Source organism: Micromesistius poutassou (genome assembly GCF_964030765.1).
Source record: "Micromesistius poutassou genome assembly, chromosome: 2".
In the NCBI taxonomy this organism is placed as follows: domain Eukaryota; kingdom Metazoa; phylum Chordata; class Actinopteri; order Gadiformes; family Gadidae; genus Micromesistius; species Micromesistius poutassou.
In genome coordinates this window covers 7,640,944-7,712,242 of record NC_140272.1, presented here as the reverse complement: position 1 = coordinate 7,712,242, position 71,299 = coordinate 7,640,944, and the positions used below count along the sequence as shown (strand labels likewise).

The 71,299-nt window shown below is 47.0% G+C and overlaps 4 protein-coding genes across 5 annotated transcripts; 2 read left to right on the top strand and 2 right to left on the bottom strand.

Moving 5' to 3' along the window:
* The first annotated feature begins 13,706 nt into the window (after positions 1-13,706).
* Positions 13,707-22,645, top strand: LOC311339269 (diphosphoinositol polyphosphate phosphohydrolase 1-like). 2 transcript variants are annotated; one of them, XM_084464649.1, is made up of 5 exons: positions 13,707-13,965; positions 14,986-15,096; positions 17,772-17,816; positions 17,918-18,002; positions 18,862-22,645. In XM_084464649.1, exons 1-5 carry the CDS (start codon positions 13,867-13,869, stop codon positions 19,059-19,061), a joined length of 540 nt encoding a protein of 179 aa, XP_084320775.1. In that variant the 5' UTR covers positions 13,707-13,866; the 3' UTR covers positions 19,062-22,645. The 2 variants fall into 2 exon arrangements, with proteins under 2 accessions (XP_084320775.1, XP_084320774.1); XM_084464648.1 differs by having other exon boundaries at positions 18,838-22,645.
* Positions 22,646-24,077: 1,432 nt separating this feature from the next.
* Positions 24,078-27,372, bottom strand: LOC311339478 (small ribosomal subunit protein eS10-like). The gene is made up of 6 exons (XM_084464877.1): positions 27,308-27,372; positions 26,709-26,858; positions 25,924-26,098; positions 25,013-25,090; positions 24,261-24,316; positions 24,078-24,166 (listed from the first exon to the last, which is right to left on the bottom strand). Exons 2-6 carry the CDS (start codon positions 26,856-26,858, stop codon positions 24,119-24,121), a joined length of 507 nt encoding a protein of 168 aa, XP_084321003.1. The 5' UTR covers positions 27,308-27,372; the 3' UTR covers positions 24,078-24,118.
* Positions 27,373-43,573: 16,201 nt separating this feature from the next.
* On the top strand, positions 43,574-54,016 carry LOC311338407 (protein kinase C and casein kinase substrate in neurons protein 1-like; the record flags this gene model as incomplete). Its single annotated transcript, XM_084463680.1, has 9 exons — positions 43,574-43,636; positions 45,202-45,358; positions 45,971-46,206; positions 46,727-46,882; positions 47,705-47,880; positions 48,587-48,707; positions 49,236-49,363; positions 49,798-49,994; positions 53,890-54,016. 9 exons carry the CDS (start codon positions 43,574-43,576, stop codon positions 53,997-53,999), a joined length of 1,344 nt encoding a protein of 447 aa, XP_084319806.1. The 3' UTR covers positions 54,000-54,016.
* A 10,262-nt stretch (positions 54,017-64,278) lies between these two features.
* LOC311338930 (SAM pointed domain-containing Ets transcription factor-like) lies at positions 64,279-70,036 on the bottom strand (the record flags this gene model as incomplete). Its single annotated transcript, XM_084464277.1, has 5 exons — positions 64,279-66,093; positions 66,566-66,700; positions 66,988-67,035; positions 67,593-67,790; positions 69,538-70,036. 5 exons carry the CDS (start codon positions 70,034-70,036, stop codon positions 65,915-65,917), a joined length of 1,059 nt encoding a protein of 352 aa, XP_084320403.1. The 3' UTR covers positions 64,279-65,914.
* Positions 70,037-71,299: the final 1,263 nt, after the last annotated feature.

Genomic DNA, 71,299 nt, shown 5'->3' with positions numbered 1-71,299 from the left:
AGATTGGAACTAAATTATTGATGCCAATTATTATTCTGAGTGAAAGACGTTGAATGGTCGAGGTTGGGCCAAGGCCGTTTGTTATACTGTATGTATTAGCTGTATAGGATTGCCTCGCTGTATTCGTCTCGCTGGTTAAGACATTAAAGCATCGCGGGGCTCGATATATAAACAGAGGAACGTTACCGTGGAGATAAATACAACCTATCCCCTCCGCATAAAGACCCAAGGTCTTCTCACAAAACAGAAAAACAGCAACGATTGTTTATGAAGAGAAAGAACATTATTTTCTCAAAGCCCTTATTGTGAGGATTTCCACAAAGTGGTTGACATTATTGTAACTGCCGTTCAGCAATTTCCACATACGATAAAACAAATAACTCGCAAGGATACGTGGAATGCAACGGCATGTCTGAATACCAGTTCATCCAGGTGTTGTCATCTAGGTATTGTTCAGTATCGATTACCGGAGATGAGCCCAACTGGTGGTGAGGTCAGGAGACAGGAGAGTGATAGCTGGGTGGTTTAACAGCTGCGATCGCTATAATGTGTTACTCAAAACACAATTCCTTAGTAGCTGTCCAAGCTTTTTTGATTTATTGATTGCTGTCAGGATGTTAAGAGAATTTAAAAAAAGATGACAAAAAATGCTTCTTAAACAAATTGCCTACCCTAGCATTGACTAAACTCACTAAACTCAGGTCAACTAAGCTGGTATGCACTACTGACTCCTAGCTTTGACTAAACTCACTATCTCAGGTCATCTAAGCTGGCATGCACTACTGACTCCTAGCATTGACTGAACTCACTAAACTCAGGTCATCTAAGCTGGTATGCACTACTGACCCCTAGTAGCAGGACGGTTGACCAGCTACGGTCGCTATAATGTAATAAAGTTACATGTAACACCATTCCTTACCAGCTGTCCACCAGCCTCCTCCACCCCCCTAACGGTGACCGTGGGTGTAGTTCCTCTTTCTATAATTGATGTCGGCCATGATTGCCAACAACGGCAGCTGTCCTGTATTATGGTCTGTTACACACAGTAGCTCTGGGAAAACGTATCGATAAGTTCACTACACTACATCCAAATGAAAGGGTTTTATTGGTGATCTATTTGATCACGTTCATACAAGTGTGTGTCAATTGTAAGCATGGCACATGATATGTCCTGTATTTATGAATCTCAGAGAGAGAGGGAGGTGAGAGGGTGAGGAGTCGACTCTACTGGCTCTGAATCTCAGAAAGAGAGAGGTGAGAGGGTGAGGGTGAGGACTCTACTTGCTCTGAATCTCAGAGAGAGAGAGAGAGAGAGAGAGAGAGAGAGAGAGAGAGAGAGAGAGAGAGAGAGAGAGAGAGAGAGAGAGAGAGAGAGAGAGGGAAGTGGGAGGGTGAGGACTCTGCTCTCCAACGGTCATCATCCCGGCCAGCGGACGGAGAGCAGGAAGCTGGACGAGGGATGGACGGCGCTGAGGTAAATGGAGCCGGAGGGAAAGGTGGATGTAATGTGAGGACCTAAGAGAGGCCTCTAAGATGGGAGGCCGGACGTGCATGTATATCCCTGTGTGAGGTAATGTGCAGAAATCCACTCCCCCTGCTTAAGTGCACTCCTTTTACACTCCATTTCACACCAGGCAGCCCGAGGAGCAATATCTCAGTGTGTGTGTGTGTGTGTGTGTGTGTGTGTGTCTGTGTGTGTCTGTGTGTGTCAGTGTGTAGGTGTGTGTGAGTGTAATAAGCGCCATTGAATGGCGCCACCTTTGAATGCTATTCTTGTTAATACATTCAAAGCTCCAGGGAACATATGACCACTTCTGACCTATTATGCAAATGATTCAGTACGTTTACATGCACAGCTTAATCCTATTAAAGCCATAGTTTGACTATGCTCCGCAATTGGACAACAGCAATTGTCCGAGTATACATGGCAGTGAGTAAATCGATTCATTGGCCGAAGCATGTCATACCCCGGTACGATAGGTGGCACTGTACCCATTTCAACTAGTGGTAATAGAGCCACCGGTTGGCCTCTTTACGTCACCAGCAACAACAAACTCAGGCGCCTGCATTCGAGAAAGATATTTTCAGTAGACAGCTGTCAGTTCACTTCGGGTCCATATCATTTCTCCGACGCTCCATTGTTCCGACCTCTCGGTCGTATGCCGATTCCAGCCGGAGGAGCTGGCTCTGCAGGCAGAGGAGTCTGCATACGAGGTCGGAACAATGGAGCATCTGAGAAATTATATGGTCCTGAAGTGAACTGACAGCTGTCTATTGAAAACATTGTTTTCTCCTCCATGTTGCGTTTCAATCTGGACTTCAGAGAGTCAAAGCCAAAGTTCCTTTCCCCTAATTCCTTCTCACCATCGGTGAGATAAACCCCACTACGAGTCTTTACTTGTTGTGGAAGTACCAGAGAGTCTGAGAACCCGACGCAGTCGGTAAGATTCATAATATCAGAGAATACCCCCGTCAGTTCGGCCGCGGCGCAATGAATGAATAAAGAACGTAGTTACTACTTTACAACCTTGTTGATGAGCAACATTTAGAAAAACATGTACTTTTAATTCAGCCTTAGGTGAAATCGAAGCGTAGTGTGTAGTGAATGCATGTTGATGATGATACACTCCTTATAGGGGGTAACTACATTGGCATGACACCGGCTTCCTCCATCTTCTGCGCCAGCTTTTTAAATAAATCGCCTATCCAAAGTGAGTTGACAGCTGTCTACTGAAAACATCTTTCTCCCACCGGAGCAGTCCCTCCACCGCCCGTCTGTATATGGCATTCCCCGCCGCATCGCAAGGAATGAATAAAGATCGTAAACACGTCGGGAGAAAAAAACATTTATTTTGACAGATGTGCCCGAAGTTACTACTTTACAACCTCGTTGATGACCCAGATTTAGAAAAACGTGTACTTTTAATTCAGGCTTGGGTGAAATCGAAGCATAGTGTCTGTGTGCTTCCACCTTCAAAGAATGCATGCCATGCATGCTCCCGTGGCCGGGACAATTCTTATAGGGGTAACTACATTCACCGGCTTCCTCCATCTTCTGCGCCACCTTTTAAAATAAATCGCCGTTTCTTGTTTTCCGACAGCGACAACAACAACACGACTATCGTCTCCTTCTACTTCCGGCTCATGGCCCCAAAGATCAAAGATCTCGAGCATGCACAGAACGCAATTCAATGCATAATCCAATTCGACTCTGTACATGCACGCTGAACTCGACTATGAATCGCATTATCTAGGGGTCTTAATTCGACTATGAGAAACCCAATTTGATTCGATTTTAGCTCAACTAAGGTGTATACATGCATCTTAGTAATCCAATCATAGTTGGACTAACCCAATAATTCGACTTTCTTGTGTGTGTCATGTAAACGCACTGACTGATATGATGTGTGTACAGCCGTGCACACATGTGACAGTACAGACACACAAGCACACACGGCCCACATTCTCGCTGCCCGTGTGGACGTAAGCTCCTTCAAGTCAGGATTTGGCAGCAAAGAATCTCCTGTTTTTTGTTTGGGGCAATCGTGTTTGCTGCGCAGTTTCAGAGTAAACACAGTGTGTGTGTCTGTGTGTGCATTTGTGTGCGTTTGTGTGCGTGTTCCTGTGCGTATGTGCGTGCCCATGCATGTGTGCGCGTGCGCGTGTGCTAGTGTGTGTGTATCAGCAATTCATTCCTCTCCCCCCTCTGTTTATTCATCTCCTCTGCTGGATGGAGCTGTGTGGACGTCCGGAGAGCAGATGGCGTCTGCTGAGAAGCGAGCAGAAAGCGAGCCTAGCGTCTATAAACGGCGGGTCTTTCCTCAGCAGAGGGGACAACAACAGCAGCGCCGTCCGCTGGGGATTCAGCCACGGGTCTGTTGTCTCAAATAAACATATTTTGTTCATCGCTGCATGCCGTTGTTTCCTCTTTTCTTGGAACCAGATTGCTGGTTCCAAGAAAAGACACACACACACACACACACATCTTTCACCATCATCCTGATCACACTGGGATCTCCATACCGGTTGACGTGGCGGTGGTGATGGAGGCGGTGGAGGAGGTTGTGGTGTTGGAGGTGTTGGTTGAGGAGGTGGTTGGGGTGGTGGAGGTGTTTGATGGGTTGGAGGTAGTAGTGGTGGTGGTGGAGGAGGAGGTGGTGGTGGTGGTGGTGTTGGAGGTGAAGGCGGTGATGGTGGAGGTGGAGGAGATGGTGGAGGTGGTGGAGGGGGTGGAGGTGGTGGAGGGGGTGGAGGAAGTTGAGGTGGAGGGGGAGGTGAAGGTGGTGGAGGTGGTGGAGGGGGTGGAGGTAGAGGTGGTGGTGGAGGAGGAGGAGGAGGAAGTTGAGGTGGAGGTGGCAGTGGAGGTGATGTTGGAGGTGGAGGTGATGTTGGAGGTGAAGGTAGTGGTGTTGGTAGTGAAGGTTGCGTGGCCTCTCATCACTGTGAAATCGCAAGCTAATCAAATCCGCTCCATCTTTCATGTTTTATTAAGGATCAAAGCACCAGCCCCCCAGCCCAGCCCCACCCAACACATTAAATGGAAGTTGGGAGGAGGTGAGGCGGAGGCCTTCCGCTGACTCTGCAAGTCCTGCCCGGCCACCACCACGGGACCAGATAAGCCCAGAGATGAGGCCGCGGAGGAACTCTCCAGCTGTTCTCAAAGAGTCCTCCCTCTCCTCGCGGCCCTCTCCTCAATCTCCTCCTCCCTCTCTCTCCCTCTCCCTCTCTCTCCTCCCTCTCCTCTCACCTCCTCTCCTTCTGCCTGTCCTCTCTCCTCCCTTTACTCCCTCTCCTCCTCCATCCCTCTCCTCTTCTCTCCTCCACTTCTCTCCTCCGTCTCCTCCCTCCCTCTCTTCTTGTCCCTCTCATCTCCCTCCCTCTCCTCCCTCCCTCTCTTCTCCTCCTTCTCCTCCCCTCTCCTCCCTCTCCTCCCTCTCTCTCCTCTCCTCCCCCCTCTCATCTCTCTCCTCCATCCCTCTCCTCTCCTCCTCCCTCTCCTCTCCTCTCCTCCCTCCCTCCCTCTCCTCTCCTCCTCCCTCTCCTCCCTCTCCCCCCTCTCCTCCCTCCCTCTCCTCTCCTCCACTCCTCTCCTCTCCTCTCCTCCCTCCCTCCCTCCCTCCCTCCCTCCCTCCTCCCTCTCCTCCCTCTCCCCCCTCTCCTCTCCTCCCTCCCTCCCTCCCTCCCTCCTCCCTCTCCTCCCTCTCCCCCCTCTCCTCCCTCCCTCTCCTCTCCTCCACTCCTCTCCTCCATTGTGCTCCACTGTCGGTGCTTCACACAACCTGTCTCTGGGCAAGATTCCCGATAAGCTCCTGCGTTGCCGCTACATGAAGGTGAGCTGTCCGTCACTGCGGCCGTCAGGAGGAGGAAAACCAGGAGAGATCTCATCCCACACCAGCAGCCAGGAGGGGCTGGTGGGGGGGGGGGGGGCAGGGGGGAAGGCTGGCAGGGGGGCGGGACTGAATTAAAATCGCTGTTGTGCTGTGTCAGTCTCTTCTGATAATGAAGCCGGCGATACAAGGAGGGCTCCGTCCATTAGGCGGGGAGCTGAGAGGAGTGCAGACACGGGCATATGTGACCGCAGCAGTGAAGGGGGGGGTGAGATGGAGGCAGGAGGTGCCGACAGAGCAGATATGTGTCCGGTGGGACCCCCCCCATTCACCCATTCATCCATTCACCCCACACTGACATCACACAGTGAGGAACCAGGCGGGAGATCAGAGGAACATGGCGACGGAGCCACTCCTGGTAACGCAGTTTCGTTCCAAGAGTTCTACATTTAACTTGAGGGCATTTAGCAGATGCTTTTATCCAGAGCGACTTAGAATTACATTTGTCAGAAGAACAGAAACAACAATATAGCGCTGTCAGTACAGTAAGGATGTTTATGGAACCAAGTGCCAAACACTAACAATCACTAGGTTAACCCATTCCCTGTATGCGATAGGATAAGAAGCCACACAATGCTAAGTCCTATTTTTAAGTGCCAGGACGTACAACATACAGTAAGTGTGTAAGAGGGGGGTGTGGGGGGTAAAGGGGGAGGCTATGCAGAGTCTAGGGGTGAACTCTTTCACGAGTTCAGATGGATTCGCGAAGACTTTCACGTTTTACAGAACCAATGAGCTCTGAGCGTTCCCCGCCTCGCAGAGCGGCGCACTGATACCCCTCACTGAGCGAGGAGCTCGCTGCTCAGTCCTTCGCACGCCCTAAGGCTGGAGCCTCCGTCACCGGCTCCTACATCTCCTACGCTCACACCATCACCCAAAAACCAGGCGACCCCACAGAGCCACCCCGGGGAGAGGGAACTTACTCCAGAGAGAAAGAGAGAGAGAGAGAGAGAGGGCAAGAGAGAGAGAGGGAGAGAAAGAGAGAGAGGGGGAGTGTGAGAGAGAGAGAGAGAGAGAGAGAGAGAGAGAGAGAGAGAGAGAGAGAGAGAGAGAGAGAGAGAGAGAGAGGGGGGGGGAAAGGAAGAGGGTGAAAGAGAGAGAAGGATGGCAAGAGAGAGGGTGAGAGAGATAAAGAAAAAGAGGGAGGAGAGATGATGAGAGAGGGCGAGAGCAATAGAGTTAGGGATAAATAAAGATGAGAGAGATGGAGAGAGAGTAAAGAGAGGAAGAGAGAGACAGAGGGAGATGACGAAAGATGGAGAGAAAGGGGATGAGGATGTGCTGAAGGTATAGCAGCCTGCTCTCTTTGAAAAACGAGCGCAGAGGCTTCTGAGTCATTAAATCCATTATAACAACGACACTTTATTTGATTTTAAAAAGGTAGTATATACGATGTCAGTGGCCAGAAAAGACTCGTCGTGCAGTTTCTACACCCTACACACCCCTAAAGGAGTCTGTTACTCATTCGGTAGATCTGAAAGACTTCGGGCGGTTCTGCAACGCCTCAACTGTTCGTTCACGGATCAACACAAACACAACCCAACATGATGCGCCTTTACGCAGAAACCATCCGTGCACCTGAATACACCTGGGTGTCGTAACGCTCGGGGAGAAGCACACATATGGAAAGGGTTTTGATGCCAAATGAATCGCAATTCATTGAAGTGGATTTCGGCAATTCCACGGAGCAATACAACCTACAACTTGATAAGACACCCATGTGTGTTTGTAACATCTGTAACCATCAAATCTGTAACGGCAGCGTCCACGGATCCTCCTCTAAACACCATGCATGTACCCTTGTAGAAAGACCTAGTGTGCAGTGTGTATCAGCGTGATGCTGACCCATTTCACGGCTCGCTTTGGTTACTCACCACTTTATGTTCTCCCGGGGAGGAGATCCATCATCTCACTGAAGCAACTGATATCCAAAAGGCAGGTCGTGTTAAATCAAACCTCGTGTCCCGGCCGGTGGTTCACATCTTTCCAAACATCCAAGAGAAACCCAAGAAGGCGGAGATCGATCGCTGAACCAGCTTGTAGCGTCCGTGGAAAAGTGAGGCTGGAAGTCTGCACGCACAACTTTCACCGATCCGAGACAATAAAACCAAAAAGGAACGGAGCCACTAATCTATCTGAATATCCAGAAGGTACCGCGCCTACATGTTGTGGGTTTTATTTTATCCAGGAGATGAGGAGGAGAAGCCGAGGCTGGAGAGAGCAGATTCCCCTGCAGCCCGCAGCAGATGCGCGGTGGGACTGAGAGACGGAGAGACGGAGAGGCGCTCACACACACACACACACACACACACACACACACACACACACACACACACACACACACACACACACACACACAGGCGAGGAGAGGAGAGTCGGCCACTGAGACGACAAGGTGTGTGAGTATGAGACGGACCAGCAGCAGAACCAGAAGCAGACCCAGCGCAGCATACACACTGAGACGGAATGGTGTGTGTGAGTATGAAACCGACCCAGCGCTGCACACTGAAGCACAGTCTACACATCGGGTCGACCTATGTGCGTGCGTGTGCGTGTGCGTGTCACGTTACGCTGACTTTCATTCAGGTCCACGTCGACCACCTGCTGTCGCTGAGTGTTCCCCTGGTCTCCCCAAGAGACACGGGTCTCCTCCGAACGTCTTCCGGTGCCAAAACCTTCCACTGAAGTGATCTGGGATTCGAACCCTTGATCTGTTGATCTCAGAGGAGAGGCTGTTGGTCCCCTGTCTTACATGGAAGTGGGGGGTACTTAAAGGCGGGAAAATTAAGACCGGGTGATTGACACTGAATAATCTAGAACAGATCTTCTTTTCCATGATGAGAAAATAAAAATGTGTTTCATTATTCATTATTTCTTGACATGCGCGTTTCCTGCGTAGCCCATGCAGTGGGTTCCGCTGTGCGCACGGGCCGACGTGATTGGATGGGTGTGTGTGCGTTCAGGCACGCACACGCACACAAACACACACGCACGCGCACACACACACGCACGCTCGTTATTCAACGTAAAATAAAACACCTTCCCCCTCGAGCCCTCACCTTGAAACCTGATTCATTCATGTCCTACTTTCTACTCAACAAGCCTCTCAAATAGACATTCCCCACCCCGGCGTCTTCAACGTCGGTTGCGTTTGTTTTGCGCATCTGGTCGCAGGTCCCAACACACCGCAAAGAAAGTACGCTGGAACGCGCCCGGCCATTCGAGAGAGCTTCCGGCTTCCGCAGATGTGAGGGTCACACCTGTGGAGCCTGCACGTCACGCTCGAGCTCAGACGGGGCGGAGGAGATGAAAGAAGTGTGACTGTGTGCGTGTGTGTGGGTCTGTGTCCGTGTGTGTGTGTGTGTGTGTGTGTGTGTGTGTGTGTGTGTGTGTGTGTGTGTGTGTGTGTGTGTGTGTGTGTGTGTGTGTGTGTGTGTGTGTGTGTGTGTGCGCGCACACACACGTGGCGGGAGATGAAGCGTCCGTGGGACATGTCTGGCGAGCCGGAAGGCATCTGTTTCTTTGAATATTCATGTTCTCTTCTGCTTCACTAACACCTTCTACCCACACACACCACAAACACACACACACACACACACACACACACACACACACACATACACACAAAAAAATCACTCTACACAATCATACACACACGCACACACACACACACCAAACACTCACGCTACACTACACGTACACAACAAACACTCACAACACACACACACACACACACATACATACACACACTACACTACACGTACACAACAAACAATCACAACACACACACACACACTACACACACATACACATACAAACACACACACACACACACACTACACTACAAAAACACAACAAACACTCAAACTAAGTAAGGAAATTACCTCGGAGCGACCGAGAGACACTGTAGGCAAACTGAAAGTGACAGCACACATTGTCCCTGTTATTACGCTTTTTAAGTTGTCCTCCTTCAAATTAACACTTCATATTTAGTCTCTTCTGCAACACATCCAGTCACACTCAGCAGACACCTTCATCCAAAGGATAAAGGGCGACTATGGGTAGGCTGAGGACCCCAGGACCACCTTACCCCTACATGGAATGCATAATTATAGAGATTTTCTAACCAGTGGTCAGACAATATTGCCTAACATTCACCCATTCATGCACACATTCACACACAGATGGCGGTGTCAACCATGCATGGCGACAGCCAGCTTGTTGGGAGCAGTTAGGGTGAGGTGTCTCTTTCAGGGACACCTCCACACTCAGCTAGGAGGAGCCGGGGATCGAACTAGCAACCTTCCGGTTACCAGCCAACCCTCTCTACCTCCTGAGCCACATGCTGTCCTTCACCACTACAGGGCCCAGTCTGACTGATGCTCCCCCTAGAGATGAACTCCTGTGTCACAGGCATACGCATACAGGAAGGGACTAGTGCAACAGAACGGTCTGGAAGGGGAACACAGGCGTTGCTGGGGCCATAAGAAGCTGGGAGTCTGGCAGCAGCAATGTGGTTTAAGCTAGGAGCCAGAGCAGCAACATGCTTTAAGCTAGGAGTCAGAGTAGAAATGTGCTTTAAGCTAGGCGTGTAGCAGCAACAATGTGCATTCACCTGGGAGTCAGAGCAGCAATGTGCTTAAGGCTTGGCGTGTAGCAGCAACAATGTGCATTCATCTAGGAGTCAGAGCAGCAATGTGCTTTAAGCTAGGCGTGTAGCAGCAGCGATGTGCATTCAGCTGGGAGTCTAGAAGCAGCAATGTGCTCTAAACCGGGAGTGTAGCAGCAGCCATGGGCCTTCCGTTGGGAGAATGGCGATGACGTTGGAGTGTCTGCACAGAGGATATCATGTTGAGTCCTCTTAGTCCCTCTGTGCCATCCAAACCCAGGAGATTACTGGTTTCAATTAGCCATGCGCCGGACGCCGCCTAAGCCATGCTAATACCCGTCTCCAGCTCACATCAGAGCAGAATTGGCCTAAGAGCTGAGACATAATCACCAGACCCAGATGCCTTCAATTTCATGCACGCATTACAGGGGGAGACTTCCACTTGTTTCTCCAGCAGGCTAATGTCTGGATGTGGGTCAGGGGGGCGGGTGACGAGGGCCGGAAGGTACAGGGTTTGAGCCCTGAAGTCTGCTGCCCAATCACAGGCGTTGGTTGAGCAAGAGGCCTGATCCTTAATTACCTGATTCACTGCTAAATTAATAAATTGTTCTATTGGTATAAATTAGTGTGTGCTACTGAAAGCATACACACACACACACACACACACACACAAACACACACACATATGCAATTACAGACACACACATACATACACACACGCATACACAAACACACACACACACAGCGTGATTGGACTTTGTGATTGGACGTCACCCGAGGTAACTTTACTAAAAGGAAAAAGAGGTGTTTTGCAAAGAAAGAACATATAATCATGATTATAAAAACAACTATAATCATCTCTTTGTCGGGTTGCCAAATGTCTCCAGTCTTCACCGATCACAGATCTCTGCTTTTGACGAGCACCACAGTTGATTATCTGCCTCTTTGAGGCCCAACACCCAGGAGACTCACGGTTCAGCCTTGGTTCACAGAGCTTATATAGGAGGCCGCTATGTGGAGCATAGCAGATTTGGGATGAGGCCTCGGGTGGGGCTGGCGATGCATGGTCGGGTGGAGACGACACGCAGGTGGAGGAGGACACGTGTGACCCTTTAAAGGTCTATAAATATATGTACATACATTTGTATGATGAAAGTACGAATTTGAAAAGTCAGTTAGGAAACTATGAAAGTCAGTTTAATAAATGTGGCCATGGTACACGTGTTGAAATTAGTTTAAATTAGGTTTCTAATTAGAACTGAAGTAGAGGTTGAACAACAAACACAGCCAATGGTGCCAGAATCAAGAGTATCTCACATTGATGACAAAAACCTCTGCCGGTTCGGACGTTGTTATGAGAACAAATCTGTTCCCAATCACTCTTAGCCCGGAATGACTGATGATTTCAGAATTCATTTCCACATAAACAATGGATAAAACACACCCGCTAAATGCAAATTGAAGCTACTAAGAGGTTTCCTAATAACACAGTGATCACACAACCCTGAAGGGATATTGAAGGGTAGCAGTGGGCTAATTTAATTTGGCACCTTTCATAATCAAGTTGCCGTCATGAGTCAAGCGTTCATAAGCCCCGCCAAAAAAAAAGTGAAACAAAGGAAGAAACAAGGATGCTAATTACTAATTCAGAGAAGACTAATTTCTCCCTTCCATCGTGACTGTGTAAATTCCCACCGTTTATTCGTAAACATTCCCAAGCTGGGAAGTTCCGATCCATTGTAATTCCGAGGCCTGCCTTTGATTGGCGTGTAACTTCTCTTTGAAGCAAGGCCTGAGATAAAAGCGCCGAGACTCAATCAAAGGAAAAGGCTGTGAGCTGTGTTGCTATTTGTCCAACATCATGCTCTTCACAAGCACTTGCATGTGTTAATGTAGAAAAATTAAGCTTCGCTCCTCCATTAAATATTTACCCTACAGTGGCAGAGGTGAAGGGGCTCAGGAGTTTGATCAATGCCCGGGTCTTATTTATCCATCTGGTTGCGGAACAGTAATGTGGAATCAGGTTTTTTAGAGCCGTTTTCATAGCTGCTGTGGGAAATAAATAACTACATAAATAAAGGAATAACGGCACCTTTCCTATAAGTCCCGTTCTGGGAACAGCAGCAGGAGATAGGATCTGTACTCAAACGGATATAAACCAGAGGGATGACAGCATCTGGGAGCTGGAGTTGGCCTCTCTCGCACCAACGTGGTGTTTTTGTGTATTAGAAAGATACACATTGCGACAGCATTACACGGAGAGAAATAAAGATAAAGACATATTGTAATATTTGTGGAGTAGTCTAAAAAGAAATTCTGCTGAATTCTGCTCCTCTGTGTATGTACATAGATATCATATTATATTATTAGGATCGTATCATTTTTTGTCAGTTTGTTTCATCTGTTTTTTAAATGTATTTGCTGTGATTTAAATTATCAGTGATCCTAATCATCCATAAAAGGCTTCTCCAAAAGCCGTACACATCATGACCACAGATGTACTCTTTTTTTTAGTTGTTACTAAGACACCTGTCAATCATTCCCTTTCTATAACACGTGGGTTTACGTGTGTTGGTTAAATACTGAACGGTGATACCGTTCTCACGTTCAGGGCCCAGAGCTCAGATACCCCCTGCTGTTCCTGCTACCCAGGTTGTTCTGAAAGGGTTGAGCGCCCTCTGGCGACCTGAACCCTGCATAGCAGCTGCGTGAATAGTTGGCCAGATGATGGGTTGCCTTAGCGACTGTCTGGACATACCTCAAGCCCCTTAAGAGTGACCCCGGTGAAGATGGGTTTAGCCCCTAGGTTGCTAGGGGGAAGGAGATTACAAAAGGTGTGCAATCAACAAAGTTTGTTCAACAAAAAACAAGTACGATATAATGTTACAGGTGGTGTTGACTGAATTCACTACCAAGACAATCACATTCAAGTTTTAAACTTATTTAGAAAAAGCGCTAAATCAAACAAGTAAAATCATTGCATCATTGATAATTGTCATTGTAAAGAGTATTTTATATACAATGTTGGAATATAAGCTTAATTTCAATATACCCAATCACCTATAAACTAAAAATATGGGGGAAAATATAAATATTTCTATCCATGAAGAACTCGATAACAAACAATTTACGAGATTATTACATTATACAACCATTTTATTGATTACTCAATATAATTGTTTTTCTGGGGGGCGGGACGGGGGGGTAGGGGACGAGACGGGACGGGACGGGACGGGACGGGGGGACGGGGGGGGGGGGGGGGGGGCGGGGGGACATGTACCTTTTTCTGAGTGAAACTTTGAATATTTAAACCAAATGTGATGTTAATCCAGATCTTAATTTCCCCCCCTTTGTACCATCTATAGATGTGGGCGCTGTCCATTACCTGAGGTGCTGAATCTGTGCTCAAACCAATTAAACTTTCTAAACCATCAAATAATACTATCCTATCAACCCATATCAATCCAACTTCCCTTTCCTACATGTCTTTCAATACAAATCATAACAATAACCCATCTTGGAATTATATAGACACAAGTAATATGTAAGTTAATACCAACTGGAGCATGTCTGTATGTAAGTATGGCATTGCGTTGTTTGACCAGGCGATGGCTCAATTCTTCAAATCCGACTGCGCAACTTCCTTACGCTGCCTTTGCCATTAAAGGCTCCGCTACGCAGCGATCGTAGCGGCTCCTCGTAATGGCGACCGTGCCGTAGACGCGCCGAGGTTTGTGAAAATGAAGCGAAGGAGAAGTTATTTCTTTTAAGGAAAAACGCCGAGGTTCCCCAGCGGAGGACTTTGCGTCTCACATCCACAGCTTTCTAACCGGGTTCAACTCGCGACTCTTTCTAACTTCTACCCCTGAAATGATGAAGGTAAAGTCAAACCAAACCCGGACGTACGACGGCGACGGTTACAAGAAGCGGGCCGCCTGCCTGTGCTTCAGGAGCGGCTCCGAAGAGGAGGTGAGTCCGTGGATGCTACATGATGAGCTAGCAGGCCCGACTAGCCGACCTTAGCTTCCTCCCACAGAAAAATCTAAATTCCCCCCACATTTTGTGCTTTGTGACTCGCTGACCAGGGCGGCTGTGACGCTGTGTGTTTGACAATGTAGGTTTCGTAAGAGTATGTTTCAGTTTATCCCCCAGTGAGCCATGGGTTATGTAAGCTACTGTAGCCCAGCCCAATGCTAACCGACTAATTGGACACACTCATTGAGTCAGACTGTCAACCAGAGGCTACATGCTAACGCTAGATAGGCTACATGCTAACGCTAGCTAGCCTTCCCAGTCATCACAGTGCTGCTGCTGGCAGGGTTTCCTTATAACAGACCACCGTCTCTACGTACCGTTATTTGTAATCTTAATGTCTTTATTAAACGTTAAGCGTGTATGTCTATGTGTGTGTATACATATACAGGACGAATATGTGTGTGTATCTTTATGATATTATATACATCTATAGATGGATATAGACAACGTCAGGGCTAATATTGGCCTGTGAGCTATTTGGCATTAGCAATCTGGCTCCAGTAGTAGCTGGAGGTGGACTGTGTGTTGAATCACATGTTTCTGGTTGATTTAACCTCAAACATGCGGTCTCTTGGCTAGGGTCCAGATTAAATGACGTTAGAGACACAATAGCTACCCATTTACCTACACCTTCCAGCTGTCAAATAAAAACACATCTGAGTGATCAGTGGATTGTGACTCGCCACAAGCCTCAAAGGATTGCTAAACAGCCTAGTTATTCAATCAGTGGTCTCTGCCTCTTTTGGCTGAATTCTAGGTGTGTGTGTGTGTGTGTGTGTGTGTGTGTGTGTGTGTGTGTGTGTGTGTGTGTGTGTGTGTGTGTGTGTGTGTGTGTGTGTGTGTGTGTGTGTGTGTGTGTGTGTGTGTGTGTGTGTGTGTGTGTTGGATGCACAGCGAGGGGGGCTGGGAGAGGCTCTGTCAGTGTCTGAGCGGTGCTGTTTGTTATGCTCCAAGGTGCTGCTGGTGAGTAGCAGTCGGCACCCCGATAAGTGGATAGTCCCCGGAGGGGGGATGGAGCCGGAGGAGGAGCCCAGCGTTGCTGCCGCCAGAGAAGTGTGTGAAGAGGTCGGTTCCTTTTATTAATCTTTAATACTCAACTAAGACACCTTTTCGATTGGTTGATAGGTGACAGGTCTACACTCATGACATGTGTGAAATACTCAGATTCATTGCACTGGATGAATATTTCTTTGTCACAAATGTCAAACTGGTTATTTATTTCTGTTTTTAAAGTGGTCTTGGTTTTCATCAGTTTGACTCCATTGTCAAAGCAGTCGGCCTCATTAGCCTAATGTTGTTGTCAAAACTAGATCTGTGTTTAACACATGATGAGCCCCCCCCCCCCCCCTCAGTGAGAACCTGTTCTGTCACTGCAGTCATCGTGTTTGCATGGAAGGAGAGCCTAGCAACATCTAAGCTGCATGGCCGCATCGTGTTACAAAGTGCTGTGGATGTTGTCTGTGGAGGTCAGGCTGAGATTGAACGCCGGCTAGCCGTAGCACCCCTTCTAAGCCTCATAACACTGGTCCAGGCATCAGGGAATAGTTATGTTGTATGTGATTAATTATGATTATTTATCGTTGGATTGATTGCTCCTCCTTGTGTTTGTAATTGTGTATTAGTGTAAAAGCACTGGTATTAGAGCTGTGATAGATGTTTATATATGCAGTGTTTGGAGAGTTGACCCATCCCTTGTTCCCCCACCGGCAGTTTGTGTCAGATTAGGAGCATTTCGTGCTAATAGGCCTAATCATAGTAATAACATGTGGTGATATCTGGGCCTACCAGTTAACTGACAGGAAAGGGATCAGACAAAAGAGTCAGTTCTTCTACCTATGCTTTGAGCTTGTCCCCTACTCAGAATTCATCCATTAATACCTTATTAGAGTTCCTTGCAGGTCTCTCCATTGTAAATCGCTTCTTCATTTCATCATCAATTTCATCTTCAATTTTTCAGTATCTGGCATTGTCCCAGTAAGTTGATATTTTGTAATTTAGTGTTGTGCCAGGTTATGGTTAGGTTAATTTTAGTTACGGTGTTGTTCTTTACGGAAAGTCTGGAAGATTTGGAAAGCAAAACAAAATGGAAAAATTATTGAGGGGGTGCTAGATGTACGAGAATGGATTCCAAAATGGCGTTGTCCAAACAATCTCCAAGCTCTTCTGAAACAAATGTCCGGGTACATCCTTTAAATCCCCCCTGCTCCGGGTAGAACCCCGGTGTAACGGGAGGTAGAGGGCCAGGAGAGAGGCAGAGTGTGTGACCTGCAGCAGCCCAGACGATGGCCTCTCTGGATCGCTGACCTTATGAAGTCTCTCTCTCTCTCTCGCCCTCGCTCTCTGATGGATGCTGATATCATCTCTTATCCTGGCAGTCCCTCGCCCCCCCCCCCCCCCCCCCCCCGGCTGCTCGGCGGCCCCTGTGGTCCTTGCCAACACGTCTTCCACTGGGCTCTAAGTCTATAGAGGTGTCACATCCATCCCCACCAGTTTTGTTCAAAGCACTGAAAGAGCCTCAGCGACTAACCACAGGCCTTTCACTGTCGTCGTTTTACTTCCCTCTCACACACACACCACCTTTCCACCAGTCCCAGCATCGTAAGCTTCTCATTGGCCAGTGGTTTAGCAGGGGAATGGCCTGATCTGGGCCTGTGCTTCGTGTTTTTGGTTCTCTCTCCCGTCAGGGAAGTGAGTGCTATCACCATGTGCGCCGGCTGGTTTGGAGTCGCGCCAAGGGTGATATAGAACTGTTGGATGAGCCGAGAGCAGGTTAAAGGTCGCTGAGGTTTCCTGTGTGTGTGTGTGTCTGTGTGTCTAGACACGGCCCCATCACATCCCCGTTGGTGTCCTCACACGATGAGGACAACCCGGCCACTGCGCAACACTTTCTACTGCACCCTCAACTTTTGACATCCTCTTTCGAGATGCCGCCCGCCTGATTGGCTAATGGGCATGAAGCCCTTTTCTGGTCCGGTACTGGGAGACCTATATGAAGCGGGGGGGGATTTGATCCTGTTACCTAACGACTGGTGCTGCAGGGGTGGGGTTCTTCCTCCTCTTCCTCCTCCTGTCCTTATGTCCTGTAAGAGGCCTGGGGAGGGGGGTTGGGGGTGATGGATCTGGGGTGAAGCATGTGCAGCCAACACTTATTTATAGACTGAAACTGGAACCTGAAGGAGCGAGGGAGCAGGGGCAGCGACCTGCGTCTGTGCCTGGCTGCGCCCCACCCACCCCCGAGCGGCCCACCTCTGGGGGCCAGCGGGCCGCACTGTCCCCCTGGGTGTTTGTCTATACTCGTATGTGTGAAATATCGCAGCGTTTGGCCTTTTTAAAATAGGTTGTGACCTTAACGTTGTTGGAGACTGGGCAGCCACGATGAGGAGAGGAGCGTTTGTTAATGTCAAGCCATTGTTGTCCGACCGCGAGTGTGTTTTTGTCTGTTGTTGAGGGTACAGGAGGGCCCTGGTTGATCAGCCGTACAGATTTCAACCCCTCCCCCTGTTCGTATCCTGCCAGTAAAGAGCAGTTTGTCCAATAAATCTGTTGAACATCATTACCATGGATACCAATGAGTCCCGAGTGCTGCTTTGCATCGACCCGGCTCGATGCGGCCGCCTTCTTTACTGCGCTCTCCCTCCCTACACCCCCAGCCTCGGAGTGCTTCCTTTCTGACGCCGCTGTGTGTTGACTCTGGTGTCGTTGACCTGGCGTTGTGTTTGCTTTACTGTTCCCCTCCCCAGGCGGGCGTCAAGGGCACTCTGGGTCGTCTGGTCGGCGTGTTTGAGGTAAGTGACACTCTGTTTGTTTTTTCATAGCATGTCGCTTTTACTTTAAAACTCACCAGAGGTAACCGCTCTCTCTCCTCCTCCTCTCCACCCCCTCACAGAACCGTGAGAGGAAGCACAGGACCTACGTGTACGTACTGGTTGTCACAGAGCTGCTGGACGACTGGGAGGACTCGGTCAACATTGGTAAAGCCTCCATTTGTATTCCTCGCTTTTACCAAAACAACCAGGGTCATGCGTTCAAAGTTCTCGCCGTCCACAGTCACATGCTCTGTTGTCTGCAGGGCCTCTAATTCTCCCTCCCCACACAGCCCTCATCATTAGGGGCCCAATCACAAGGTGCAAGGCAACCTAGTGTAATTATTAGTTTTATTAGTAGTAGTATTCCGCCAGATTGACAGCAAAAAGTGCTGTGTCACCTTTTTATAAAACTTTCTACAGCTGTAGAGGCTGGCTAAATATTAACAGAGAAAAAAATGACACTGATTCGGCCAAAGCAATCTATAGCAATAGTTCAAAAATGCTAACTTTGAACAAGCATATCTCGTTGTTGTTGATGATTATTATTATTATTATTATTATTATTTCTATTAAGGAAGATTGAAGGGATTTGAGTGTATGCCCTGGTGTGTGTGTGTGTGTGTGTGTCTCTCAGGGTGTTCTGTGCTGTGTTGTTGTTATTATTATAATTTGTATTATAATTATTATTAAGGCAGATTGAAGGGATTTGAGTGTACGCCCTGGTGTGTGTGTGTGTGTGTCTCTCAGGGTGTTCTGTGCTGTGTTGTTGTTGTTGTTATTATTATTATTATTATTATTATTATTATTATTAAGGCAGATTGAAGGGATTTGAGTGTACGCCCTGGTGTGTGTCTCTCTGGGTGTTCTGTGCTGTGGTATTAAGGCAGATTGAAGGGAGTCATGTACATCCTGGTGTGTGTGTGTGTGTGTTGTTCACACTGTCTTCTAATGTCTACCGTCGCCCTGCTGTGTTGTTGTTGCTGCTCAACAAAAACAACAGCGGCCTGTTCGTCTACGTCCACAGGGAGGAAGAGGGAATGGTTCGCCGTGGACGAGGCCATGCGCGTGCTGCGCCGCCACAAGCCTGTGCAGGCCACCTACTTCCAGGCCCTGCGTGACGGGGGCTGCCTGACCAGCAACGGCTCCCCCCTGGTGGGCAGCATCAGCGGCGAGCTGTCCCCCGGCTACAGCCTGAGTCAGAGCTCCGTGTCGGGGATTAGATAACTGTGAGCCCGGCCTGCAGCGCCTCCCTCCCTCCTCCTCCCCCCACCCCCACCCCCACCCCCACCCCCCCAGGGCTCGTTTCTGTCGGGCCGTCGCCACCTGCGCTCTTACTTAGGATCCTCCTCTTTATTTCTTTCTTTCTTTCTTTCTTTCTTTGGTCGCTCTTGTTTTGTATCTAAATAACATGGTTTGCCTTGCCAACTCTTTTAGTGCCAGTGCTTTGGCACAGACTTGGTCACACCGGGGGTGACTATTCTGAGGAGAAGCAAAAAAAAACGACAAAATAAAAATAAAGAATTGTTTTCTTTATCTGAACCCCCCCTCCCCCCCTCCCTCACCCCCGTTACCTAGTTTTATATTTTCTTCTTTTCACTGACGACTGCATGACGTTCCTCCTAAACTCCTCCCTTCCTTCTCTCCCTAAGGCACCCTTAGCGCGGTGATTTATCGAATGCAAGAACTACTTCTTCTCACTGTCGTGATGTGACCGTTGTGTACGTAGTGCTTACGCTGGAGGCTTCTGGTGATCGCCGGCTCCTCAGCCTCGCTCTTCACCTCTTCCTGTGACTGAATGTGCGCATGGGTGTGCTGTCCCCTCCCCTCCCTCGCGGGGCCTCTGATGTTGATTAGCCGTCTCCTTTCCCTGGGCCTTTAACAGCCATCTTGGCTCTAAACTCTACCTGGGTGTGGGGGCCATCTTGGCTTTAAACGCTACCTGGGTGTGGGGGCCATCTTAGCTCTAAAGGAATGCTGAATTCAGTTGGCACAGCAAAGGAGCTTAAGGAAAAAGACCCAAAGTGACATCACAAGTGGGCGTGTCTTCCCAGAGGACGCCTGATAGGTCGGTCACAAATCGACAGGGTCGATTTTTGGGTAAAACGGTGGCCCTGCTTTCTTTTTTATGATCCAAAGCGCATTTTGTTTGGATGCGTGTAGCGAAGCACGGATTGCTTGAGCGCTTCTTTTGTTTCCTCTCTCTCTCTCTGTCTGTCTCTCTGTCTGTGTGTTTTTGATTCATCTCCTTCATTTCATATTTCTGTCTCTCAGACCAGAATGATTTGGGCCCCCTTGCATTTTTTTTATTTTATTTTTTTATTACATTTTGATTGTGTCAAGTATGTTTCTCCATATCTGGTGGGGAACACCAGCCAAACACTACAGGTTCACCCCTGAATACTGTACCCCTGTGTATACGGAGAGGGGGGGGCGGGGGTGAATGTAACTCCACCCCTTCTTTCAGCACCGCCATTCTCTTCGGAGAGCACCCTGTTTTATTTAACCCCAGGTGGGGCACCCACCCATGCACCGTTCAAACCCCTCCCTGTGACATCACAAGTGGAAGGGTTCACCCGGGTCGACTGTAGCGTGAGCCAATCACCACGCAGCTGGATCACTTCCATTTGTGATGTCACTAGGGGGTTGATTTTGAAACGGACTGCCCATGCTCCGTAACGTCACACCTGGGCAAATAGGGGCCTTCTCTTCTCACACCCCCCCACCCTTCAGGGGATGTTGGTTCAGTCCTGGAAGCGAGGTAGACTTGTTCCGTATGGTGGGGCCGCCTGCGTCACACAGACACCGTGGGTTTATCAGTTCTAAATTCAGCACATATCACTTTGTCGTCGTGCCCTTGTTGTTTTCCTCTAATTATACTCTTCCCATTCAGTTTGGTTAGTAGCGATTGTTTACATTCACTGTGCCCCCTTGCGGCACACCTAGATCCGGTGGTTTTTAAATGTTGTTGTTTTTTGTGGGCACTTTTATGGTCTGTTTTTGTTTTTTCATCATGAAGTATTTAATCTGCATCCTTTAAAAAACGAAAAGAAGAAAAAAACTAAGACTAAAAACACCTGCTTGAGAATGGAAAGTGACGTAAAGGCGCTGTCTTTGTTGAGATGCAGAACAGGCAGCGATATGTACAGTTTGAGACTTTTTTTTGTTGTTTTTAACATGTAAAATGCTTCTTTTTTTTTTTTGGACGATAGTTTGTTTTTGTTTTCCCTCGCTCTCTCTCTCTCATGTCCGGCTGACTTCTCTTAACGCCGGCCTGTGTCGTCGGACGCGGCCGGCGTGATACTGTGAACCTGGAGGCGTTGTAGATAGCATGCAAGACGTTTTTACTGTAAATTGTTAATTTCTGTATAGATCAAAGACGAGTACTAAAAAGACAGACGTCTGTGAGTGCAACATGGTGTTTCAGTCGGGCTCCGCCACACGTTGGCTCGACCTTTTCTATTCGGAGCAACGTTGATGAGGCGATGAGGTTTGAGGTGAGGCCTTTTCCAAGACCTTTTCAAAATAAAAGTTGGCTTAAGAACAAGGAATGTCGCAAGCTTCTGGGGTGAAGGGAGGAGCCTATTTAATAAAAGAAGTAAATGTACTCCTTTTGAGAATTTCCCAAACCAAAGTAGATCTATGAATCCAAATTTAAACCAATGAATTTGATATCCCTTTTTGAGAGGAGAAAGAGGCCCAGGAATATGACCCTTTCAAATCTGTAATCAGATTGGCTGAACAACTTGTCTGTCCTGTATATCCTGATCCTCATTGGCCAGGCCAGTGTCGACCTCCTATGACTCCAAAGCTATTTTGGCTCTGTCACCAATTCAGGGTTAATGGGAGAAACTTAATCTGACAGAATAGTGATCTACTAATTGCTTACCGGACCTCTCTGCTAAAGTCCCATATTCAATCCATCCAGGTCGATCAATGTATTTGAAAAGGCAGAGGAAGTTCTTATCTCTGTTGTGAAAATGCCTTTCACTGATCTTGAATCTTTGACCTTTAGAGGTACTTTTATCGCTGAGCGGACAAGGTGTGGTGTTCAAAGTCTTTGGTTTACCTGCAAACAGCTCAACCTCCCTTTATGTGGTAAGGTGGTGAAACTACGTTGGTGACGGTGGGACGGGGGTCTTCAAGCCTTCCATCCTGCCTGACTAGATGTTGGTCTTGACAAACTTATTACTGTTATAATAGCAAACTGAATGTGAGGGCTTTTCAACAATAACATCAACAAGTGACATTTACTACTTTAACTTCTGTAACTTATTCATGAAATTGTAAATTAAGTGTCCCAAATGTTTTTTTATTTGGGGAGGAGGGTGATGATGTAAGACTTAGTCAGAACAGTTCCTTCTTTCTCCCGGTTCCTGATTTATTCAAATGAAACATTTTCTGTTCTCATATTTGAAATGGAGGATATGACTGAGGACATTGAACCATGGTTCCCCCGCCCTCAAACACGCAGCGGTAAAATGACAACCCGCTGGCGCCATCTAACGTCAACATTGAGTACTACAAATTGTAAATTAAAGGAGACTTTCATGAAGTAAAAATTCAGCATAGATGTTTTGATACCGAGTGATTTCGCTCATTAGCTCTCCTTTAATTACTACCCCTAAGCAAGCTGCGAAGATCTAATCAAATCCCTCAAAGCACTTGTTCTGATGGAGCTCAGCCTTGAAGTTACATGTGTGTGTAATTGTTCTACAAGGTATGCATCACTGGACTTTTTTCTGTGGAGTAAACCAGTGATAAGACTGAAGATTGTAATATACATGTGCCAACAAATAAACACCAGTATTTCACATACATGCCTGCTTTCATTCTGGGACCAACTGGTCCATTAATCATTTGGCAATTCTGGTTAGATCCAGGACTGATGTCTTCAATTCATCGGCTAAAGACCAGGTAATAAGCATATCCATATAGTTAAGGGGTGATATGCCACCAGGTGTGATTGATTATCCATTACAATAAGTTTGTAAATCTGCCTTTACCTGTGTTTTAGTGACATCAAAAGTGGGAGTGTCCACCTAAATGGATAGATGAGCAACGTTTGCTACAGTCCACTGGGTGGATCTATCCAGCATACATCTAGTGCCGCTTTTCCACCGCCAGTACCAACTCGACTCGACTCGGTTTGGTTGCGTTTCCATCTAAAAAAGTACCTCTTCAATGTGGGCGGGTCGTAGAAAAGAACCTCTCCACCATGGGCGGGTCGTCATTAGGTTTTAATCACGGGAGACGCGATTCCCGGGAAATCTGAATCTGATCAAGACTATTTCCTGATTCCCGGGAAAGGTTATGATGGGAAATAAAATAAAATAAAAAGCGCAATGACTGCGCGTCTATTGTCATACGGTAACGTTGATAGAGGCGAAACTCGAGCCCTAGGAAAGGAACGACACTGAAACGAAACAGCGAAACGCCGGTCCGTGGACTCCAGCCACGCCGGACACACACAACCACGCCCGACACACATAACGACGCGCAGCCTAACTCTAGCCCCGGGAAAGGAGCGACACACACGGCGAAACGCTGATCAGTGTCCCCCTCGGGAGCGGGTTCGTGGACTCCAACCACGCCGGACACAACTTAACTTGAGTGAATATTCCCATTTACAGCCGCTGGCCAATCAGTTACCAGCAGCCTGTTTACGTCACACAAAAGTACCTACTCCGCTGGCATGGAACCTCGACGAAGGTAGTACTAAAAAAAAGTACCCGGTACTAGGTACCAGGTACTTTTTTTGCCAATGGAAACGCAAATAAGGCGTGGCGAGTCGAGTCGGTACTGGCGGTGGAAAAGCGGCATAAGTGGACCACTTTTGATGTCACTAAAACACAGGAAAGGGCACTTTCTAACAGCTTGTAATTGCTCACACCTGGTGGGAATCACCTTTTATTGAAAAGTCAATTTTCCAGTAAGATGGTGTAGGCAAGCTGCATTAGCATCACTTAAGTGACATCAGACCCCCATAGCTCCTTAGAAATTATTTTCAGACAGGTTATCCAATGTGTTATTTACCATTTAAGTAATCGCCATGCCATTAGACAACCACTCGAGTGAGTTTGTTTATTAAACTTTGAATTCCCAGTTTCAGCATCAAGAATTCTTAAACTAGGATTAGTACATTCATTCCCAGAGGCATTTAGACTATGGCTCATAATCTTAAAGTATTCCCAGAGTACGGCCACCCCCCCCCCCCCGGAGAGAACCAGTGAAGCCAGCATGTTGTTTTTGACGTTTTATTGTACAGAAAGTAAAACAGCAGATTACTGAGGAGGCTGCTGCTGTCCTCGGCCACGCCCGAATCCACCTCTCTGGAAAAGAGAAAGAACCCAATAAATACAAACTCAGGGATCAGTGAGTGCTCAGGGAAAGATTTAACTTGAAGGCTCAAAACATGTTACTTACAAACTGGAACTCTGTTGCAGCTCCAGCTCCTGCCTCAGCCTTCTTGTCAGCGCCAGCTGTGAACAAAAAAACAACAACACTTAGTACAACACACCAACCGAGTGCTCTTACCTAACGGGGGCTAATGAGCGCACATGCTGCCTCTGGGCCCATGAATATGCATGGTTTTACCGCTAGGCAGTGGCCCTTTACTTTGCCTTGGTGCTTAGTTTGAAGAAAAAGAAAAGTGGGCCAATTTGGGACACACTTGTGATTACTGAAGCAATGTTTTACAAGAAAAGCTGGTTCTTGAGTGAGAAGCAGAGACCAAACCATACTGAATTTTAGGAGCCGATGTCAATATAATAGAGTCAAAAATAGCCGCAATATCGGCCGATATTCAAATATAGATGTTGGTCGATATATGTTGTGGTATCCTAGCTCTTTGGGTCTCGCTGCTCACCCTCCAGCAATGCCTCAGGACAAAGCAACATCACGAGCTAAAGGAACCAATGAACTGGGCAGAGGAGCTACTGACTCACACAGAACATGATGTAAAGCAGTTTTAAAACATGGGTTTACGTGGATGTGCTCAATTAACTCTTTAGGAAGTTCAACCACCTAAGTGGAGGATTTATAAATAGGTTACTCAATGAATGATTTTAAAATTATTTCTACAGGTTTCACATCGGCAAACATGTACACCCATACAGATACATCTGTAATAGAGCCATAAAGGTGGGGCTACAGTGAGCAGCAGTGGTTGTACGTACGGGGGGCAGCAGAACGTCTGTAGTTGTCTCTGTCAGCCTCTCCACGGTTGAGGCGTGCCGGCCTCTCTCCCTCCATTCCTGAAAAGCAGTCACAAGGCAAGCATGAGAGTGCATGGAGACTACGCAGAGGGTTTAAGAACAGTTTAACTCAACCAAGACAAATGTCTGGAATTACAACCACCCCGCTAGCTGGGGTGTGGTAAGTTGCACCATCCAGGGGGGGAGAAGAGCTAGACTGTCAAGTTAGTTTACCATATAAAAATGTAAAACCAATTAAGCATAAGTCCCTATAAATATGTCAGATATTGGGCTGGGAAGAAAAAGCTACAGCAGTTGAAGCCAAATTTCATTTTAAGAACTTCACGTTATAAACTAAGTGTTCAGCCATTCAAACCACTTCAATGTCCTTTCACATGTGTGCGAGTGTAAAAATGTGTGTGTGGAGTTCCCTCTGGAATGCCCCCACTCAGCAGGCCTACAGTGAATGAATGACTGAGCCCCCCAGTGTAAATCCAGCTACAATAAAAACATGCCAACTCGTATGTGCTTTGGACAATGGCATGTGGAATAGGATTCTCACGGCAAAGACAATGATCTAGTGTTCAACTATACTCAAAAATGTTGCATCATGTGCAAGTGCCCACTTTTTCACCATTGACCCAGCAGGCCAATTTATCCAAAGCGACTTAGTGGATTGAAGGTATAGGTCATCAAGGTGGGGGGAGGGGTAAGGAACCTTGCTCTTGGAGGCCTACAGGTAGACTGGATCTTAAGAGTATCGAACCCAGTACATTTCTGCTGGTAGAACAGCCCAACCCAATAAACCATCAGTCACTTGAGCTTTGAATCCCCTCAGCCTCACTCAAGTTGCAGTAACATAACTGCATATACGTGCACCATCGAGAACGTACCCTTGGGCCTGGGCCTCGCGGTGTCGGGGCGAGTCTGGCGACGCAGGGTTGCGGGTACGATCTCTGGGGGGAGGTGGAGGAAGTCTCTCAGGTACTGGATGCCCTCGTTGGTCAGGTACCAGTAGAAGTGGCGCCAGGCAAACTGCTCCTTGACGTACCCGCACGACTTCAGGGACTGAGGAGAGGAAGCTCAGTCAGCATACGTTTACCCCTGGGAGCACTTGGTGGAAGGGTTGCATCAACAAACTAGGTCAAATTAAACTTATGTGGCCGATAGCTGACGATACACCCTGGGTCTCTACATCGCCCGTTTAGCGCAAAAAGGCCATCGCCGTGGGTTACACACACCTTTCCAAAAGGGATAATGGCCGCTTAGCAGTTCATTTCAGTGACAATTCCACATCACCAGATTACACTAAATTTGTTATTTTTGACAGACTAGTGTGAATCGCCACGGCAGAATCTTGCACCCAAGTGCTGACATAGAGACCCATGTTGTACAACCTTTATACATTCCACACAAATGTGTGGAATAGACCTACACAACTGACCGTACAGTGCACATTCTTCAAGAGCTACTGCAATACTAGCATCCACTCAGGGGTATACACAGGTGATGGCCCAAAAAGTTGACTACATATTTTTGCCAGAAAGAAGATGAGCAATGCACGACGCCCAGGCCCCTTCCTATGATTCAGGCTACCTTTTTCTAGACCAACTCGGTTTACGGGACACATTAAAGCATGCCAGTGATGTTCAGACCCCACACATCCCAATAAACTCACCAGCATAGCCTTCATCACATGGAGGTTGGGGACGTTCTTCTCGGTCAGCTCGGGGTGCTTGGCCAGGTGGACGTCTTTCTTGGCCACCATGACGCCCTCCTTGAAGAGGAGCTCATAGATCGCAATGCGATTCTTCTTGGGCATCAGCATCTGTTCGGGAGGACAGCGTTAGAGATGGTCTGGATGTAGCCTAGCCGCTACATGATACTCCTGGTTATCACATTACACTTCCTAGCGCGCTAGCCTGATCGCCGTTTAGGATACTAGTGTAAAACTTTGGCTGATAACATGGTTTTGATTTAATAAAGAAACGACGAGCAAACTAAAAGATGCGTTCAACGTTGTTAACAGAACCACAAGTTGACGTTATACACATTGAAAATCAAACTGACTAAGATGGACAGCGGCTCCACCACCAGTATAGTGGGGAATACGCTCCCAGCAATATCATCATATCGGACGGTACGGGGAGTTTAGTCGGGAAATACGACCGGGTTTGTACATGATACACACAATATACCACACGGTGGAAAGTATAATTTAATATAACATACGATGTTTAAGATATTTTAGGATTACAATGCCGGGTATCTCTTTACCTTTGCACTTGGTTAGGGACCGGAGCCGGAAGGAAAGACCCGCGTCACCCGCGGAGGTTTATTCAGGCTCCTGCGCAGGAAAACACAGCGCCACCTAGTGCCCTGGAGCCGAGCCTGCTTTATCATGAATATATACCGGTATGTTTATGATACTTTTTAATCATTACATTTTTTCAATTGATAAACAAAAAAAAATTAAAACATTAGCGTTGTTAATTAATTGAGGTTTTCTCGACCGAATTTCTAATCATTGTTAACATTACATTTTTTTAAATTGAAAAAAAAAAAAAAGCGTTGTTAAATAATTTAGGGTTTCTTGACAGTGGCGTCTCATTAGTGTGAGCCTATTGTTGAAGGCGCTCTTTCTGAACAGACCGCAGATCGGTGTTGTGGGAGGACCATCCCCCATCCCACGGCCCACTGCCCCTCTCCTCAGCACCGGGCGGCACGTGGGACCATCCCCCATCCCACGGACCGCCCCTCTCCTCAGCACCGCGCTGCACTCCTACAGTCCGCGGTACCTATCGGAGGAAGGAGCCCCGGAGCCGGCTCGGAAGAAGAAGATGATCACCCACTGAACATTTAAAATAATCCGGATACTCATTGCGTGAGGGTAAGCCATGCTTGATTCCATTAGCAACACCAGTAGGCGCAGTCTGTTCACCCCGACCCGCTGTATCACAGAATGTACAGATATCAGATTCTATGAGACATTTTTTAAGTTGCTGATTCGATAATTGTCGATAATTGTTGTAATTACAGAAAATGCATAGGCTATGCATTATCTTCGTTCCTCTACGATGAAGTGTGCATCTGTATTGATGCATTAGGCCTATTTCTTTGCACACTATCGATTATATGTCAGAGTGCCCACATGCATCAATCAGCCTCAGAACGACTGATATATGAGACGTGATGGCATGCATCACATATCCTCCAACATCATTGATCTCCAACACGCTCTGCCGTCTCGGTGTTTATAAAGTTGAGCTCCAGTGCAGCTCCATGTGGTATGATGTGATCTGTCTGCAGCGGAGGGCTTTGGTGGTTTCCCCTAATAGCCCCAGAGTAGGCTAGTCCATCCCCCGGTGATTTACCGGGTAGAGGTACCGCGTTTCTGTATATGGGCTCCCCGCTGTCTTTGTTGTGTTCGCTCCAACTGTATGTGCCGGAGTCGTGTGGGTGGTCCTTAATATATTTAAAGCTTCTATTCAATTAATATTATGATCGACGTTCTTGTGATTGTTTGTTTGTTTGTGGTTGCTGCTAACCCCCCCCCCCCCCCCCCCCCTCCCTGCTGAGGTGATTCACTGACGTCACGACGACACTGACCTGACGGTGTAGTGTTTCTCATTTGTCACACTACACGTCACTTCTCTGATTAGCGGCCGTCGGCGATCCTTCTCCGTTCGTCTCGGCTATTCACCGGGTAAACAAAAGAGACGGAGCTCATTTCCCCCAGCGAGGGACCAACTACTAACTCGACTAATGTAACTGTATCAGGCCTGTTGGTAAAGGTGGACTGATATTCTGACGCCGTGAATACGCCTTCGTAATCATTGCTATGTATCGCTTTGTACTTCCATCTTCATCATTGCTATATTACAAAAAGATGCATTCATTTATTCATTCATTATCCGTTCTTAATTGGGACATCAATTTTATTTTTTGTGATGTTAATAATAAGTTATGTTACCAGTACCACAGATAATAAGAGTATGTTCCATAAAGTTACCGTTGTTGTATCCATCAACCAACCCCATCCACACACCAAACGGTGGTTCATCAGCGGGTTAGATGACCCTCAGACACTGCTAGCTCATCACAGCTTCCTCCTCCAGAGTCAAGGACCACTTTTATTACAGGGGGGGACACATTTGCATGCAACCCCTCCTTCAATAGAAGGCTGAGATGTGGAGCATAGAACCAAGAGGGTCAAGGGTCATGTTATGTTTGTCTGGAGTGGAGTGGGGTTGGGGGTGGGGGGGAAACACGAGGGCCACAAACAGTTGCAGCATGGGTCGGCATGTGGCTCAGGAGGTAGAGCGGGTTGGCTGGTCACCGGGAGGTTGCTAGTTCGATCCCCGGCTCCTCCTGAGCGTGTCTGAGAGTCAGACTGAGCAAGACACCTCACCCTAACTGCTCCTGATGAGCTGGCTGTCGCCTTGCTTGGCTGACCACGCTGTCGGTGTGTGAATGTGTGCATGAATGGGTGAATGTGAGGTGATATTGTGAAGCCCTTTGAGTGGCCACTGGTTAGAAAAGCGCTGTATAAATGCAGTCCATTTACCATCTAGCACATCATACGGACGGGTGGTCTGTGATTATCTGCAGGTGTGAGGCCCCTTATCAGGCTGAGTGCCTCGTTGGGTTAAATAATGGGACACATCTCGCGGTGACACTCCCCAGGTCATCCCCTCATGTTGTGGGGCTAGATGACAGATGGGGCTGCTGGCTCCTGATTTAATTAATGAGGTTAGGTCCTGAGGTGGCCATCCCTTCTCCTTTGGTAGGATGTGACCCTGGTATTCCCCGATGGCCCCCAGACCTTTGTTAGCGTGAGTTTTTATTTGTGCTGACTTATTAGCGGCCCGGCCCCAACATCAGCTCAGATTAGATAAATCCACTCTGCTTAGTGCCGTCTGTCCCATCAGCATTGATCGTCTGCTTAGAATCGTCAACCTCAACGTCATGGTAACTCTGACCGGGACTGGGAAACACCATGACCTCAGCTTCCGTCGTCCCTGGTTACCAGACTGTTGATCAGCATGGCAGACCTCATGGCCCATCAGTGTCAGTGATGCCCATCTCTTAGCATTTCATTTCTCACAGGGGGGAGAGTTGTGGCGAGGGTGTAGCCGCGGGCGCAGGCATGGTGGGTGTAGATAGGACGTCCTGTGTTCGATCCCCAATGTCCACAGCCTAACCTGTCGAGCAGGATGAGAATCAGCCCCTACCTGCTCTTAATGGCAAGGATCTGAATCCATTGTTGCTGAGTTACTGATAAATGGGAAATGGTAAATGGACTGCATTTATACAGCACTTTTCTAACCAGTGGCCACTCAAACCCCTAGATATTGGCTCACATTCACCCATTCATGCACACATTCACATAGCGATGGCGGTGTCATCCATGCAAGGTGACAGCCAGCTTGTCAGGAGCGGTTAGGGTGAGGTGCCTTGCTCAGGGACACCTCGACACTCAGCTAGGAGGAGCCGGGGATCGAACTAGCAACCTTCCGGTTACCAGCCAACCCGCTCTACTTCCTGAGCCACATGCCGCCCCTGCTGATAAATGTTGATTCATTCAATTCACATTCATGTCCTTAAACGACCAACGCTGACAGACTCAACAGTAGTAGTGGCGGGAGTATTAGTAGTCATGGAGGGTTTTGCAGTAAATCTGCGGGGTTACGGTGTCGGTCTCTGATGTTGGGTGAGATGTGGTGACTCATGGACACGCTGCATAATAAGCAGACTCTCTCTCTCTCCGTGCACTCGCTGGTAATTCACACCCCTCACCCCGGCAGAGAGGATCCTCTTCTTCAGCTCCACTCCCTCCTGTGCGCTGAGCTGCAGGGGGCCTGGGTGGGTGGGTGGGGGGAGGGTGGGTGAGGGGGGGTGTAATCTGAGCTGGGGACTAGGGTGGCAGTGGATACCGTGGGAGGGAGGCTGACTGCAAGTCCTCCCAAGACACAGTCGGTCATGTTTGGGTCGTTTAGAAATGGTGATGAGAATGGCGTTGTTGAGTTTTGTATGTTGAAGTTAGTTTTTTGGCATGGTTGTTATTAGTAATTGGCTGGATGGGTCAGATTGATTAGCATAACTGATGCAGATTTGTGACGAAATGTCTAAGCAAACATCAGATATTTCATGTATTTAATCTGGCATTGGTGTTCATTGTGTGATAGAAAGAGCCGGTAGCTCTTTATCTAGGGTCATATTCTATGAATAACATTGTTTTCATTGGATGAAAGCTTGCTCTCTGGGATTTGTGGCCGGCTTTGCATGAAAGTGGTTAGAGCTGAAGCGTTTAAGCTCGATGACCAAAGGTCAGGCAAATATTCATGCAAAGTAAGCGTGTGGGTGTCACTTCTACCCTGTGTCTACCGTCGCTCAGTAGTACCTTTGTGTATGGACCAACAGCGGTGTGGTCACACACACACACACACATTCACACACAACCGTCTGAGTGTACCTGAGTCTAATCTAACTAACAATGTCACCTGAACCACACACCCTCCCCCGTCTCCCCCGTCTCCCCCTCTCCTCCCCCAGCACCCCGCACCAGGGTCACGCAGGGGCTGGAAGGATGTGGTTGACGTTGTCATGGTGATTGTGGGTTAATAGGGAAGAGACGGAAGCATGGAATGCCAATGACTGTGTTGTTGTATGTTTCTGTGTGTATGTGTATGTGTGTGTGTGTGTGTGTGTGTGTGTATGTGTGTGTGTGTGTGTGTGTGTTTGTGTCTGTTTGTGCATGTGTTGCAATGTCAGAATTTGTGTGTGTGCGGGCACGTGCATGTGTGTATGTGTGTTCAAGAATCACTGATGGTGTTTTCACTGCTCTCTGAAATCCAATTGAGCATTAGAGTGAAGTGAACCTGAGTGCCTGTGTATGTGTGTGTGTGTGTGTGTGTGTGTGTGTGTGTGTGTGTGCGTGTGTGCGTGTGCGTGTGTGTGTGTGTGTATATGTGTTTATGTGTGTATGGATGTGTTTGGCCAGGGCCTGTGTGTGTGTGTGTGTATGTGTGTGTGTGTGTGTGTGTGTGTGTGTGTGTGTGGCCAGAGCCTGTGTGTGGCAGTGTGTGTGTTTGGGTGTCCTCATGCATGCTAGCGGTGTATCTGCTGTGTGCAGCTGCAGACTGGGTTCAAACCACCGCCCTCATCTTGCACACTCAGAGAGGCATCAGAAGTCTTCCTCCTCCTTTCCTCATCGAAGATCAGGGCAGCTGAACCATACAACGCCCCAAACTCACTCTCGGTCCCCGCAATGAGTCAGCCCACCACCACACACTCTATTGATCCAAATTAAACCATTAAACCATATGCCAGAGGGGCAGAGGACAGGCCTTCACACCTCCCCTCCAGTATCGATCCAAGACTCCTCACCTTGGTGAACACCGCTGGCTCTGCATGCGAGGACAGACTCCGTGTTGGATGCTGCATACAAATGTCCTCCTGTTCCGGGAGTGATATCCACTCCTGTGGATGTGAGAGGAAAACAAATCCAGACTCAATCCGATATTCACTGATATTCACGCTGCATTTTATTACTAGAATACGACCTCTCGGTTCAAATAAATGAATGAAGTACCACAGAGTCGCTCACCAGCTTCTGCAAAAGACTCAAAACTCACTTGTTCAGAGTTCACCTAGATTCTGCATAGCCTCCCCCCTTACCCCCCCATACGCACTTATTGTATGTTGTAAGTCCTTGCATTTAAATATAGTACTCAGCATTGTATAGCGGCTTATCCTAGCTATCTTTATTGCATACGGGGAATGCGACTAGCGACTGTTGGTTCTATGAACATCCTTACTGTACCGACAGCGATATATTGTTGTTTCTTTTCTTCTGACAAATGTACTTATGTAAATCGCTTTGGGTAAAAGCATCTGCTAAATGTAAATGTAAAAGTAAATGGAAGTGGAAGTGGAACAGTTGGTCACTGAAACGTGCATTTATTAAAAAACGAAATATTCAAAATGAAATTATTCAGATTCCTAATATCCCATAATAGCATGTAACGGTCCTCCAAACATCAAACAGTTAGACAGAACACTTCCTGGATCTAGAAGAGTACTTCTACCTTGTGTGCTTTACATTTGACCAAAGAGGGTCGTAAACTACATCCTTCATTATGTGGGCCAGTGGGGGGGCAACAGCATGGGGGTCCCTAGGGAGCCTCCGATTGGACAATCCACAGATGGCTCATCCATACATGGTGGAGGATGAGATTTTCAGAAACATGCATGGTAGGAGATGTACTTAGTACTTAGTATAGAGAGATTAACTCTGATTATTCTCGGCTCCAGCAGTCCTACTGTGTTATAGCAGAACTTCTGCGTCCTTAACTCCTCTTGTGAGCATCATGGTGGATAATAAGAAGTAACTGTAACTGGATGTCTTTACTGCTCTAAAAATGGACACAGAATGTTAGGAGGATTCAGACACTGGACGTTCACAGCCACCCCCTGAAATAGCAAACTAATTAGAAAATAACGATCTTCTGTCTGCGTTCCCTGGCTGAACTTTCTGTCCTTCTGGTCTTATCTGATCTTCTGTCTTTACCTGTCTGTCTGACTGACTTCCTGTCCACCTGTATGTCTGTCTGACCATCTGCATATCTGTGTGGCTGTATGACTCCCTCTCTGTCTCCCATCATTCCTCCCCCCCCCCCCCCCCCGCAAGCTAATTATTGATAGCCTGCTCTGTCTTGTGACAGACTTATCAAAGAACAACCTCCTAATGCGTCCTGTATCTATCCATAGGTCTGAGTAATGTGCGTGTGTGTGTGTGTGTGTGTGTGTGTGTGTGTGTGTGTGTGTGTGTGTGTGTGTGTGTGTGTGTGTGTGTGTGTGTGTGTGTGTGTGAAAGAGTGCGTACTTTAGTTTTTGTGGTGTGATGCACGTACACATACTCAATTCATGAGATGAGTTGCACACCTAAATTAGTAGGTGTGTTTGCGTGGGTGTTTGTGAGTGATTGTGCATGTGTGTGTGTGTGTGTGTGTGTGCATGAGTGTGTGTGTGTGTGTGTGTGTGTGTGTCTGTGTGTGTTTGCATCAGTGTAGTGCAATTTATGGCACGAGGTGCACACTGAAATTAGTAGGTGTGTGTGTGTGCGTGTGTGCACTCTGTTCATCTGTGTGTGTGTGAGTGTGCATGTGTGTGTGTTTCTGTCGATGTAGTGCAATTCATGGTGCACAGCAAAATGAGTAGGTGTGTGGGTGTGTGCGTGTGTGTGTGTGTGTTGTCCCTGGTTGGATCGCTGTGCTTTACGAGGGCTGTAGGCGGGGTGTCCTGTAGGAGTGCGTTGTCTAGTCTCACACCGTGACTCTGGAGGAGCGTCAGGACCGTCCTGAGCGGAGATCTTCTGGACCGAGAGCTACAGTGCACCGGACCAGACTGTACCAGTACTGAGATCACCTCCTACAGCCGGTACCAGTACCAGAACCAGGAGATCACAGATCAGCAGGTTCAGTACCATGAGACCAGCAGGTTCAGTACCAGGTTCAGTACCAGGTTCAGTACCAGGCTCAGTACCAGGTTCAGTACCAGGCTCAGTACCAGGTTGAGTAACAGGTTCAGTACCAGGTTGAGTAACAGGTTCAGTACCAGGTTCAGCACCAGGCTCAGTACCAGTTCAGCACCAGGCTCAGTACCAGGTTCAGTACCAGGCTCAGTACCAGGTTGAGTAACAGGTTCAGTACCAGGTTGAGTAACAGGTTCAGTACCAGGTTCAGCACCAGGCTCAGTACCAGTTCAGCACCAGGCTCAGTACCAGGTTTAGTACCAGCAGATCACCGTAGAGCAGATCATCAGATCAGCTAGGCTTCCTGGAGTCAATCTGGTTCGCTGTCAATGAGAAGCTAAGTTAGTTGAAGTTAGTGAGTTAGAGTTAGTGAGTGAGTTAGTTTAGTGTGTCAGTGTTCACGGTGATTAGTCTTCTTGGTCACCTGTTATCGATGTTAAAATATAACATTTATTTATTGTAAATAAGGATGCAGGAAACAACACATTCAGTATTTATCTTGGTTAACAAGGTTAAAATTATGGCATTACCGTATTTTTCATATTATTTTACACTATTCTGAAACCCTGAAAGTTAAGATGTAAAAAATATTGTCTGGGATATTGTTAGCATTGCTTGTAAAAATTGATTAATAATGCATAAATATCAGTTATGTTTGCCGCTACTCTGCTGGCCTCGTTATTTTCCACTGGGTCGCTTGTTTTGGGCTGTTTGCTGAGAGTCCTGCGGATGCATTTAATGAGTCGATGATTGGACTCAAACTGCTGACCTTTGCTGAAATCAGGGGTTTCACGAGTAACACAGACGATAACCCAAAACTGAGTGCCCAGGGCTTGGTACATTAGGGTGTGGACGGTAATATTTTGCTGTTGTGTAAACACTCTCTCTCTCTCTCTTGCTTTCTCTCTCCCTCTCTCCTTCTGCATGTGTGGTAACAGATAGGTGTGGTCTGCATTTATTGAATCACTAAATTCTGTGAAACATTTTCTGTCTATTCTTATCTCAGATTCCCATCTCCTGAACACAATGTTCCTGGTTTACTAGATGATCTCACAAATAGATACTGTCTTATTTGGATTTCCGAGATCCACAGCAGAATGCATTGTGATGTTATAGTTATTTTAGTAAGTTATTATTAACATTTGAGATGTTATAACTGGAAGTGTATTACAGATGTTGTTACTGGAAGCGTACTAAATATGTTATAACTGGGAGTGAATAACATTTGAGATGTTGTTACTGGGAGTGTATAACATGTTATAACTGGGAGTGCATTACATTTGAGATGTTGTAACTGGGAGTGTATTACAAATGTTGTAACTGGGAGTGTGTAAGATTTGAGATGTTGTAACTGGGAGAGTATAACATGTGAGACGTCGTTACTGGGAGTGCATAACAGATGTTATAACTGGGAGTGTGTAACAGTAGACGCCCGCTGGGGTCCTGTCTTGGTCTTGGATCATGACCCATGAGCTCACCATACAGTCACCACAGCAACCAGTAATGTATGGGAGCTCTTAGTGCTGACCTTTGACCTGTGTTAACACTGTGATGATTAATCCTGGGGTGTTTTTAAGGCCGTGATAGCCGCTACCGTGCTGATATCAGACGCATCATGGAAAGATCGTTCATGGAGAATCTGGCCTCCAGCCAGCATGTTCCAATAATCGATCAGCAGTCGGGATTGATCCCTGTCTATTGAGGTCGGAATGATGGATCAGAATCCAGACATCACTTATATTTATCGCATCACTGTTAAGTCACAGTTGACTCAGGTCAAGTCAGTCTATTTGTATTATGTTTGTTTCCGTCGTCATTCTTGTTTGTCAGTGCTGCAGATTACGTAAATACAATCTCAAAGCAACGTCAGTGCATGGCTTGAACCTCAATTGGATCTAAGACACATTTACCCTGAGACGCTTTCACCCAGAGCGCCTCACAGTGAGTTTAGCTCCATGTCAGTCGGATCAGGTAGTGGTCATGATCATGATCAGGTAGTGGTTAGGGCCCGGGGTCTACGACTAGGTAATACAAGTAGGCTGTGGACTCTGGGTTCAGAGTCCAGAACCTTTCAACTGAGAATCAAAACACCCTGAGAACAACACTGTCCTGGCCGGCATTATGCGAATGCTTTTAGTAATAGAGAGACAAGAGAGAACTTATGGAGCTTGTAAATCCTGAGTCTCAGGCCAATAGACAATAAATGCATCCTGTGTGGCAGAGCAGCAGTGATAGAATATCACTTTAAGTCGTGCTGTAACACTGGAATGTCCCCTCCGGGAGATTAATAAAGTTTTATCTATCTGGACTTTGGCCCCTGGAGACATTTAACAGCTCAGGTATTTGTAGAACAAGACGCTGATAGATACACCTGTATCCTGCACAGAGCATTCCACAGAGTGACAAAACGCCTGAGATCAATGCAGGACAGAGAGACTGTGTGTGTGTTAACACTGTATCTACCCTGGTTAAAGACGCTGTACGCCTCGTACTGATGTCCACAACCACTTTATTCATTCTTGGATGATATGGAACACCGTGAAAACTGCAACAACGTAAAACACATTTCACACACATTATTTTCACAGATGTTTCTAATACAATACACAATACATACATACAATATTGTGAATAATTACCGTTTTGCCTGCTTAGCCAGTAATAGACAGTCCTCTCTCGTCTCTTTCTGTCTCTTTCTGTTTCTTTATATTTCCCTTGCTTTCCTCACTGACTATTTCCGGTGGCGTTTGACTTTGACCATTAAACATTTAAATTTTGACAGCAGAACCATGAACTAGACTAAATTTACTTTCCATCATTAACTTATTTAATGTAATAAAATAAACATAATAAAATAACAGAAATCAAATGACAATTGTACTCGTACTTCTGATGTTGTCACATTAACACATTGCCGTAGCCATAGCGACAGCTACAAACACCACTCCCTCTCCAGTCACTGGGGTCTTAAGTGACCATGGATCGAGGAAGATCAACCACAATAGCTTCAAGTTCACACAATGGTTTGGGTGGATTTTGATGTGTCCGACACAGAGCTGGTATGAGTAAAGGTTTTGGCCGAAAAATACGGCAGATTTTCACTTTCTGTTTCTTTGAACTCTTGAGAACAGAGGAGATTTCTAGAGTAATCATGTTAAATCTAGGGTAGGCCCTTTATTCGGGAAGATATTGTGGTCATATTTGTTGAAATTGTCTTTAAATCCTGAGAGCTAGAAATAAATCAAATAGCTCTGAAAATAATTAGCAAATCAGGTATCTGTGGTTGTCGCTGGCCTGTAATAATCCCGTCCAACCATTTCATTCGGGCAACATGAAATGATTGGATGACTTAGCTGTCTGTCTACCTACCTACCCGGCTACCTGCTCACACTGACCTTTTGCTAAAGCTAGCGAGCTAGTCCTGTGTTATGGTGTTCCTGTGTTGGAAGGAGAGCTGAAGGGAAGGGTTGGATTATTCTGACTACTTTCAAACTCTAGCTATCTCTGGCTGGTTTCTCCAAATTCCCTATCCTAGGGAGGGAGGGTGAGAGAGAGAGGGAGGGAGGGTGTGAGAGAGAGAGAGGGAGAGAGAGAGGGAGGGAGAGAGAGCGAGAGGGGGAGAGAGTGAGGGAGGGAGAGGGAGAGTGAAAGAGCGAAAGAGAGAGAGAGATTCATTTCACTCCTTCAAAGGATTCAGCAATCTGTGAGCTGTGGCTCACTTTTTAGGTCACAACCAACCCCCAAATCTCCACCCCCCTCTACCAACCTCCTCCACCCCCACCCACCTTCCCCTCCTTCCAAAGGCAATGATGGAGATTAAACATCCAGGCTGCAGCATTCATGTGTAATGTTCTGTCGTTCTCTGTTAGCTTGTAACTTGTGTTAGTGTAATCAACTCATCTTCCTCTTCAAATCATCCTAACGTAATGACACGCCCAACTCTGTGGCTTTGTCTTCTCTCTCTGCCTCATTCTCTCTCTCTCTCTCTTTCTGTCTCTCTCTCCCTCTCTCTCTTGCTCTCTCTCTCTCTCTCTCTCTCTCTCTCTCTCTCGCTCTCTCCTACTCTTCTCCTCTCTCTCTCTCTCTCTCTCTCTCTCTCTCTCTCTCTCTCTCTCTCTCTCTCTCTCCCTGTCACTCTCACTGTGCCATGCACTTGTTTTTCCGTGAGTTCCTTTCATTGCGTCGCCCTGTCTCTACAGAGATATAAAAGCGTGTGAGGACTTAGTGGAGGTCCTACTCAGGGGTTTTGTCAGGGGTAATTACCATCTATTCTACCCATCTAAGAGGGGCTAGGGAAGAAGATAGTCTTCTATAGCTGGTTCAGTGCACCATAACATCTTCTCTTCCTCTCGTTAGCTCCCCTTCTGCACACACACACACACACACACACACACACACACACACACACACACACACACACATATACATGTACGTGCACTCATTCATGCACGTGCACACACACAAACACACACACACACACACACACACACACACACACACACACACACACACACACACACACACACACACACACACACACACACTCAAACAGAACAATATGTGCTTAACTGCTCAGAAGTCACATCTGGTCAGCGCACAAATATATACATCGTTCTTTCTCTTCATTTTATAGATTGGTTTTGGTACTTGCCACACAGACCAGTTCACCTCCAATGTACTTAGGAGGACTACATTACCCATGATGCCACACATGACCACCAACCCCTAGCCAGTACCCCAGACCCCCCCCCCCCCCCCCCCCCCCCCCCCCCCCCTCCTACCAGGTCTGAGACACTTGAACAAAACATCAGAGGATTACCATCCCCTACAGCTCACACACACACACACACACACACACACACACACACACACACACCGTGGCTCCGGTTCCTTGCTTCCTGCGTGTTCTGTTGCACGTTCCTCGACTGCATACCGACCATAATAAATTAATACCTAATCAGCCAGAAGAGGAGCAGGAGGAAGAGGAGAGAGGAAGAGTACCACAGACACCCACGTGTTTGTCTCTCTCCATCGCTCTCTCTTCTTGCCATCTCTCTCTCCCTCCTTCACTCTCTATCTGTCTCTCTCTATCACTGCTCTCTCTCGTTCTCTCTGTCTCTCTCCCTCACTCTCCCGCTCTCCCTCCCTCCCTCTCTCCCCCTCCCTCCCTCTGTGTGTGTGTGTGTGTGTGTGTGTGTGTGTGTGTGTGTGTGTGTGTGTGTGTGTGTGTGTCTCTCTCTCTCTCTCTCTCTCTCTCTCTCTCTCTCTCTCTCTCTCTCTCTCTCTCTCTCTGTGTTGGATCTGAAGCCGTTAGTCACCGCGGCGCGCTAATGGAGGACCTGGGGTAAGCTTTTGTTTGTTCCCGACCGCGGCTGTATCTCCTTCCCTCCCTAGCGGTCTCTGGGGCGCCTTTTGTCTGGGGGTCTCACTGGGCAGGGCAGGGGGGGGGGGCGGTGGCTGAGTTTTTGGGGAGTCTGCGGTGGTCTGTCTGTATTGATGTGGAGGGGAGTGGATGGAGGGGCGAGATCGGTGGTCCTCTGTGATCTGGAGGGGAGCTTGTTGTTCTAAAGCGGCGGGCTTAGGGGGTGTGTTTGCTCCGTGCGCCGGGCGATAGAGCCCGGGTGTCCGCTTGGTACGACGACATAGACAGATGAGGCGGTGTGTTGTGTGTGTTGGCTCTGTGCGCCGGGCAATAGAGCCCGCCGAGTGTCCGCTAGCCCTGTGTGTTGAGAGGTACGGCGACAGAGACCGAGAAGGCGGTCTTAAACGGTGTGTTGTGTTATGTGTCCGTCCGTGCGCCGGGGGATAGAGCCGCTAGCCTCGTGTGATGAGAGATGTACGGAGACGGAGGTGGAGGTGGAGGTGGTCGTAGGGGGCGTGTTGTGTTGCCTCCGTGCGCCGGGGGGTAGAGCCAGGGGGTCCGCTACTAGCCTCGTATGTTGTGGTGAGTCGCAAGTGGCGCCGCGGCGGCAGTATCTCTTGCCGCGCAGCCTCACATGGGAAGCCGACGGGTGGTCGTTCATGCGGGGGATCGCGTCAGGAGGAGGAGCGCCTGTGTGCGCCTTTCTTCTTTAACATCGAGCTACCGTGCGGCGACTCATGGACCGTACCGTGAAGTGGTTCAGCGGGAGGACAGCCGGTCGGCTGCGGGGATCCGTGATCACCGGCGGCTTACTGACAGCATCACAACAACAAGGGCTTCCCTGAACAAAAGCACCCCCCCCCCCCTCCCAACCCACAGCCCCTCCTCATCCTCCTCCTCCACCCCTCGCCGCCACACTGCTAATGGATTAACCAAGCGTGGCTAACATGTGGCTTCCCCCCTAAACCCCGCACGCTCCTTCACTCAGTGTGCTTTAGACGGGGGTCTGTGGGGGTGTGTATGGAGTATCTTGGCGGGTCTGTGCACCAGGGGTCTACCGTGGTATCCTGGGTTGTTTTAGAGCGGTGTGTGATGTTTGGCTCCATCTTTTGTTTGAATCGTCCTTTGTGGGAAGAGTTCCTCCATTCATTGGTCCACTGGTGACCTACATAACCACGTAGTTCCTACCCATACACACATGCTCTCTCTCTCTACATCTCCCTCTAGCTCTCTCTATTGCTCTTCACTCCAACACTCTCTCTCTCTCTACATCTTCCTCTAGTTCTCTCTATCGCTCTTTACTTCAGCATCTCCCTCTCTCAATATCATCATATTCATCCACACTCTCCCTCTCCCTCTGTCTTTCTTTCTTTCTTTAGCGGTCTCTATCTTTCTCTCTCTATATATATATATATATATGCAACACTCTCTCTCTCTCTCACACTCTCTCTCCCTATATCCATCGATCCACTGTGGATGTCTGATTGTAATGTATGGCCAGTGTAGTGGATTACATCTAATTCTTCATGACAGCTGCTATCATCTGTTGACCTCCCATAGGTTTGATCACGTGACTGATCGGATGCATCCTCTGTCGTTTGAATACTGGCTTCCACAAGTCAATCTTTCTGGTGTCAATGGAACAAACACGAAAGTCTGAAACAAAGACGCACGCACAAAGGAAACAATTATCATTCTGAACTGGAAGGATTTACTTGATGTCTCTTTTGTCCTTTCAGTATTAAACTGAACCATCTGAATACACACGTGTGTGTGTGTGTGTGTGTGTGTGTGTGTGTGTGTGTGTGTGTGTGTGTGTGTGTGTGTGTGTGTGTGTGTGTGTGTGTGTGTGTGTGTGTGTATGCATATGTGTGTGTCTGTAAATATGCTCACTCCATGCTGTCTGGGAATGATGAACGCTGAAGCGTAAGCAGTAGGCTAACATTAGCTTGTTTCCCAAACTATGTGATCGGTTAGCAATAACTTCCAAGGCACACAACAAGCTCATGGATTGCATTGAGTCTGTGCATACCATATGAAATGTGCTGCTATACAAATGAACTTGACTTGACTTGAAGCAGAACCACACAACTGCACTGGCTAAGAGGGTAGGAACCAAGTTAGGAGGGAAATGAGGCTAGGAGACAGCAACTTTCTTCTGTTTCCACCTCATGAGATTTATCCTAGACTGACAGGTGAGGCTCAGGGAGTTTTGTCTAAACTCATGTGAACTTGGGCTTGAAGAGAACATTGAGGTTGATTTCATTATTAGGACTTAGATAACGATATCTGACTGGACTTGTTGCTTCTTATTCTTCTTCATTGAATGGTTCACAGCTATTGGGCATGAGTTCCATAGAAAGAAAGGCAAGCTGATGAAGCCACTGAAAATATGCATTAAATTCAATATCAGAATCCAGGATTCTGGTATTGAATATAATGTATATTTTCAGTAAGATCTATATCAGAGGGGCAAAATAAACATGTAATACATAATATCTTAAACATGTCTTTAGAACATGTTTGCACTCCCCATAAAGCCTTAAATACATGCAGTGTGTCTGCATGTAATTGCACATCGTCCCAGGAGGGCTTGTAATACCACCTCATCTTCCCAGTATCACCAAATCTTTTCTTTAGATCCTGTCTTAACATGCAGCCATTTTGTATCCTCGTTTAGCAGGAGTGTGTGTGTGTGTGTGTGTGTGTGTGTGTTTGTGCCTGCATGTATATGTGTGTGTGTGTGTGTGTGTGTGTGTGTGTGTGTTTGTGCATGCGCGTGTGTGTGCATGCATGTGTGTACGTATGTGCGTGTGTGCGTGTGTGTTATCACCTGACACACTCTTGCTAATCATTTATGAGTGTACGGTCACGTTGGCAATCTGAGAAGATTACTTTTCACTGAGCACACAGGTCGGGTCGCGTATGGTAATGGCTGCTCATCAGAGCCAGCGCACCACTTCTATCTGCCTGTTGTAAAACAGCAGAGGCCTTGAGGGTGTACTAGGTTTCAATGTGACTGTTCTGTTGAGCAACCGTCTGAAGAAGCAGCTGTTTGAGCTCTGTGGAGTGTGTGGAATAAGTGGTTTGTAGTGTAATGCAAACATGGTTACAAACACCATGTACATAATCCTGCACTTCTGGTTAGATGCTCAGATGGATTGCGTTGTTAAGTGGGTGTATTTGTGCGATGACAATGAAGTTGCATCTAATCAGGTATTATGGTGTAAACGGGGTGTTGTTTTAATCTAATAAAATCTGTGATTATCGGTTCGTTATCAGTGATAACGAACACGTGTCAGTGTTACAGTTTTTTTTTCTTATTACTACAGGTTGAGGGTGAGCAATAAAGCAAAAAACTATTATAATCAAGATATTATTTTGTTTCCCTTTCTAAATGACTGATGTATAATATCCAGACAGATCTATTTTCTTTCCTCTTAAGAAATAGTATAGTATTATATAGTAGTAGTAGTAGTAGTAGTATTATATATTATAGTAAGTATTTTACCAAGTGTGTATGTGCATCCCCTCTGGCCCATGGTGACCCTCCTATCTGCTCCATCCTCCAGTGTGTGAGGAGAGGAGATACAGCCAGTAGCAGTCCACCACCCCTCCACCACCCCTCCACCCATCAGAGGTCACCATGTCTGGGGGCTACGATGAGACAGCCAGCCAGGAGGAGGGCTCCACCGACAGCTTCTGGGAGGTGAGATCCTCCGCGCTCTGCCCCCACCGCCGCCAACACCCCAAACACCACCACCACCACATAAATAAAACTCCTGGATTGGAGGTCATATGATAATGATGATGATGTATCGGCTTCCCATAGAAGATCCCCATATGAAAAATGCTTCTTTGGGAAGTATTTTCTGTTATCAAACATAACAGAAATGAACTCCCTTCCTAGGATTACAAAGATGATTTATTCCCATTTCTATAAGCACTCATGGTCCATATTTAAAAACCACCATACCTAGATATTCTGAGCATGGCTTCTTCTGTATCACTGAGTTATGGTCGGGTTCTGAAACACTGTGTCTATGCTCAGCTGCGGGTGCTCAATCACCCTGGATTGAGCACCCGGGTGGGTGCTGGCTGCTGCAGTGCTGGGGCTGGGCGCTGACTCTGGACGACTGCTCCCCAGGAGGGGGGCCTGGGTCCGGGGGTAGGGCTACTGCAGTGCTGGGGCTGAGCGCTGACTCTGCAGCTGCTGTTGCTGCAGTGCAGCGGAGGCTTAGGCTCAGTCCCAGGGGGGCACAGCACAGCAGGGTACGGTGTTCACCGCAGGGTGTCTGGACGCTCAAGAGTGGCGCAGCCTAGCCAACCACTACGGGGTTTGACCTCCGGGAGAAATGTTCTGTGTTCGAGTCCCGATCTCTGCGGTCACTGTGAGTTGTTTTGGATCAAACTATCTTGATGTTTGATGGGTCAATAGAAAGGTTGTTTGTTTCCTACTTTTTGGGACGATGAGTCTCTCTCTCTCTCTCTCTCTCTCTCTCTCTCTCTCTCTCTCTCTCTCTCTCTCTTTCTCTTCAGCAGTCATGATTGGGAAGGCTCTCACATTCGGATGAATGGAATCGTAATATCGTGGTGCCTCCCAAATACCCTCTCGTTGGTAGAGTCTGGGCTTCTACCGTTTCCATGTTTGGCTCTCTGTCGTTTACGTCTTGGGTCCGGGCACGCCAGAGAGTAGCATGAAGCAGCATGCCCGAGGCTAGCTGTCTATTACATCACCAGTACTTCATCACTCTAGCCCCTTCCTGGAGCCGCCCGCGAGGTCGTTTGTGTCACGCTCGGTTCTCCTCCTCCATCTTGCCGTCACTTGATGGCCGACAGACTTTGGAACAAATACAAAAGTTTAGTTTATCCTAGGAATGATTTCTGCTGCTGACCAACCGACAATAACAAATTATTCACTTTTTACAACAATAATCCTCTATTAACTGGTGGATCAAACTTAAAGTGGTAATTTTTGCTTACTTTGGCGACACCTTTGGCAAAAAGCGGTAATCTTTCCCAAAGACATGAACAGTGTTGCCGCTGACACCCGGTTCATAACATTCATAACATTCATAATCCTACAAATACAAGGGTTTTATCTGTGCGGCACAGGCCTAATCACCACTGTGTAGCTGCTGTCCTCCTTCAGAGAGAGATGGTGACCTAACTGACATTTATTAACTCGGAAATCTTCACGATGACTACTTTAAGACCGTTTGATTTTGTGAGGTAACCAAGGTAACCAAAGTTATCGTGTTCTTTCCTCCCCAGGTGGGGAACTACAAGCGCACGGTGAAGCGGACGGACGACGGCCACCGGCTCTGCAACGACATGATGAACTGCGTCCAGGAGCGGGCCAAGATCGAGAAGGCCTATGCCACGCAGCTCACCGACTGGTCCAAGAGGTGGAGGCAGCTGGTGGACAAGGGTGAGGGGCTAGCAGCTAGGGGCTAGCTGGTGGACAAGGGTGAGGGGCTAGTGGTTAGCAGCTAGGGGCTAGCTGGTGGACAAGGGTGAGGGGCTAGGGGCTAGCAGCTAGGGTATAGCTGGTGGACAAGGGTGAGGAGCTAGGGGCTAGCTAGTGGATGAGGGTGAGGAGCTAGGGGCTAGCTGGTGGATGAGGGTTAGCAGCTAGTGGCTAGCTGGTGGATGAGGGTTAGCAGCTAGTGGCTAGCTAGTGGATTTGATATGTCGGCTGATACCGACAGCCGACAGCTGTCGGTATCAGCTGTCGGTTCATATTTTCCCCAAACAAAAGCCTTACTGGAATTAGACTAGACTAGAATACAGAGAAATACAATGAGAAAATCCCATGCAATTGTTGTATGTAATAAAGTATGTAACGTAATACTTTTTTATTGTAACATAATGTGATAGCATACAACAGCCTGTTCTAGCCACCAGTGTGGTGTGTGTAGAAAAGGATCTCCTGGTTCTTCAGGCAGATCCGCTCTCCCTCACAACCAGAGAACGGTTGAACCCTGCAGACCACAGCAGTAACACCTCCTTTCTTTCTGTCTCTCCCTCCCCCCCTGAGCAGGACCTCAGTATGGCACGGTGGAGCACGCCTGGACCGCCCTGATGGTAGAGGCAGAGAAGGTGAGCGAGCTGCACCAGGACGTGAGGAACCGGCTGATGAGCGAGGACTTTGAGAAGGTGAAGAACTGGCAGAAGGACTCGTACCACAAGCAGATGATGGGAGGCTTCAAGGAGAGCAAGGAGACGGATGAGGGCTTCAAGAAGGCCCAGAAGCCCTGGGCCAAGCGGCTGAAGGAGGTGAGGGCCGCCGCTGGGTTTGGGTTTGTCTATTGGTTCTGTCCCAGTAGAGTACTGGGCCAAGCGGCTAAAGGAGGTGAGGGCTGGGTTTGGGTTTCTGCACTGGTTCTGTCCCAGCAGAACCAGTGGGGTGGAACTTGGGTGCTGGGGTGGGTGGCACGTATATACTGTAGTATGTACTTTGCAATGTTCGACACGAAACCACTGCCTGTATGCATAATTTAGTTGCATGTGCATAACAAGAACAGCAAACATGTCTAGAGTGCAAAATAAACAAGTAACTTGAGCTCATAATTACCATTTAGGGCATTTAGCAAACGCTTTTATCCAAAGCGACTTACAATACAAAGTATTGTATTATATTTGTCAGAATAAAGAGAAACACTATCTCGCTGTCGGTACAGTAAGGATGTTCATAGAACCAAGTGCCAAGCACTAACAATCCGTCAACAATTCCAACAATTCAAAAACAATTCTGTCGTAGTTTAGCGTGACCCTTTTCCCGCCCTTTTTCTGCAAGCTTGAGGCTGCCAAGAAGAACTACCACGCCGCCTGCAAGGAGGAGAAGCTGGCCTCCAGCCGCGAGGCCAATGGCAAGGCAGACACCACCACCAACGCGGACCAGCTGAAGAAACTCACTGAGAAGGCGGAGAAGTGCAAGCAGGACTCGCAGAAGGTGAGAGCATTAGCTACGTGGCTATTCACCCACCTGGCAGGTGGATAAGGCAAATGGCTTTGTTTTTAAGAACTATTCACTGCAAGCAGAGCCATAGGAGAGGAAAATACAATTACAATATTCTTTGAAGCTACCAAGCTAGCCTTCCCAGGTCCTGTTTTGAGGTAACCTAGTCAGAGGCTCAGCCCTGGTTAATGTACGACTGACACCACTTTATTAGCTGTGCTACGTTAGACTCTGACCCCACCAGGCGTGGTTGGACCACGGCAGGGCCTTGACCTTCGACCACTTAGAACGTGCTCTTCTTGTGCTCCTGCATCTATGCAGTCAAAGGGCCCTTCTCAGAAGGCTTTGTGTTTCTGTGGGGCCCAGAGAGCCATAAAGACAGCACTAAAGCCACCTGAAACCCTTTCTCTTCCACTGTGTTCCACCATGTTCCAGTAAACATGGTGATACTACTATTAACAGATAATTAATTAATTAATTAATTAATTAAATTATTGATCACCGTGGAAGCACCGTATTAGTTAATTGTTTAATTATTGCTAATTTGCTAATTATTGCTTTAATTGCATGCTAACAAAGCTAATGTGATAATTATCAACTGCTAACAATGCTTATGCTATAATTATTAGCTGCTAACATGCTAACAATGATAATGTAATTATTATTAACTGCTAACAATGCCAATGCTATAATTATTAGCTGCTAGCATGCTAACAATGCTAATGTAAGCCTATGAGCTGCTGACAATAATCAAGCTTTCCAGAGGGACGTGATGTGACTCTAATCCATGCCCCCCCCCCCACCCCCATCCCCCAGGCCAGGGAGAAGTACGAGAAGAGTCTGGAGGAGCTCAACAACGTCACATCGCAGTACATGGAGAACATGGAGCAAGTGTTCGAGCAGAGCCAGCAGTTTGAGGAGAAGAGGCTGAGCTTCGTCAGGGAGGTGCTGCTTGACGTCAAGCGGCACCTCAACCTCACCGAGAACCAAAGGTGAGGAGGAGGAGCAAGCCAGGAAGGGGAAGACCAGGAAGGGGAAGACCAGGAAGGGGAAGACCAGGAAGGGGAAGACTAGGAAGGGGAAGACCAGGAAGGGGAAGACTAGGAAGGAGGGATTGGAGATGAGATAAGATGGGCTTTATTCAGCCCAATGGAAAGTCTCGTCACGGACAGGAACAGGACAGGAACAGGAAAGGAAAATAAATAAAACATCTAAACTAAGAATATGCAAAGATCTGCAAAAGATCCACAAAAGAATACATCTATACCCACAATGCAGCAGTAGAAATGTAAACCAAGAATGCAATGCCTTACCCGCTAAATATTTTACATTATACATGTTGTACAGTGGGATGCTTACATCCGACCACTAGGGGCAGTATTAAATGGACTGCATTTAAACAGCGCTTTTCTCACCAGTGGCCACTCAAAGCGCTTTACAATATTACCTCACATTCACCCATTCATGCACACATTCACACACCGACAGCTGTGTCAGCCACGCAGGGCGACAGCCAGGTCGTCTGGAGCAATCAGGATGAGGTGTCTTGCTCAGGGACACCTCGACACTCAGCTAGGAGGAGCCAGGGATCGAACTAGCAACCTTCTGGTTACCAGCCTACCCGCTCTACCTCCTGAGCCACATGCAGCCCGTCTTGTGTTCTCGTCCCCCTAACCTATGTTCTCTGTCACTCCCCAGCTACGCCACAGTGTACCGAGACCTGGAGCGGGTGGTGACGTCCGCCAGCCCGCAGGAGGACCTCAAGTGGTTCAACGCCGCCCATGGGCCAGGCATGCCTATGAACTGGCCGCAGTTTGAGGTCCGTAGCGCTCAATCCTGGAGTGTATCTGAGATATGTTTGGCTCTGCTGTGTCTGTAGACCATGAGGATTTCTTTAATGTTGACTTATAAAGACGTGCATCGTTGAAGTTATCTTCTCTTGAATTAACTGTTTTGTTATACATTGTACATTTGAAATGCGATAAGGAGTGAAGTTGCCCTGAATGGTTGGAAAAACAATTCCAGTAGAGATGATGTTCCGATACCATTTTTTCCTTCCCAATACCGATTCCGATTCCTGAACTTCAGTATCGGCCGATGGAGGTGACACGTTTCCCATTCCGACTTTCCACCTCCAACTGTTGACGAACGCAACATAACACTGCACGTGTTATGTTGTGATGTCCTGTGTAGAAAATGAGCTTGAGTCACATGATGGTATCGGAATCGGCACATAAACTTGCTGTTTTTTAGACAGTATCAGAGGAATTTCCGATACAGGTATTGGTATTGGAACAACTCTATCTTATAGTATCAATATCTAATGAGTCATTATGCGTGTCATCAGGAGTACAACCACGAGGCGACCCACAACATCAGCAAGAGGGAGAAGAGCAGGAAGAACCAAGATGGAGTCACGCTGACCCACATGACCCAGACCACGGACTCACCAAAGGGAGGGGGAGACCAGGCCAGGTAGGGGAGAGATAAAGCTACCAAACACACACACACACACAAGAGGTGAAGCTACCACCACACACACACACACACACACACACACACACAGGAGAAGAGTCTGTGTGTCTGTCTCTCTGTGTACCTGTCTGTCTATCTATCTGTGTTGTGTGTCTGTGTCTACGTCTGTCTGTCTATCTATCTTTGGTCTGTGTCTGTGTGTGTGTCGGTCTGTGTGTCTGTGCATCTGTCTGTCTATCTATCTTTGGTCTGTGTCTCTCTGTGTGTCTGTCTGTGTCAGTCTGTGGTTCTGTGTACCTGTCTGTCTATCTATGACATTCAACAATGAAAGGTTGATTTAATCAATGTTTCACAAAGAAAGAGCCAAAGCAAAGTGAACCTGAGGCCAGTGTCTTCCTCCTCCTCCTCCTCCTCCTCCTCCTCCTCCTCCTCAGCCTGAGCAGCTCTGAGAAGACCCAGGCCCGGCCCACCTCCGAGGAGTGGTCCGACGAGGAGCAGGGGGACCCCGACTCGGGGAGCCACTCCAACGGGGCCCCCAACCCCTTCGAGGAGGAGCCCGGGAAGGGGGTGAGGGTGAAGGCCCTGTACGACTACGAGGGCCAGGAGCAGGACGAGCTCAGCTTCAAAGCAGGTGAGCCCGGGAGACTCCTGGAGATCAGTGAGCAGATCGTCTGCTGAGAAGTGACAGATTGTCAGAACTGCTGACAATCTCAGTTCATCTTGTGGTGGTGAAGCGCTGAAACTCTAGCGGCTCAGTTTTAAAACAAAATATACTCAGAAGGATTTAGACAAACAACCTACCACACACACACACACACACACAACACAGAGGATGTTCAGTAATCCTCATTCATCGTTTTTGGTGTACGGAAATGTGGTTTCTAAAGATTAGTTTAGTCTCATTAGATGAGTCGATTTTAATTTGAACACCCTGCTTACGTGAGTAATTACTACCTGACCTTTAACATTACTAGATGATTTAGAGACACCTTCCCCTGAAATCATGTGCTTTTGGGTTAAGATAAGGGAACAGATTAGATAAGGGAACAGTTTAGATATGGGTTAAAATCTGATGTAGACCTGTCAGGGAACGATCCCTGGGTCGCGTCACAGGAGGAATAAGAACATCCAGTGAAAGGTGTGAACCCAAACAGCAGCGGTCTAATCAGGCTGTGGAGCTCGTCACCCTAACTAGGAACTGTTAACGATGAGGGCCCCATCATTAACGGTCTGCCCTTTGGGGCAGACCTGCTGCGATGCCTACCGCTTCAGGAGGGACCCTGTTTCAACATGTACCCTCTCACCTTAGAGTTCAATTGAATTAAGTACATCTGCAGTACACTCAAAGTGCTGTAGGACCACTGTCAATTCGCTTAGGCTTGGATACCCTTGTGTACATTAAGTGAAAGTACACTTAATGTACACTTAGTCTTGTATATTTCATTTATACTCTTAACGTTTAAAAGTGTTTTTTCTGTTGCACATTTTCTGTTGAATACACTTCAGATTGTAAAGTCATTTACAATCCGAGGTAATGGCGTTTATTTTAAGGACCATTCTAGGCTGGATATTAATTCTCACACTTGTATTAAGTGTGTGTTATGTTTTCTATTCTATTCTGTTTTATTGTATTCTCTGGTGCCCTTTTCTGTTCTGATCTGTTCTAAATATTTTGTTCACTTCTGTTCAACTCTATTATGTCCTATTCCATTCTGCTCTATTCAATTCAATAGTTGAACTGTTAGTTTCTATTGTGTTTTATTCTGCTCTATTCTGTTCTGCTCTTTTCTATAGTATTCTGCCATGTTCTGTTCTATTCGAGTCTGCTCTATTCTATTGTTTACTCCTAAATAGTATTAGTATGATAGGTAATAACAAAAATCATCAATGACATTATAGGATTAAATCAAAAAAATGTAATCAATCTGAGGTGAATTCAAACTATTTTAATTCTGTCGAGCATTACTCGCTAATGCACGGAGCAGAGTTCTCCCGATCAAACTTCTCCCGATCAAACTTCTCTCTGCGTTTGCGTGATCTTCGGTAAGTAAACGATTCATCACCATGGCTTATTTAGATTGTGTTTCTGTGTCTGTATATCTTACAGTTTACCTTAGCATAGATGTGCGAGCACTAACAAATCTGAGATCTTGGAAAGACATTTTGTTATAACGGCATTATAACAACATTTGTTATCAGTTAAAAGCATGATTTTCTGACATGGCTTCCATTGTGAGTCGTGCGTTTCCATTGCAAATCCACCACACACTTCTGGGTGAATGGACTACTTTCATACCGTATTTTCATAATCTATACTATGTTTTTTTTTGCATGAGTTTTTGTACCTTTTGTAAGGAAAGGAAGTGAAAAAACACAGGAAAGTGGGTTGAAGAAGACCTTTACTATAGTATTGACGCTAAAGTAATATATTGATTCAAATTTGCTAACAACCATGTAAGTCTATGCCACCCATGGTCTGAATATCCTATATAAGGATATAAGCCGCACAGAAGCGTACCTTCACCACTGAGGATAACTGGCTATAATGGATGCATATCTTCTAGTCCTGATACATGCTTTCTTTCCCAAGGGGATCATGCAGTGCGTCAAAAGTGAATACCGGAGGAGATGGCTTTGATCTGTCTGCTGTTTAGTGGTTGGAGGTGTCATCATGTTTGGAGGAGAGCAGCGCTGCAGCCAGGTCTAATGCCGTGCTGCAGCCAGGTCTAATGCCGTGCTGCAGCCAGGTCTAATGCCGTGCTGCAGCCAGGTCTAATGCCGTGCTGCATTAAAGGAGAACTCTAGATTTTTAACCCCATTAACGTTTTCCTGAGGGTCACCCCATGTTGAGTGAAGTAAAAATCCAGACGAAAATTGATTCGACCAAGCCAGAGATCTGCACTGGCTGCCGGCGTTACAGAATAGCTATAACGCTAACCTATGGGGGCAAGCTCTTTATCCACTTTTGGGGCCTCTAAACACATTCAGAAAACCATTCCAAGACATGTAACATGAGTTGGTTCCTTATGAGACACCACCGTGCTTGTTTAACTCTAGCAGAACGGATGCGCTCCCAGCCACTAGCCAGTGGCTGCGGATCCGCGTGCATCCGTTCTGCTATCGGCTAGTAAGGGCTTTCTGGATATGTCAACGGGGTAATCTGCGGTGAGTGGTTACATGCAAAAACACAAAGTTTATACTGTTTCGCACTATTTGAGTTAAACGAGCACGGTGGTGTCTCATAAGGAACCAACTCATGTTACATAGGTCTTGGAATGGTTTTCTGAATGTGTTTAGAAACCCCAAAAGCGCATAAAGAGCTTGCCCCCATAGGTTAGCGTTATAGCTATTCCGTAGCACCGGCAGCCACTGCAGATCTCTGGCTTGGTCGAATCAATTTTCATTGGGTTTTTTACTTCCCTCAACATGGGGTGACCCTCAGGAAAACAATAATGGGGTTATAAATCACCGTTCTCCTTTAAGGTCTAATGCAGTGCTGCATTAGACACCTTTAAGCAGTATCCTGCTAGGAGTGATGTTCTGTGTGTTTTGCTATGCTTTGATTACCAGCATACATTTTTGTAAAGCTTCCTTTTGGAAAAAGAATTCCAGCTTGTGCTAAACTGGAATTAGCTGAAACTGGAAGTGCTATATGATTATACAGACAATGTCTTACAATTGTACATGAATCAGACTTTTACACATTATATAAATCATTTTAAGTATGTTTATTTTTATTTATCAATGGGATGGTTGTGTTCTCATCACAATGTTGCGACACAAAGTAATATATATATATATATTAATATATCTGATTTTGGAAAATGTTTTAGATGAATAAGAAGTAGACTTTTGGAGTGTGTTTGTGTTTAGATGATTAGATGATTTCTACCTGGCATTTGATTCTTTTTTTCCAAAATAAAGTTTAAAGATGTTAAAATGATCTGAGATACAAACCTTCTTTCAATATAATACATTACTTCCATAATATACATACATTTATTTTATCTAATATGATGGTTAGTTACCAGTACTAAAGACTAGTTCTGTGTTTTGTCATTCCCACTCTAACAGGTGGTTAGTTACCAGTACTAAAGACTAGTTCTGTGTTTCCTGTCATGTCATTCCCACTTTAACGGGTGGTTAGTTACCAGTACTAAAGTCTAATTCTGTGTTTTGTCATTCCCACTAACGGGTGGTTAGTTACCAGTACTAAAGACTAGTTCAGTGTTTTCTGTCATGTCATTGCCACTCTAACGGATGGTTAGTTACCTGTACTAAAGACTAGTTCGTGTTTTCTGTCATGTCATTGCCACTCTAACGGATGGTTAGTTACCTGTACTAAAGACTAGTTCTGTGTTTTGTCATTCCCACTAACAGGTGGTTAGTTACCAGTACTAAAGACTAGTTCAGTGTTTTCTGTCATGTCATTCCCACTCTAACGGGTGGTTAGTTACCAGTACTAAAGACTAGTTGCGTGTTTCTGTCTTGTCACCACTAACGTCTAGACCGACTCTGTTCCCTAGGTGACGAGCTGACCAAGCTGGAGGAGGAGGACGAGCAGGGATGGTGCAAGGGTCGCCTAGACGACGGCATGCTGGGTCTGTACCCCGCCAACTACGTGGAGCCTGTCTAAAGCTCCGCCCAGCCGCCGCACCCAGACTCTGTCCGTCGTCCAATCATATCTGCACTTCGCCAGAGACTTCAGCGCTTTCCTCACTTCCTGTCCCCTGTTCCCACGGCAACAGGGGTCCCCTGGCCTCCGGAGAGTCATCGCTCCTCAGAACCTTTCTGCTAAACCATGTCTTGTATGTCTGAGGCAGGGGCGTGGCCACAGGGAGGGAGGGCCCCTTCCCCCCCCACACACACACCCCCCAAAATAAACGCCTGCCACTTTAGTTAATCTGGCAGTTGATGGGATTTTACCTTGTTTATCAAAGTCTAGACACGGGACTGCCATCGTCTTGGACAACAAATCTGCAAGGACTATTGCACGGAAAAACCTGAACTATAGCGCAGAGGAATCTAAAGAACATGATAGTACGCGACAACAAGTGCACCTTTTCTGCGATGAAACCCAGAGAGTGAAGTGTGCGTTCTCCAGACAGCTCTGAACAGGTCCGGTGTCGTGTTCCGGGGCCCCCCCTGGGACGGCCCCGACCAGACTAGTCTAGACCCTCCTCGGGTCTGAGGTGTCCGGGTCTGGACTCCCACATCTCCGACCCGTGTCATCTTCACACTGACCGCAAGAAAGAACCCAACCTCTCCACTCTGTGTAGCAATGTGCAGTCGGATCTCTGTAGCTAGACTCACCACACAGCTACGCTATCTTATCAGAACAAGAGTAACTCTACCACTAGTTGTGTGCAGCAGGCTCATCTCTGTAGCAAGACATCACACAGTATGCCATCTTGTAACTCTACCACTAGCTGTGTGCGAGCTCATCTCTAGGTACACACCACACAGAACGCTCCATCTTAACAGTACACAGTGTAACTCTACCACTAGCTGTGTCCTGTGTGGAGGCTCATCTCTGTAGCAAGACAACACACAGTATGCCATCTTGTAACTGTACCACTCGCTGTGCGCAGGCTAGACGCACCACACAGTATTTCCTCTCTTAACAGAACGCAGAGTACCACACCATGGCCTGCGTCGGTGAGCATCTCCTTGTGTATATTAGAGATGCACCGATCAGGAATTTTGGGGCCGATCACCGATCACCGATCACCAAAAGCAGTATCTGCCGATCCCGATATTGCCGATCACCGATCACAGCGTCAAATCCATAAATTCTTCAATATTGTTGTCTCATGTAACTTTCATATATTTAAACAATGATTCTTCTTACACAACATTGACAATGTATTATTAAGTATAAAAATTGGGAGATGAGAAAGTATCATGAATTGATTGTTTTATTGCAGCAATAATTATGTGTAAAACACAACACACAACATGTGCAGTGCACCAACACAGACAACAGTAGACATTTCACTCTTAGATTCGATACAAGTTGTAAACTATAAACCTTAGTTTTTCTTAGTTTTTTTGTGCACAACACACAACATGTGCACCATAATAAACATTTCACTCTCTCTAGGGGCTCTTTCTTAGAGACGCAATTTGGAGTTTAGCTACAAGCTTTTTTGTGGAAAAATAAAATAAATATGTCATACAAATGAGAATGAGAACACTGACATATGTGCAACTGCAACATTATCTTTAGAGACTCTCTTGGACATACAACTTGGAGCTTATACTGTAGCTTTCCTGTCAAAAAATAAACTCAAACTGCAACATAAACAGGCTATAGCCAAAATAATAAAATAATGTAGTTTCAAGACATTTGTCTGCATGTAGGAGATAACAGACAATAGTGTGCAAACAAGTTCACAGCATTAGCAATAATCAAACAAAAAACGATTGAGCTATATCTGTAGGCATATCTATTTCAACTGAGGTAGTTTCTGTGCCCTTTAGAGAGGAGTAGGGAGAGAGCCATGGGCAATGAAGTGCATAGTAAAATACAAAAGTAAAAATAAATAAATAAACATTGTAGCTCAATCTGTAGGCCTGGCTATATCTCCTCTCATTTCAGCTGAGGCATTTCTTGTAACTTTTAGAAATATAGGGAGAGGGGGTGGGGTAGAGGGGGGGTTAGGGTCTGCCTCAAAGCTTACTTCTGATTACGCAGCATGAATGGCAGATTTGCCTTGCTAAATATAAGCATCTCGGCATTTTTTGCAGTTAACCTGCTCCTCTTCTCATCCATAATAAGTCCTGCTGTACTGAAAAGACGCTCGCTATCTACGCTTGTGCAAGGTGAACAGAGATAGGATCGTGCTGCTTGTGCGAGAGCAGGAAAGCGGCCTTCATTGGCCTTCCAAAAGTCAAGTGGCTGTTCGTTATCTGGGATAACTGGCTCTGAGAGGTAAAGAGTAATCTGTGATGATGTTGTGTTGTCAGCAGCAGCTTCATGTTGCCCATCTTCAGCCAACAGTTCAGCATACATAGCATGCAAGCCAGTCCGTGGTACCTTCTGTAGGGGCTCACCAACCTGTTGCTCCGCTGCAGTGGCCGGGCCCAGGATGTCAGAGAGCAGCCTGTGTGTCTGTGGCTTGAGTGCAGTGTGGAAAAACCTGTCTTTATACCTTTTTATTAGAAGAAAACAAAAGACAAAACTAAACATTAATTAATTTGTCATGATAGATTTTATAGGTCATGCTTTAACTTGGCTGGCCTCATAGCACAATCCAAACATGTTTAATCTATTCTATATTAGTTTATATTGACTGCTTATTTTTAAATCGAAATTGAGGGAAATGCAAACCATCCTACACTACAGGATAGCAAAACACAACGCTATTGTTAAATTTTATCTTTAAGCATAGCCCCCTTTATCAATCAAAGCTAGATGAGCATAATAATCTGTGTCACACACACACACACACACACACACACACACACACACACACACACACACACACACACACACACACACTAGAGATGCACCGATCAGGAATTTTGGGGCCGATCACCGATCACCGATCACCAAAAGCAGTATCTGCCGATCCCGATATTGCCGATCACCGATCACAGCGTCAAATCCATAAATTCTTCAATATTGTTGTCTCATGTAACTTTCATATATTTAAACAATGATTCTTCTTACACAACATTGACAATGTATTATTAAGTATAAAAATTGGGAGATGAGAAAGTATCATGAATTGATTGTTTTATTGCAGCAATAATTATGTGTAAAACACAACACACAACATGTGCAGTGCACCAACACAGACAACAGTAGACATTTCACTCTTAGATTCGATACAAGTTGTAAACTATAAACCTTAGTTTTTCTTAGTTTTTTTGTGCACAACACACAACATGTGCACCATAATAAACATTTCACTCTCTCTAGGGGCTCTTTCTTAGAGACGCAATTTGGAGTTTAGCTACAAGCTTTTTTGTGGAAAAATAAAATAAATATGTCATACAAATGAGAATGAGAACACTGACATATGTGCAACTGCAACATTATCTTTAGAGACTCTCTTGGACATACAACTTGGAGCTTATACTGTAGCTTTCCTGTCAAAAAATAAACTCAAACTGCAACATAAACAGGCTATAGCCAAAATAATAAAATAATGTAGTTTCAAGACATTTGTCTGCATGTAGGAGATAACAGACAATAGTGTGCAAACAAGTTCACAGCATTAGCAATAATCAAACAAAAAACGATTGAGCTATATCTGTAGGCATATCTATTTCAACTGAGGTAGTTTCTGTGCCCTTTAGAGAGGAGTAGGGAGAGAGCCATGGGCAATGAAGTGCATAGTAAAATACAAAAGTAAAAATAAATAAATAAACATTGTAGCTCAATCTGTAGGCCTGGCTATATCTCCTCTCATTTCAGCTGAGGCATTTCTTGTAACTTTTAGAAATATAGGGAGAGGGGGTGGGGTAGAGGGGGGGTTAGGGTCTGCCTCAAAGCTTACTTCTGATTACGCAGCATGAATGGCAGATTTGCCTTGCTAAATATAAGCATCTCGGCATTTTTTGCAGTTAACCTGCTCCTCTTCTCATCCATAATAAGTCCTGCTGTACTGAAAAGACGCTCGCTATCTACGCTTGTGCAAGGTGAACAGAGATAGGATCGTGCTGCTTGTGCGAGAGCAGGAAAGCGGCCTTCATTGGCCTTCCAAAAGTCAAGTGGCTGTTCGTTATCTGGGATAACTGGCTCTGAGAGGTAAAGAGTAATCTGTGATGATGTTGTGTTGTCAGCAGCAGCTTCATGTTGCCCATCTTCAGCCAACAGTTCAGCATACATAGCATGCAAGCCAGTCCGTGGTACCTTCTGTAGGGGCTCACCAACCTGTTGCTCCGCTGCAGTGGCCGGGCCCAGGATGTCAGAGAGCAGCCTGTGTGTCTGTGGCTTGAGTGCAGTGTGGAAAAACCTGTCTTTATACCTTTTTATTAGAAGAAAACAAAAGACAAAACTAAACATTAATTAATTTGTCATGATAGATTTTATAGGTCATGCTTTAACTTGGCTGGCCTCATAGCACAATCCAAACATGTTTAATCTATTCTATATTAGTTTATATTGACTGCTTATTTTTAAATCGAAATTGAGGGAAATGCAAACCATCCTACACTACAGGATAGCAAAACACAACGCTATTGTTAAATTTTATCTTTAAGCATAGCCCCCTTTATCAATCAAAGCTAGATGAGCATAATAATCTGTGTCACACACACACACACACACACACACACACACACACACACACACACACACACACACACACACACACACACACACACACACACAGTGGAATGTGAAGTTATTCTCACCTTGGATCGAGGAGTGTTGCAATCGTGTACAGGGGCTCAGATTCAATGTCCTTGAATCTCTTCTTGACAGATTCCAAGAGCGTGGCTTTGACGGTTTTTACACCATGGTCAGTCTCTTGTGTTTTCTCAAGAAGACGAGTTAAGGCTTTGATGGATGGAATTACATCCGCAGCCGATGCAGTTGATTCGCTTATCTTGTGTGTGAGCTCGTCAAAGGGGTCAAGCAGTGAAATCATATTTTCAATCAATTTCCACTGGCTGGCGGTGAAAATGCCAGGCAGATCATAGTCGGCTGCATAATTGCATAGGGCACGTTTCTGTTCCAGTAAACTTTTTAGCATGGCAACAGTACTGTTCCATCGGGTGGGGACATCCTGCTGTAGCCGTTTGAGGTGCTGGGGGTTACTTTCTTTCTGAATGTCGAATAGCCTGGAGTAAGCAAGCGGAGAATGCTTAAAATGACCGACGATGCGTCGCCCAGTTGCGATGACATCAATGACTGCACGCTGTGCCAAAATGCCCTCATTCACAGCGAGCTGGAGTGTGTGCGCCATGCACGGTAGGCTTGGTAAACCAGTATCCTTCATAGCCTTCGCCATGTTACTCGCATTATCCCGTAGGATAACGTGTACTTTTTCCTTTGGGATCCCCCATGCTTGGAACATGTCTGCGAAAGCTTTACCGATAGCATCCGCCGTGTGTGACCCAGGAAACTCTTGTGAGTGAAGAACAACTCTCTTCAGCTCGAACTTTTCATTTATAAACTGTGCCGTTAGACTCAGCATCGACATGGGACTCACGCTAGAACTCCAAATGTCACTCGTGAAGGCGACTGACACGATCTTGTCGTCCTGCATAAGGCTTTGGATGTGACTGTATATAGTTTGGTACAGCTCAGGCAGGCATTCATCAGTGAAATATTTACGACTAGGCAGCGTGTACCGTGGATCCAAGCAGCTAACAAGGCGTTTGAACCCGATGTCTTCTACGACAGAAAGCGGCTGATGATCAAGGCATATGAATTCCATTACCTTATTATTTAGTTCTTTCTTTTTCTTGCTGTCGTTGCTGTAGGGTTGCTGTCGTTTGTATGTCTCTGTTACGGTCAGCTGAGTTAGCGGCGTTGCTGCACGCTCCTTGTCTTTCTCTGCTTTAGCAGCAGCCAACTTTGAAAACTCCGTATACTCCTCGATGTGAGAAACTTTCAAATGTCTTATCAGGTTGGTTGTGTTGAAATGTTTTTGTAGCATTCCTCCTCGAGGTATCTCCTTTGCACACACCTTGCAAACTGCAAATTTATTGTCCTTTTCGGACACATTGTAAAACTCCCATACCGGCGACGCCATTTTCAGTGTTGATTCTTTTTTTTTTAATCTCCCTCCTCGCCTGCCCGGCTTTCAGTGTAGAGACTGCCACGCCCCCTTAAGAGACATGGGACTGCGAAGTGGGAGTGCATGGCCTGGCGGCGGTTTGTTGTTATATTGTGTATTTGAAACGTCAACTGATCGGCCTGCTTTGGTCTATTTTTAGAATTCCGATCAAAACCGATAGGGGTATTATCGGCCGATTGCGATCGGTTGCCGATCGATCGGTGCATCTCTAACACACACACACACACACAGTGGAATGTGAAGTTATTCTCACCTTGGATCGAGGAGTGTTGCAATCGTGTACAGGGGCTCAGATTCAATGTCCTTGAATCTCTTCTTGACAGATTCCAAGAGCGTGGCTTTGACGGTTTTTACACCATGGTCAGTCTCTTGTGTTTTCTCAAGAAGACGAGTTAAGGCTTTGATGGATGGAATTACATCCGCAGCCGATGCAGTTGATTCGCTTATCTTGTGTGTGAGCTCGTCAAAGGGGTCAAGCAGTGAAATCATATTTTCAATCAATTTCCACTGGCTGGCGGTGAAAATGCCAGGCAGATCATAGTCGGCTGCATAATTGCATAGGGCACGTTTCTGTTCCAGTAAACTTTTTAGCATGGCAACAGTACTGTTCCATCGGGTGGGGACATCCTGCTGTAGCCGTTTGAGGTGCTGGGGGTTACTTTCTTTCTGAATGTCGAATAGCCTGGAGTAAGCAAGCGGAGAATGCTTAAAATGACCGACGATGCGTCGCCCAGTTGCGATGACATCAATGACTGCACGCTGTGCCAAAATGCCCTCATTCACAGCGAGCTGGAGTGTGTGCGCCATGCACGGTAGGCTTGGTAAACCAGTATCCTTCATAGCCTTCGCCATGTTACTCGCATTATCCCGTAGGATAACGTGTACTTTTTCCTTTGGGATCCCCCATGCTTGGAACATGTCTGCGAAAGCTTTACCGATAGCATCCGCCGTGTGTGACCCAGGAAACTCTTGTGAGTGAAGAACAACTCTCTTCAGCTCGAACTTTTCATTTATAAACTGTGCCGTTAGACTCAGCATCGACATGGGACTCACGCTAGAACTCCAAATGTCACTCGTGAAGGCGACTGACACGATCTTGTCGTCCTGCATAAGGCTTTGGATGTGACTGTATATAGTTTGGTACAGCTCAGGCAGGCATTCATCAGTGAAATATTTACGACTAGGCAGCGTGTACCGTGGATCCAAGCAGCTAACAAGGCGTTTGAACCCGATGTCTTCTACGACAGAAAGCGGCTGATGATCAAGGCATATGAATTCCATTACCTTATTATTTAGTTCTTTCTTTTTCTTGCTGTCGTTGCTGTAGGGTTGCTGTCGTTTGTATGTCTCTGTTACGGTCAGCTGAGTTAGCGGCGTTGCTGCACGCTCCTTGTCTTTCTCTGCTTTAGCAGCAGCCAACTTTGAAAACTCCGTATACTCCTCGATGTGAGAAACTTTCAAATGTCTTATCAGGTTGGTTGTGTTGAAATGTTTTTGTAGCATTCCTCCTCGAGGTATCTCCTTTGCACACACCTTGCAAACTGCAAATTTATTGTCCTTTTCGGACACATTGTAAAACTCCCATACCGGCGACGCCATTTTCAGTGTTGATTCTTTTTTTTTTAATCTCCCTCCTCGCCTGCCCGGCTTTCAGTGTAGAGACTGCCACGCCCCCTTAAGAGACATGGGACTGCGAAGTGGGAGTGCATGGCCTGGCGGCGGTTTGTTGTTATATTGTGTATTTGAAACGTCAACTGATCGGCCTGCTTTGGCCTGCTTTGGTCTATTTTTAGAATTCCGATCAAAACCGATAGGGGTATTATCGGCCGATTGCGATCGGTTGCCGATCGATCGGTGCATCTCTAGTGTATATATGTCTTTGATTTCTTCCCTGGGTTTCTTTTCGCTTGTACAGCCTCTTGTTTGCATTAAACTCAACGTCGCCCCACTCTCTATCTCACTCTCTCTCTCTCCAGCATGTCGGTTCACACCTGCTGGGTTCACCTCAGGTGAGACCGAGGGAGGAGCGACGTGCTTCTGTGGTGGAATCACCTCAGCTTTCATTTCTTTGGGGAAACAGTATTATGATGTGCGATCGCAAGCCGTGTGAGGATTGAGTGCGTAAACATGAGTGGCTCCGTCCAATGGGAACGCCCGTTAATTCGGTCCAACCTGATCTCCTCCATCTGCTTCTTCTTTGTTGGTGTTTTCTTTAACGAGCCAGCGGTGTAGCGATGCAGAAGCCATGAGACTGACACCCTGCCCCCTGCTGGTGGGAGTGGGAAATACAAGGTTTTTTTTTTTGTTTTTTTTTACCATGTCACTCTGATATGTGTACCTACCTGTTCCCGTTTAATGGTGACATTAGTGGAACTGCATCAACGGTTCTTCTTGCTCTGCCCTGTGTCCGCATGCAGAATCTACCATAATGCAATTTGAGCTCAGACTGAATAAAGTTTTTTTTTCTTTACGACTACTGAAGTGTATTTAAGTTAATTAAATTAATTAAGTTACCACCAGGGGCACAAAGGTTAATTTTGAAAACGGCTTGTAATGTCTCTTCAACATCACACCTCGAACAACAATCTAACTGTAATTCTGTAAGACACTTTTGTGCAGGCCTTTTGTGCAGTGTCTTACACAACTCTAAGACACTTTTGTGCAGGCCTTGCAAATCCCAAATCAGTTTTTTGTTTTTCAGATTCTAAACCGGTTCCAAAGCTGAGTTTATGACTGCATGTTGTTGGTTCCAGTAGGTGACATGACACCAGGGCAGGCTTTGTCACAGGCGCGATTCTAGGTTTCTTAAACATCCGGGGCTCAGTGGGACGATCGCGGGCGGACGGGATTGTTGACGGGGGCGGCGGCGGACGGAAGGTTTTTTTTTATTTCTTTTTTTTATTATTATTATTTTTTCAAACTAAAAAAGATTTGGGGCTATTTCAATTTGATCCGGGGCTTTAGCCCCGAATAAAACAGCCTAGTGACGCCACTGCTTTGTCACCAGACTGGTGACAAAGCAGTGGCGTCGACCACTGGTGACACCAGTGGTCCCACAGCAGACCGGGACAGAGAGAGAGAGAGAGAGAGAGAGAGAGAGAGAGAGAGAGAGAGAGAGAGAGAGAGAGAGAGAGAGAGAGAGAGAGAGAGAGAGAGAGAGAGAGAGAGAGAGAGAGAGAGAGAGAGAGAGAGAGAGAGAGAGAGAGAGAGAGAGAGAGAGAGAGAGAGAGAGAGAGAGAGAGAGAGAGAGAGAGAGAGAGAGAGAGAGAGAGAGAGTGAGAGAGAGAGAGAGAGAGAGAGAGAGAGAGAGAGAGAGAAGAGAGAGAGAGAGAGGAGCGAGCGCTCTCTAATGCCAGCGCGGAGGAAAACGTAACAGGAACCCTCGCTGAAATATTGATGATGAACCGTCTTTCCGCTGCGCTAGTGTTTCGCTTCGGGTCTGAAACACCGGAACGTATTTATTCGGTCTCGGGATGCCAGGTTGCATGATGTATGTGCTTCTTTCGATCAGTTGTTTTTTATGGATCTCTATCGGCGCTGATGCTGTGGTCGTGGTTGGCCTGTTTGGCGGGAAATGAGCTAGACTCCCTTCAGGATTCTCTTAACTTTAGAGTCAAATAGAGGCCGAATCAACAGCCGAATTCAACTTCACGTCAGATGACGTTCTCACATCACATCACAATGTTCAATAGATCTCCATCACATATGCAAATCTATTGAACACTTCTTAACCACAATACGTTCATGATGGTTCCCTCGCTTTGTAGGCCTACTTATGATCACCTGGAGGTTTAAGTGTACAGTGAACTTTCCTTTTTTTATTCATACGACAAATCGACAACTATTGCAATTATTGAGTGATTCCCGGGTCACTGGTTGGATAATTCATGATGTTGAAAAAGACGTATTTTATGTTTTTATCTGTAACGTATGAGAAGATTGGTGGAACTCAGTGGGTCTTTGGTCTTGGGTGGTGGGTTTTGTGGGGGGGCTGTCATTTCATACTGTACACACAATAAAAGACGTCATCAGACATGACAACAAAAACTGCAAGAGTTTGCTGCCTGCCTGCGGAGGGTGGTAACATCTATCCCACCACTAGAGGTCGCCATTACACCCATTACACACACAAACACACACACACACACGCTGCCTCTTGAGAGGAGAACCCTTTTATTACAAGACATTCAGGAAGAAAGAGCTGTTATTTCACATTTAAATATTTGAATTTACATATGAAAACTGGATGACTTTTATCACAAGATCGTGTCACTGTTGAAGATGAAACTGGTTGGCTTATATAAAGGGCTACCTCAGTTTGGCAGATGGTTTGGCCCATTTTGCCCTCATTAAGCGGAGCAATTTAGTACTGTAATTTCAAAGGCAAAGAATGAACTCCAGAAACACTCGTTACAGGTCAGAACGACGCCAAAGAAAACACTGAACGCAAACAGAGGAGTGTTGCGGAGAGTCGAGGAACGCATGAGCTGTTCTGTGTAATAATAAGAGGATGATATCGCAGATACCGTAAAATGTTGATTTAACGACATCTGTTCAGGCGACATATCTATCTAAATATCTCTTCTAGTCACGTGAAGGCATTACTAAATTGTAAGTGCAAACATTTCCAAAGAACAGCCTCTCTAAATACAACAGAATCTCATACTGCATAAACATAAAGTGTTATCTTAACACCAAGAAACACACACAAGGCCTCCTGGTCAAACAGTCAGCAAAAGAGAGAGGGGAGAGAGAGAGATAGAGAGGAGGGGAGAGAGAGGGAGAGACAGAGAGAGAGAGGGGGGGAGAGAGAGACAGAGAGAGGGAGACAGAGAGAGCAAGAGAAAGTGAGGAAGGAGAGAGACCGAGAGGGGGGGGAGAGAGAGACACATCCAGTCAGACATCAACGTTATCGTATATTAAAGAGCAGGCATACCCTCCTGTTTCTTTTGACGCATGAGTCAACTTTAATGAGGGGCGATGGTGGTGTCATTGTTCACATATAAGCACGGGTGGAGGGTGGAGGACGATGCAGTCTCAACGCGGGTTGTCTTTATGTCTTTAACGAACCGCTGCGACCGTGGCTAGCTGCTGTTGTCCCTCTGGGTTGGGCCCCGAAGTGAGGCCATTTAATGGCATCATGAAATAAAGTCTGGTGTTTACTCTGCTGGACGGAGGCCAGGGCCCAACCCTCCTCCTCCTCCTCCTCCTCCTCCTCCGGCTGTGGAGGAATCCAGCCGTTAAGGCAAACACACTTCTGCGGTTTGACGGAGAGACCGGGAGTTAACGACCTGAACAAAAGGGAGGAGGACTGACAGGGGAGTCGCGATCCATGGAGGGTCTGTCCCCGTGAGGGTGTGACAGTGTGACACCACCGCGTACCTTTAATCTACACTCAGTTGAAAAGGACAGTAAGGTGTATTATTTTAATTATAATTAATGAAAATAAAGAAAACAATGCAGGCAGTTCAGGCAGAATCAACTTGTCATGACTTTCTCTTTTCTTTTTACATCATTCCTAGTCGCGCCATTATCCTATCACCACCTGTGTTTTAACTCGGTTCTTTGGGGTTGCTTCCGTTCGTCTAGCCGTCGTAAGTGTCCAGCTGACGGAGTGAGCGCTTGGTCTGGTCTGGTCTGGTCCAGTCCGGACCGGGTCAGCGCATCCAGTTCGGCTCAGCGTTGCGCAGCCCGCCGTGCACATGCGTCCTTCAGCTTATTAAAGAGCAGCGGAGCCCTTTAGCAAAACACGGCACCTGTCTCTCTCTCTGTGTGTCGCTCCGCGCGGACCGCCTCACAAGGGCTGGACGAACTGGTAGACCAGCCGCTGCGACACGTCTGGCTTGCGGATGATGCCCTTCTTGTAGTACTGGCGGATGGAGCGGCTGAGTTTGTCGTAGTTCATGGCGGGTCGGTTCTTCCGCAGACCCCACAGCCGCGCCACCTGGGCCGAGTCCTCGATTTTGAAAATGCCTGGAGGCGGGAGGAGAAACAGGGCCAGACGTCACTCATCACCACGGTTGTCATTGTACTCGTCACTGGCTGATTTCAATTCAGACGTGTGTTGTTTTAAGAATCAGTCAGCTTTGAATGAAAATAAAACAAAGATAGACAGGCAGACAGACAGACAGGCAAATAGGATATATATAAAGGTAAAGAAAAAGAGAAAGAGATTTAAATTAAGATTAGATTTAAAGCTGCCGTGGCAACGTAAATTATAATTTCCCATGCCCAATAATATCTTTTGAACTTCATTTATTTAATTGAATAGGAATGAAGAGACAGACAGACAGACAGATAGATAGATAGAGAGAGAGAGAGACAGAGACAGAGGGAGAGAGAGAGAGATACACAGAGAGAACGAGAGAGAGACAGAGCAAGAAAGAGACAGATGGAGACAGAGAGACAGACAGACAAAGAGAGAGAGAGACAGGGAGAGAGCCACCTTTCTCCTTGTTCAGCCAGCGGATGCAGCGGCCGTAGTTGTGAGGCTTCAGCAGGAGTTCTCGTAGGAACTGCCAGAGGTGGATGGGCTGACCTGAGCAGGACGAGTCCGCCTCAGACCACAGCTCCTCTCCACCTGCACCACACACACAAACACACACGCACACACCAGACACACACACATGCCCGCACGTTCACACACACACACACATACACACACACGCACACACACACGCACACAGACACACATACACACACACGCACACGTGCACGCACACACACACACACACACACAACTGATTAGACAAAGCAGACCAATGTAACACACCTGAATAATGCTTAAAGTCCGTAAACATTTAGCCATGAACATCTAAAGTGTCCCTTCGAGACATGATCTAAAGCATTATGAATGAAAGAAGCTACCTGTGGCTTTGGCCTCGCCGAGGGAACACCTCTCCTTCATCCAAGCGGCTGGAGGAGGAGGAGAGAGGAGAGAATGGATCAGTCATCACAACCTCCGCTGTTTGACTACAGCACAGTGAGGAGCCTCACGCTGCACGCCCGTCAGAGGGACAGACCACTGCTGACTCAACCTCCACTGACACACACACACACACACACACCTGATGTAAAAGCACTTACATACACACACATCTGATATAAAAATACACACACACATACCTGATACAAAATCACTCTTACACACACACACACACTCACACACACATACACACACACACACACACACACACACACACACACACACATACACACATCTGATATAAAACACACATACACACACACACCTGATATAAAACACATACATATACACAGACACCTACACCATCACCAAAACACACACACACACACATCTGAAATAACAGGAAAATAACAGAAATAACACACCTGATATATAAACACACACACACACACACACACACACACACACAAACCTGATATAAACACACACACACCTGATATAAACACACACACACACACTTGATATAAACACACACACACGCACACACCTGACTTCCAGATGTCCAGGTGGGCGTGCAGGGTGTCCCCACACTGGGGCGCTCTCTGGCTGAAGTCCTCCTCGCTCATGACACACAGGTCCTTCCCGCTGAGGTCGTGGAAGGCGCGGCCGGCGTGGGCCAGGCGGTACAGGTGCTCCGTCCACAGCAGCCACTTCTGCACGTTGGCCGCGCTCCAGTCCATGGGGTCTGCAGGACAGGGGCAGGGGGGTTAGGATGACTGACGGCTGCACCGGAGGTTCTGGGATCGAACCCCTCGATGTCTGAATTGCTCTCACTGACACACACATATTGTATTTTATTGTATTTTGCACTACTGTCGTCTTTATTTCTTTATTTGCATTATCGTCTTTGCTCCTTGCTCCTGTAACACTGCAAATTTCCCCACTGTGGGACTAATAAAATATTATCTTATCTTATCTCATTTATATAGTGCTTACAAAGTACCAAAAGTGCTTTGTATGCACACATATGCACATAAATACACACACACACGTTTGTACATTTATCCACGCACACACATATAGAATCCTGTATGCACACAAACACACACAGATACATAGTGTTGCATTCATAAGAAGCACACACACGCACACACGTTTGTACATTCATGCACGGACCCACTCAGAAGCATGGACATATATGCACACAAACACACAAAGATACACTATTGCATGCATAAGAAGCCCACACAGAAACACACACTCGGTATGAGTTATTCATTCATGACTGATGGGACACCTCCCCGCTGTGTTTGCGTGTCACTCTGTGGCTGTAAGCGACGTCAGACCACTGTAAAGTAATAGCTAACTGTCTAAAGTTATTAGTTAGCGGCTGCTTAGTCAGCCGTGGCTACTGTTAAGTCAGTTCACCTCCCTCCACTGTTTGCTGCTCCTTAGGTGCTTTCTTAAGCCTTGCTCATTTTGCATATCAAGGATTAATCCCAGCGATGTGCTAGAGAAAGGGCCGGAGCATTGCCTTGTGTACATACCCTTTGAGCCAAGAATCGTGCCCTGACACCACTCACTCAGAGGAGCACAGTGGAGGAGGCGTGGGGCGGTGGGGGGAGGAGGTGGAGGTGAAGGTTTATGACAGGTGTAAGACTCGCCTCACATAATGGCTTCTGTGTTTGCCATGCCCGTTGAGCGGGCCCCGCCTATCCCAGCTTTGCTGCTGTGTACACCTCTCCTGGCAGGAGCTCGCCATCGCTCTGTCGAGAGCTCAGAGGAGGCGACTTACGCAAAAGGTCAGGATTTAACAGATCCTGGAGCTGCCGTCAGAGAGCTGGGGCCTCGCACCGGGACGTTATTCATTAGGCGTTCTTTACTCTGTCGGGAATCGTGGTCATTGACGTCTTTGACGTATTTGATGGATTCTGACCGGATGTTATAACCGACAGTTGTACGATTCTTTGTGTGGGGCAGTGGTTACATTTGATGTATTGTATGTCGTAATACTTGTTTGGCACCGATTGGTTTGAGTTACGCCATGAAGAAAAAGTCCCACTTCAAGTCAACCGTTTCCCCTTTAGTGCAGAATGAGCTCAAACTTGCTTTCAGTAAGAGAACTTGCTTTCAGTAATATGGATTTGCATAATTATTTGTATACTCAATTTAGCACAAAATTATGTTGATCTGAATATTGAGGATAAAATTAGTTGAAAATATGGGCCAATATAGTGACAAATAGCAATGTTTGCCCAATCTGACTAAGTATCTCATAAAGTCAGCAAAGAATAATGAGTAAATAAGTAAAAGGAATTAAAATATAACTTTTACAGGCTTTGAATCTGGGCTAAAAGCAATTTTAGATTTATTCCACCTCCACAAACGCACACACACACACCCCCCACACTGCCTAACCCCCCACCATCGCGGTCCGGTCTAAAGTTCCCCCGGCAGCAAAGAGAGAGAGAGAGAGGCGGAGGCGGTCTCACCAGGGGTGATGTTCAGGAGCTTGCAGGCCGTGGCGATGTCCTTCAGCACCTCGCCCACCACCATGGTCTGCACCTGCTCCAGAGACCGCTCCTCCTCCTGGCCACTTATGGCCCCCGGGGACAGGCTCTGGCCCTGGCTGTCGATGACCGGACATTGCTCCGGCTCCTCCCTGCTCGGCTCCGGCGCCAGGCCCCCTGGGGGCCCGGTGGCCGGGCGCAGCGGGGGGAATAGGGCGGCGGCGGCGGCAGCGGCGGGGGCAGAGGTGCCGTCGGACAGCTTCAGCAGCCAGGTGGCGTCCTCCGTCAGGAGCATGTCAAAGCAGGACAGGTAGAGGCCCGGCAGGCTCCGCTCCAGGGGGTCCAGGCAGGGCTTGGCCTCCTCCTGGCCCCAGGGGTCTCCGGGGAGCCGGGTGGTCCGCTCGCAGTGGGGAGCCTCCATGGACGCCAGCCGCGAGCCGTAGACGGCGCCCTCTGGTAAACCGGCGAGTGGGTTGGACATGTTGGCCACCTGGAGACGGAACCAAGAGGGGGTGTTCATGTTTAGAGGTTGAAGCTGGATCAGGTGGTTGGCAGGCAGGATGGTCTGGTGGGTAGGGCGGTGGACCTCCTCCCAAACCAGGAGGCATCCTTGAGCAAGATGACACACAACCCCTACCTGCTCATTGAGGACATTGATCGTTCAGTGTTCACCAAAAGAGTAAATCTAATAAGTTCCATCACAGTCAAAGGCTGCAAAACGTCAAACCTCAGTGCAAGTGCTCACGTTCTACCTGTAACACGGAACCAAGGGAAAAGAGCAACCGAAAAACTGTACTACATCCAACAAACCAACAGTTATAATGCATACGGGAAAATCGACACAAGCTGATAAGAGTTTCTACAGGTATTCCATCGTCTCCATGTGTAAATAAATGCCTAAAAACCTATAAAAACCTACAATTAAATCCAGCCTTTAAACAAGTCAGAGTCAACCATACCTCGTACTTCAAGATTTCCTCAGAGTTAGGTCGGGGTTGCTAACGAGGTCCTGTGTGGTGGTCTGACAGAGCCCACTGGAGGACATGGGTTCCAGACCCTAGCAGGCGCTCAGTGACCAGGCGGGGCTGTCTCTTTAAATGAACCCTGAGCCTCTCATCAACACACCACTCTGGAGGGGATTGACCCCTCGATGGACTCACTGCACAGCCCGACGCACACCCCCTTAAACCCAAACAGTGTCAGGGGTGCTGCTGGAGAATGGGATTGGGATGTTTGAGTCTCTTACGTTCGGGTCAGCGGGCCAAAATGGCGGCTGCCTTGGGGGTCGGTGACGGGCATTGAGACCTGAGCCGTCGGTGGCGTCTGCCCCCGTCCTTCAAGGGACCCACTCTGCAGCCCTTCGTCTCCAGAACATCAGCTGGAGACTTTAATCAAAGAGAGAGAGAGAGAGAGAGAGAGAGAGAGAGAGAGAGAGAGAGAGATGAGAGGAGAGAGAGAGACCGAGAGACCGAGCGAGAGAGAGTGGTGAGAGAGAGAGAGAGGGAGAGCGAGAGAGAGAGGAGAGAGAGAGAGAGAGAGAGAGAGAGAGAGAGAGATAATGTGGAGGAGAGAGAGAGTGAGAGAGGGAGAGGGAGTGAGAGAGAGGGAGAGAGAGAGAGAGAATGTTTTGGAGAGAGAGAGAGAGAGGCTCAGGCTCTGGTTTGACCATAGATGCCCATTATGATGATGGACTTCCCTCTCAACGGCTGCTGTTCCCTGTTTTAATTATTTTTGCAGATAATAG

What these genes read in the sequence shown, in the direction of transcription:
- LOC311339269 (XM_084464648.1), top strand. Translation starts at nt 13,867, where the DNA reads ATGATGAAGGTAAAGTCAAACCAAACCCGGACGTACGACGGCGACGGT. An exon ending in GGAGCGGCTCCGAAGAGGAG is followed by an intron (nt 13,966 to 14,985) that starts GTGAGTCCGTGG and finishes TTATGCTCCAAG; the next exon opens with GTGCTGCTGGTGAGTAGCAG. An exon ending in GTCTGGTCGGCGTGTTTGAG is followed by an intron (nt 17,817 to 17,917) that starts GTAAGTGACACT and finishes ACCCCCTCACAG; the next exon opens with AACCGTGAGAGGAAGCACAG.
- LOC311339478 (XM_084464877.1), bottom strand. Translation starts at nt 26,858, where the DNA reads ATGCTGATGCCCAAGAAGAATCGCATTGCGATCTATGAGCTCCTCTTC. An exon ending in CGCGAGGCCCAGGCCCAAGG is followed by an intron (nt 25,091 to 25,923) that starts GTACGTTCTCGA and finishes ACTGCTTTTCAG; the next exon opens with GAATGGAGGGAGAGAGGCCG. An exon ending in CTGCAACAGAGTTCCAGTTT is followed by an intron (nt 24,167 to 24,260) that starts GTAAGTAACATG and finishes TCTCTTTTCCAG; the next exon opens with AGAGGTGGATTCGGGCGTGG.